The 60,624-nt window shown below is 34.9% G+C and overlaps 2 protein-coding genes across 2 annotated transcripts; one reads left to right on the forward strand and one right to left on the reverse strand.

Annotated features, from left to right (window-relative positions):
* Window positions 1–7,034: 7,034 nt before the first annotated feature.
* Window positions 7,035–23,737, reverse strand: LOC149078360 (testis-expressed protein 2-like). The gene is made up of 9 exons (XM_089242013.1): window positions 23,572–23,737; window positions 21,314–22,752; window positions 16,425–16,663; window positions 13,769–14,462; window positions 13,225–13,478; window positions 11,999–12,097; window positions 11,338–11,565; window positions 9,490–9,610; window positions 7,035–7,481 (listed from the first exon to the last, which is right to left on the reverse strand). The coding sequence occupies exons 2-9, from the start codon at window positions 22,697–22,699 to the stop codon at window positions 7,404–7,406; spliced, it is 3,099 nt and encodes a 1,032-aa protein (XP_089098139.1). The 5' UTR covers window positions 22,700–22,752; window positions 23,572–23,737; the 3' UTR covers window positions 7,035–7,403.
* Window positions 23,738–24,395: 658 nt separating this feature from the next.
* On the forward strand, window positions 24,396–50,599 carry LOC149078361 (serine/threonine-protein kinase/endoribonuclease IRE1-like). The gene is made up of 22 exons (XM_089242014.1): window positions 24,396–24,627; window positions 29,198–29,306; window positions 30,571–30,607; window positions 31,757–31,902; window positions 32,013–32,141; window positions 33,200–33,242; window positions 33,943–34,004; window positions 34,127–34,186; window positions 35,014–35,200; window positions 35,509–35,590; window positions 37,441–37,603; window positions 37,760–38,133; window positions 39,270–39,315; window positions 40,158–40,248; window positions 40,482–40,611; window positions 40,725–40,884; window positions 41,223–41,416; window positions 43,108–43,249; window positions 44,828–44,955; window positions 46,741–46,864; window positions 47,660–47,727; window positions 49,307–50,599. The coding sequence occupies exons 1-22, from the start codon at window positions 24,535–24,537 to the stop codon at window positions 49,949–49,951; spliced, it is 3,213 nt and encodes a 1,070-aa protein (XP_089098140.1). The 5' UTR covers window positions 24,396–24,534; the 3' UTR covers window positions 49,952–50,599.
* Window positions 50,600–60,624: the final 10,025 nt, after the last annotated feature.

Below are 60,624 nucleotides of genomic sequence, written 5' to 3' on the forward strand. Positions count from 1 at the left end.
GATTACCTCCGTCTAGAGATAGAGGGACTAGGTTAGTGAGTGATATGGAGTGTTTGCAAGCAGGTTAGTGACCAAAAAGTAAGAGACCAGGATAGCGAGCGACTGAAAGAGTGGCCTAGAGACTGGGGCTAAGCAGGCCCAGGGTGACAAATTTGAGTGGTCCAGAAAATTACACTATAATAAGAGAAGGGCGGCAAAACTATAAATCCACTACTGTGAATGGATGAAGGGGAAAAAGAATTTACCAAGTCCAAAACATGGGGAGGGGCTGTATCTTTTCCAAAAATATTTTGTCTACAATCTAATATGATCCGAATTCCCTCTATTGCACCTGAAGAAGTTTCACTTCAAGCTGGAAAAAGCATTTTGTACACATACACACATATACAATGCATATCGCACACTCAAAACCTTGTTCGGCCATATATTTTTACATAAATAATTATTACTAACAACGCTAATCATAACTATTGTATATATAATTTTCACTGGGATGAACTTATCACAGTATTTTCAATGACAGCTCTATAATATCAGCAGCAGGACGAATGACATTTCCACCTATTTTCTTTTTTTTGGCACTAAATATATTTTTTTCAGTGCTCTTAATTATATGTATATATTCGAAAAACAGGGGATTAATATAATATATGCGCATTGAGAGCAAAAATACTAATGGAATATTCATGAACAGAATCGTTCCCATATGCACTTGTAAATAGTACACGTTTTAGTTTCCCACAAATGCGATTTCCATAGAAAATTGCGATGGCCACTTTATATCCCAGCTAAAAAAAACCCAAAGCAATTTATATATTTGATCAGTCATAAAAATTTGACATTAATAAGTTTTCTGTCCAACAACTATTTTAGTTTGAAGGATAATGGTACAATCAAGCATAAAAATCATGAGATTTTGATCATTTAGTTATCACGTTTCTCTGATGGTTGAACTAAAAAAAAAGAGTTTTTTTGAGTTTAGAGAAATGAGAGAGTAAATTATTCTGCTGAAGATGCTCAGATACCTCCGCCATGAAGCTTGAACAGTTTGGTTACATGTCTGCAAAAACATTTTGCATTAGAATATGCATCAGAGCCGCCCTTATTAGATGCGGGGCCTGGTGTGAAAATAATTTCGAGACACTCCTTAGTTCCGATTTCATATATTTTGTGGGGGGGGGGGGGAGAAGAGAAATCTGCATCCATAGATTCATGTATTATTGCGGAATATTCATTAATGCGTAAAAATATCCACTCACCAACGAAAATTCACAATTAATGAAGTAATTCCAGAATTGGTTGGAATTCAGAATTAACGAGAGAAAATCCCAGAATCGATAAAAAATGCAATGTAATTTGTCATGTAAACGGGTCTTAAGCGCAAGAAAGAACTGATGGAGAAAAAAGACTGCGGGGGGAGTGAATTCTAGTTGGGGGCATAAAGGAAAATAAAAAGATACATAGGGGGTGCTTCTGGTGATGAGTGTCTGAGGGTTTTTATTATATAGAAAGGTGTGTATGTGCTCCGGTGAGAGAATGTCGTTGTTTTTGTACCCAGCCCTTTCAAATGAATGATTAAATATTGTTCGTGTTAAAAATTATGACTGGAGTTACGTTATTAGATCTGCGAGATGTTCATAATTCATCAAGAAAGGAGTTACTCCTGCCATTTAGTAGCCCTTGGATGAATTTCTTCACTTTGAAGGAGGAGTTCATATAATTAACGCAATGTAAAATAATGCAAACATCAAATGTAAATTAGCACAAAAATTAATTAAAATTTCTGAATCGATGAGAATTCAGAACTAAAAAAAAATTTAGATTGGTGAAAGAAATTACTTCCAAACTAATGAAAATTAAGACCGAATGATCTGCAATATAATAATTTGAAACTGATGAATTAAAAATAAGTAATTTTAGCAACAACGAAAATTCAAGATCAAGGAAAAATCCCAGAAATTATGAAAATTCAGAATTAATGAGAGAAATAATTCCAGAATGGATAGAAATTAAGAATTTACAAAAGAGATAATTCTAGAATTGATGAAAATTCCATAATGAAATCAGTCTAAGCTCAGACGCCTTATTTTCTATAAAAAAAATAATTTTTTTTATATATGCATATTTTCTCACTTCTACTACCGCGAAAAACGAAAACCCCAAAAACTGCTGTGGCCCGATGCGAACGCACCTGTCACATACCCCTAAGGGTGGCTCTGCATACAAACCACACTCTAGTGGCAAAAGTAGAAAATAGTTTACTTTTGATTTCTTTCCCATCCTTCTAGTGAAACATTTTTTAAAGTTCTTCAGCTTTCTGATAAATAATTAGGGCTATAAACAGCTCAGAACATGGGAACTCTAATAATTTATGCCCTGCATATTTGATCAATCGACCCCATTCACCGAGTACTCTTATCTCTGCTCATGACAGTATTTACCTGATAGTTATTTTTTAAGCAATTGACCGTTTTTAACCACTGAATAAATAGGTTATACCACCAAACTTATGTTTAAAGAAGAGTGCTCCTTGAAGTTACACCGAAAGACTTTTAAAGTGTCTTATAGCTTTGAGCAGGTTTATCACTTTTAAACATTCGGTTGAACAAAAATATTTTACCAATACAAAATCATTCTGTCACATGGATATTAAGACAGCAAAGGCATATATAATCAAAAACGCATGCAGGATGGACCTGGGGAAATTGTCAACACTATTACTAAACCACACATATACCTAGTAAACATTCCTCTTTGAAGAATTTCTAACAAATTGGTATATACCAGAATGAGCTGTGCACCTAACATTTTTTTTTCCAGAGAAATCCATGTTATGTGTTCAAGAAGTGCTGCCACCTTTCTCTCCTACCAAACACAACTCTGGTCAAATTGCCATACAGCAATTTACAATCGATTGAGTTGAGTCGGAAACCTTTCTCTGTAGTGAAAGTCTTGTCATACTTTCATTCTCGTCTTAAGCATAGAGGGAATTTAAGACTCCATCTATTCATTAGTGGTCATCTCAGGTTTAACGGGGAAAGAATTTACTTTTTCTAAACCTTGGAATCGAACCAGCAGACCTGACTATTAGTCCCCATGGTGGTAGACGAGCATCTTACCACTGTGTACCTCACAAGCTGCCATCCGTCTTTAGAATTTGAAAGAAAAAAACTCGGCAGGTTATTTTGTTTGTACGTATTATGAGAGAATCTTAAATGTTTTTGATCTGATTGGTCTTTGTAGAAAGACTGGTTTGAATTTGAATCTCTAATGTGTAAAACCCTGTTTCCCCCCTCCCCATCCTGCAGACACTTCTGGTCATGTTCTCAGGAGCGCATTTATGATTTTAGAAATTTTTTTAAATCAACACAAATGGAAACAAAACTAGTCAAAAACGTCGAACAACAAAACAAACATCTAAATATATTAATGGATTTACAGAAGAACAATTACCATAAAAATTTTATGATCATGGACATACCGAAAAAGATTTGAAAAAAAATCTCACTTGCAATTGATAGCACTTTGTGCATACACATATAATATATATATATATATATAGAATAAATAATTTTTAAAAAAGCAGTGATACATATTAAACAAAAGGCAAATGCAGAAGCTGTGAAATATGCATAACATTTGTGCTAAATAGCTACATGACACCCCCTTTTTTCATGTTTCACTTGGAGTCACATCATTCATAAAATATTATAAATCATGTGAACATTGGTTAATTTTTTCTTGACTGCTTGATACTGACATAAAGTAACTTATCAAAATTCCAAATAATTACTATCATAAAATATTGCACTTGTTTATTTGCATTTGTGTCTTATTGTAAGTACTTCTCAAGAAAAATAGTCCCGTGATCGATCAAAATGACTTGAAAACAATGGGCTGCTGCCCCTTAGATACAGATCGGGGTGGCCAATAGCAGGTTATTTTGCGACCGAGATGGACCCTGACTAGGCAATGGAGTCTGACAATTATTTGAACTATTGGTTTCAACCGCAGCATATTATTTCTAGGGATGAAAATGGTTTCATATGCTCTCACTATACTGCCTTTTAGAACGCACAAGTTGCTCTTAAAGTTTGGAATGGGAATTTTCTTCCCCATTTCTTTCCACCTAGCCGTCAAGACCAGTTCCCTGTTGTTGCTTCTGTTTGTATCTGAATGCACATTTGATGTTCTGCTCACTCAGACTAAACTTTTTCGAAGTGAATTCCAACTCACAATGGCACCTTGAAACTTCAATCGACTATATATATATATATAGGCTATGCAAATCCTAATAATTCCAAATAGCAAAAATGTGTTGTATTTGATGGTACTTTTTTTATGGGCACTGTATTATACAGTATGTGACATCATCGCAATCATGCAAATGAAACTGAACTCATGACGTCATGTTACCGGATCTACAAAAGCAGATGTGCCGATCCAGTTTTGCTCATGTTCTTTATTTCACTCACTATGTACTGAGTTGTTCCTATTAATCGTTAACTCTGTCCATGTTATCGGCCAATTAAAAAATGTTATAAAAAATATTTATTTTTTATAACATTTTTTAATTGGTCGACTTTAAACTACACAGTATTAATTATTAGTTTGTTTTCTTTTGTGATATATAATTTTATATTGGGTTGCTGTATACTTTGGTTATATTTCACATCGTATTTTTTCATGGGCATCTTTTTTGCACCACCTCGCTGGACAATTTGCCTGTTGTGGCCTTTGTGTTTGTATAGTTGGGTTCTTATTGTGCCGTTGACCAAGGGAGTTCCAACTCCCAAACATGATTATTTGTGTCGAAAACAGAGAAACATTCATTTCTGTAAATTCAGACATGGCAAGTTGGTGATATTCAACGATGCACCAGAATGGCACTTCTTCAACTGAACATCAACATTATGTTTAAAGAAAATAGCTCACGCGGAATTAGAACATGTTTTGCAAAAATGGTTCTGTGGAATCTTATGGACGTACAGGAGCTACAGGTAATTGCCCATTAATAGATAGTTTGCCTGATGCATTTTATCTTGGTACTATCACATGTTTACCCATTCTGATGGTTAACGCTATCCATGCGACTGGCTTTTGGCACTATTTTCAACTCGGTAATGAAATTCTTGTAACTAGAAGAGGTGCCAAATCAAAGGCAAGGGAAAAAATAATTGCAGTAAGATTTGGAAAAGTAATGTTTCATTTGTAAAAATCCAAACTTCAGATGCATTAGATGGAATAATTTACAGAAACGACCATAATTTATGATGCATTACATCTAACTGGAAACTCAACCAGATAAACAATGAATATGTATCACTTTATGAAGTACAGAATATAAAGCCTGGAGCAAACGTTTAATGACTATATTGTCAATGTTTCACCTCATTACTTATGGTGGAGACAAGTCTGCGAGTTTTCCAGGTCATTTTACTGGTGCAACTTGTAGCCAAAAAAGTGCGACCCACGACGCTGCAGTTGGTCATTATGTTGTCCTTCAAACAGAGAGAAGTTGGCCAGCCATTTAAATTGATGCATATACAATTCTCCAGAAATTTTTGATTTACAGACAAAGGATCGCATCAAATACAAGGATTGTTCAGAAAGTACCAATACTTAACCCTTTAAAAGGCCATTTCTGTTAGTGATGGTATATTAAAATATTTTTGGGATTGAGATTGATTTAAAGAAAAAAGCCATTTAGCTTGTTGGAAAAAATTAATTAAATAATTTTTAAATTATTAAGATGAATTAGTTTTTTGTTGTTTCTGAAGTTATAGATGATAGATGATTATGAGGTGGTAAAATAGCTTACCGTGGAAATTTAAAAATTGATGAATTTGGTGGGAAGTATGCTTCCAAGGCCTTAGAAAGGGTTAATGTATAGGCAAAAAATAATTGCTTTATTATGCAAGTTGATAATGCTAACTTTGACTATGATCCTTTAGTTTTTCCCTCGTGGTCTTGTCATTGCTACAAGAGTATGGTTCGAGTAGCAAGAGTTTACAAGGGCAGCAGTGACTTAGAATTGAATGGAGCAGTTGAGGACATTCGCACCCCCCATTCACTATGCATACTCTGTGATTCATACCATATGCTTCATATTTTAATGAATATATCCCTTTAAGGGTTATGTCTTAGTATCATAAACCTCAACTGGTACTAATGCAATATTTAAAAATGACTGAATTTACAATTGTGATTATCGTAATAGCAAGGGTTGACAAATCTAAAAAAAATTTAGGAGTCAAGCATTTTCCCTGACAAAAACTGTATAAAATAGTGAATTATTTGACTTGCCTGAGATTTGGGGACTCTCCTCCTATGCTAGCAGACATAAATTCCAATAATTTTACGCTGTTCTCAAACTTCAATTCAGTTATCATCCATATAAAAAAATTAAGAACACACCAATGCCATTTTTTTAATTACCATGGCGACCTGGTGTTTGGGATTTGTCAAGTCCTGGTAATAGGGATACATGTAAAAGTTAGTTGTTTTTTTTCTCATTCCTTTTGGTAATTCATGCATATTTGCTACAGTGAATTTCTTAGAAACTTCAATCAAAAAAAGAGGGTGTGTCTAATATTTGAAGTCATCTTATAGTCAGGTAAATTAGTATATTTCAATAAATAAATTCCATTTCTTTTTTTTCTTAAAGCTATTCAGAAATAAAAAAAATGGGTTCGATATAAACTTTGCACTTTTGTCATTCAAAAATTTCAAAACCAGACTATACGAGAAACATGGACTGATAAAAGAAAAAAGTTATTTATAAAATATCGAATTTTTATCAAATTCTAGTTATATATTACCTCCATTGGCAGGTCTCGTTTCTAAAAAAAAACAGGTTTTCTCAAATGGTTTTTTTTTCAAGCTCCTTACCTCTGTATGGTCTAGAATAGTAGAAATTACTTAAAATAACATTTTTTTAAGTTTGTCCAATCATAATTTTATATACATTTGTGTTTAAACTAGAACAATTACTAGTCTCATTTACACAAAAACTGCAAATTTTTTTTTTTTTTAATTTGTTAATGTCAATCTAACTGGAAAAAAAGAAGATAAATCCATTGCTTCAATATTTGAGGTTTCGTAAAGCGTGATATAACCAAAGAACCATAATAGTAAAGCATTGCACATAAATATTCTGTCTCACATACACACACACATATATTAAGATGAAGAGTACAACACAAATACCAAACATATAATTTGACTAAGCCGAAAACCTATATAGGAACATATATATATATACTTACATATAATAAAATTAAGCTCATTCAACTAAATAATACTCGAATTCAACAAAAGAAAAATTAAATTAAAAAAATAATAACAATAATTAACGTGTATCACAAATTTATGAAAACTTGTAAATTTAAACAAATTTTATGCTACGTCTTCCCAGTTTCAATGTCCGATTTCATGATGGGAATGATCAGGTCATCCATGTTTGGCATCACCAGCACTTTCTGAAATGTAAACATAACACCAGAGATGAGTCATTATTCAACATTGAGAGGACAAGTTATAAATGTTTGAAGTATCTTAATCAAAACATTAACACAGTAAAATCTCCCACACCTGAAACAATTTTTTTTTTACATGCGCATATTTGAAAGTATGCGTGGCAGAGGAGAGAGGTGTACCTGAAATCAGTGACAGAAGAAATAGTTCAAAGTTAGCTCTCTATTGTCTGAGAGAAACGATGTCTATCTCCAACTGTTCATATAAAGTACAAAAGGCTTTCTTTCAAACCGAGCATTGCCTGGGCTCTATCAGTTTTAGACAATTTTAGCCATTGCCCTTGTCAAGGGGCGGGATTGTAACTGAGAAAACTTTATTACACACAATTAAATGTACGTACATTAAATTTATATACAGTAAAACCTGTTTATAATGATACTGTAGGCATCTATAAAAAAAATCTTGTTATAGACAGGTTATCGTTTAGACAGTTTAAGCATTTGTGCATCCAATGTTATGTATGTATAATGTGCACATGTAAAATAAAGTATGTAGTACCAACTAATTTTACTGAGCTTATTGATTCATCTTACAAATACTCACTTAAATAAAACTATATTTTATACACTTTAAATTATTTAAACTTTTTTTAAGCCCTTTGAGTTGAAAAAATTTGTTACAATTTTTAAAACCATCGTAGAGTAGTTTTGTCAACATTGTAATTTATGGCACCTATAAATCATTTTCACATTTGCTGTCTACTTTACTTTTTTTCGCAACATCTTGAATATTCCCCCCCCCCCCAAAAAAGTAGCTATTGTCGACTGAGAAATCCCATACTTCTTAACAGCATCAACTTGCTTTAGCCCTTCCTCAATTTCTGAAATTATTTTTAGCTTTTCTTCCATCATAGATTCAAGGCTTTAACACATCAAAAACAAACTTAAAGGAACAAATGGTCGGTCCAAAGTACAAGTACTGACTGCGAATAAACAGGTTTGATAGTGTCCATCAAATCCCCCTGCTACAACCGGTTTGACAACAAACCAATGTGCATATTCCAATCGCTAGTCCCCCGCCCATTTTTCAGCAATGATTTCTCATCACTTACATGCTTTAATCTTTTGTTATCTCACATTCTGGACCACTGAGAGTTATACAAATACAAATACAAATACAGCGCCACAACAGGCAAATTGCCCAACAAGGTGGCTGACTAAAGAACATCATGGATCCCCGAGCCATTTTTTGGAGGCCCTACCTACTACTCTGCTACACCACACATGCACCCCCCCCCCCCCGCGGAACCCCCAACGAATCGGTACATGCGGCAATGTGTGTGTACGTGTAGTGCAACCTGACGTAAAGTTTGTTTCTGTGTAATGCTTGTTATGTGTAGTACTGTCATCTGCCCCCAGTTTTTCTAACTATGAGTGAAGTGTTATGGTTGAATGATTTACCGTTGTAGGAATGTTGCTCCCTGTGGCGAGACTTTTGAACGGGGAGATCGGCTCGCATTTGCGCCTTGAAGTTGGGAACCACAGAAAACCAACTTCAGCCGACCACCACTGTGGGGTTCGAACCCGGATCCTCGCATCACGAGTCCGGCACTATAACCACTCGACCACCACAGCGGAAACAACAAAGAGTTGTTTTATAAGATTTTAAAAAAAATGAGATATAATAAATCGAACCAGATTTTTAAAGAGTTAAAATTATTGTTATATACAGTTGCATCTAAGAAGTTATCATCGCTGTAGACAGGTTTGAGCCACTTCAATATTTCCCACCATCTCTAAAATGCCTACTGCAAATTTTAGGTCTGAGTCGTTTCCCCTCCCCCTAATATTTCCTACAACTGTATGCCTGTGGATTTTGCTGCAGTTCTATTAATTTTCATCTTAAATCCAATACATGAGACAATTCACAAACAAATTACAAAGCTGTACATTCTATGTCTCTCCACACTTGTTTTCTCACAATAACAGATGAAATAAAGTATCATTTACTTACTTGAAATTCGAGAACCAATTTTTTCTCTATCCACTCAGTCACATGGGTCAATCTCACAGCACGGCAACCCAGTTTTGGACGAGCAACAATGGATAACTGGGGATTTTTACGAAATCCATACCTTAGAAGGAAAATATAACTATGTACAAATGTCAGAAATAAATAAAAGATTTTTATGTACAGATCTAATCAATAAAATTTCATAGTGATTATAATAGTTTTATAACATTGTAAAATAAAATTTATGCCAAATATAGAGGTTCAATAAGTGTGGGGTGGAATCACGCTAGTAAAAGGGCTGGGTATTTGTTATTACATAGGAAACAACACACGTGATAACACACATTGTATCTATCACCCATAGATTAGTACATTCTTTTCAAGTAATCGCCACACATATTTATGACTGACTGAAGACTTTAGACATTGGTGGTAGCAATGTCCTTATTGATGTTTCTGAAGGTCACTTCAACCCTTTGGCTGTGAAAATAGTCAGAAAAATACTTCTTTTATAGTGGTAGGGAAAATAAACTTTTTTGCTACTTAAATTTTTTTTTTTTAATTCCGCTTTTTCTTTTGTGAAAGGCAATCAAATTGAAATCAAATCAATTTTGATGGCAATCAAATTCCAGCATTGCAAGTTTAATACAATTGAAAAAAAAAAGTATGATTAAAAACACAAAATCTGGGTTTGAACCCATGATTACTGACAAAATAGTGATTTGGGGGAGGGGAGCAAGAACTCTACCACTACTCAATAATGTACACCCATCCCATGCGTAAAAGCAAACCTGTCAGAAAATATATAAATAATTAATAATAATAAAAACTAGAATACATATGTGTATGTCATCTATACATCATTTAAAGAATTTTCATCTTAAAGAAAAAATTGAAATAATCACAGGATGATGAGAGCAGGCTACAATGCACATCATCTGTGGATGATGGGAATATTGAGGGTTAAAACTTCACGCGAAAGCCCTCTTCTCTCAATGATTCCTTGAACTTGTGAAAGAGGTCAAAGCCAATAAAGCTCATGAGCGACAATAGAATTGGTGTACAAGTAACCCTTCTCCCTGCCTCTAGCAAAGTTAGTTTTATACTAGAACAGAAGATATCATGCATTTAAAAATGCTGCTAAAGAAACATGCCACCATCATCTGCTACCGCTATAGCAGGGCTTTGATGTCCCATGTTGCTTTGAAGACCACTATGACATTCCTTCCCATTTTTGCGTGCATCACTTCAACTCTGATACAAGCAGTCCTTTCTATGTAAACACTGCTTAAAGCAGTCTAATTTCACACTAACAAATTACGGATTTTTATCCATCTGTTCGAATACACAATGCTATTGACAACAACGGTGTTAGACACCTACAACTTTCCTTTAGATATTACTGGAAACCACAAAATCCTCTCATGCTTCTATGTCTGTGGGGCACTGGGGAGGGGGGGGGGGGTTCCATGGCTACCTTACTGTCTAAGTAGCGTTGACTCATTTGCTCAGCTATTTGGAATCAAAAATGATTGACGGTGCAGTTTAATCTACCAATTACAAGGCATAAAATAATCGAATTAGCAGAATTAAAAAAAAATGTATAGGTATGCAGTTATAAGTTGAATTTGCTATAGTGGAGTTTGACAGTTTAGAAAATTCTCTCTTATTTCTGCATCAAATACATTTTTGAAACAAATAATCAAATAATAAACAAATTATAACTACAAATTTAAAGCTACTTGGTTAGAATGTTTCATTAAATCATACAAATAAGTAAACTCCAAAAACAAAACACAGACACACACCCCAAATACTGGAAAAAATGACCCAAACTCCACAACTCACCAAAGTCTGTCGGTTGGCATAGTAGGGATATTAATGGCTAAGGTCCCAATGAGCCAATGCACTTCAACAGTCAATACGAGCGGCATGTTGGACACTTCTTCCATTGCCCTCTTGATGTACTTATTCTTTGCTGCTGTCTGGAAATAGCTTGACTGAGCTATCTTGTCAACTAGTCTTATCAGCTTCTTGCCAGTACTGCCTCCACCTCCCACGCTATGAACTAGAGTACTGAAAAGTTCAAAGTCATTAAAATTTTTCAGGACAATAGGATGTTTCTTTAAAATATGAATGTCTGACAGCCTTAAATGAGACCAATAATAATTTTTAAAAATAAGTGGCACATGAAAAAATGTAAGTGTTGAAGAGTAACATGTGTAGGTTTTGATTTCGCAAGATTTTTGGTATTGATATTGGAATGGGTTAAGAAAGGGTTGACCACTATTGCTCCAGAGTACATATTATTTTTTTTAGATTGCACGAGAAACACTCATCCAAAGCTAACTGCCCAACTTGCAAGACAATACAAAAAAAACCCAATAAATTTTATTAAAAACTGACAATAACAATAAACACAAACTAGAAGTAAAATGGTCTAAACACCTTTCCAAAATGTTTAGCGACCCACATGAAATGTGTTACAAGAACAATATATGATATTTACCTATCTTCTGTAGTAGCATCAGGTATTTCAGGCAAAGGAACGTCATCATCACTTGAGGACTCAGCACTATCATCATCATCACTATCATATGTTCGAGATCTGTAACAAAAAGTAAATAAATTTCATACAAACACATTTTATATCCTGAAAATATATTGTATATCGAAGGCTTAGTTCAAAAATGCAACAACTCAAAAAATCAATGTTTTGAGAATTCTGAAGATTCACTTTGTAAGGAACTGAATGTGAATCAACTCAAGATTTAATTAGAGTAGGGAGCATATAAGAAGAGTTGGAAGTTGTTGCTGTTTTGCAACATGCAGAAACATTTTCCACTGTTCTTATGGCATGTATAACCCAAAAATACAATTGTATGAGTTGTTGACTTTTTGAACCGTCGATATGATCAATTAAAAAAAATTCAATTTTCAAGTCAAATCTTTCAGAAAATCTTTTTACATGCTCCTCATATTCATTTCCATGTAAATGAATCTTTCATTATCTCCCCCATAGAGAATGTTTTGTTAATTTTCAATATATTTACCGACTGGAAACTGGGAAAAGCATTCATCATTTACCAAGCATTCATGATAGTGAACGCTGTCTGGGACATGCTTTACACTCCCTGCCCATGTTAATCTAACCACAATATACAGGACATATACAAATGAAAAATAAAAATAACATCAAAATGATGGTGGGCCTGAAGTATCTGATTCTGCAATACGTAGAGGTTCTACCACATACCAAAATGTACTGGAACTGCATATAGATTCATTTCAATGTGCCAAGAATATGAATGGAATTTTCCCGATAAAAATTTACACAGTACTTGATATTTAGCTTGAACAACTTCTTCTCTCTCTCCCACACACACCTTAAGATGGATCTGCATTACTTATGCGTGTATGTTCGCGTGACTTGACGAGCTATCTAGTAATGTGGATAGGATGATAAATCATCCAAGGTGAGTAAAAATGTGCCTGGACTATGCAGAGCTTCAATAAATTCAATGCTCACATGCTTAAATTCAATAAATAAGAATCTGACTTCGAGGACCCTCTCCAATCAAGTTTACTTGTGGATGGGTGGAAAATCATAGAAAAATTTTAAGTGTAACAAGGTATATTTCAAAGTGCAATTTTCTCAAATTCAATGAAAATAATGACTTGAATTAACAGAATCGAAACTAAGTTAAAAAGAAAAATTTATAGGTATGGACAGACCCTATTGGCATCTCTTCCATCTCCTTCTCTTTGCTTTCAGAACTCAAGGTATAAGTAACGTCGCCACTTCTCTGCAACTTCAAAAGGTTCAACTTTGTTTCTAGCGTCATCTGGAAGGATCCATTGTATGAAATGTCAATATCAGTCCATAAGCCTCTGTCATCCATCACTGGATTTGAAGCCCGGTGTATCTTCGGCAAAGCAGAGCCAAGGTTGATATCAGTTATTTTAAGCTCTTCTATGAAATTCGGAAGCTATCGTAAATTTAAAAAAATCAAAAAATAATTCAGTATAGTATGTCAAAAATTAACAATTTCCATACAAAACAAGTTTATAATTTACTGAATTGAATTGGGATAGCAATATGGTTTGCAAGTATTTTTAACATTAAAATTTACAAATGAATTGGTTTTCAAGCTGTAACAGAAGCTCCATTTATAATGCAAGTATTTCCATTACTAATGTTCTTAATTAGTTATCTGTGTTTCACTAACTATACTTAATAATTTACATACTACTAAAGAAGTAGTCGAAAATCTCATACTTTCAATTTACTCAATTTCCTTTGTATCCTTTCAGCGACGAGAGCAGCCCATATATCTTCCGTAAGAAAGTCGAAGAAAAGCCTCCCAATAAGAGCATTCAACCATGCATGGCTCTGTGCATTCTGGCTCTGACTTGTTGCCTTCGATGGTTTAGAATCAATAGCATCGGCAGAATCCTTGGAAAAGGTACCGTGACGAGGGTGGATAGGGGATAAGAGTTGAGTCATGTAGTATTCAAATTTGAAGTGCTTATCGAACTTAATTTCCGAAAAAGCATCGTCTTCGCCAGGTTCTAGATCTTGATCATCTACTGCAAGCATGTTCCCCAAACTCGAAGACTGCTGAAGCAGCCCAAGATCCAAAGACACTGCTCGTTTGCTTTCAAAGAACTGGCCATCAAGACTAGATATATTTGGTGTGGAAGCAGGCGAGTATGATTTGAGCATTTTTGAACGAGATGATTTTAGGAACCTATAGTACCAATCATATTTTTCTCTGTCTGTGCGAGCAAACAGATAAATAACAACTTCACCATTTTCATTAATTTTTGGTTCAAATCTCTTTGCTGGAGATGATTCTTTTGATCCTGATGATGACCGGCGAGTAGAACATGGCGAGCCTTTTAAATTGCTATCAGAGGACTGTTTGGAATCAGGAATCACTATGCATACTGGGTATTTTTTGCTCCACAGCCTAAAAGAAAGACGTATGATTCAAAATCAACTTGTTATTAAATCATGAATGTAAAGATGCACTCATTTCATTTCCTTTAATAACCTTTACTTAAAAATTGTTTCAGTTACACGTTTTGATAATTGAATATGTAGAGAAAGATGCAACTGAATAATAATCAAAGAACCTTAATATCTTACTCTCGATTAATTATGTACACCCTGTATTTTATTAAGGGTTCTGAGCTGTGTACAGCTTCAACTATTTATCAGAAAACTATTAAATTTCAAGAACGTCCTAATGAAAAAATCGGGAGAGTTTTTGAAGCCCTTTAAAGACCGAGATTACCTGTACAGCTTCTGGTGCAGAATCACAGCATAGCTGCAACCAAGGGCGTACCAGGTGGAGGGGGGGGGGGCAACTCACCGATACTAAATTGATAATACTAGTACTAATTGAATTCTGTGCTGTGTGTCAATTACTACACTTTAATTTCTCTTCTGGGAGGGGGGGGGGGAACGGCTTCCCCCTCTGCCCCTCGCTGGGTATGCCCATAGCTGCAACATTAAAGAATGAGAATTGGGGAGCTTTTTTCACAAATCCCCAACCAAAGCCAAACACAGATAAATATAAAACAAATTTTTTTTTAAAAAGAAAGTTCAATTGTAAGGTCTTCCCCCTTTGCATAAATGAGGCATTGTGCTAGCCATCGCCAATCAGCGCAAAAGGTGCCAATTAACACCCAAAAGTAGGTTAAATCACTTGTGATTACCATGCTCTAATCAAAATCACCCAACAAAATGCAGTCATCTGACTCAAAACAAAGTCAGACTAAACAGGATGCATAGTCATTTAGGACACCCTTCATCTCGTCGATTGCCAGGGATGGGTTCGACTGTGGAAAGGCTGAAGTGGCTGTTTGGGAAATTCTATCTTTCCCTTGCCAAACTGAAATATTTCTTTATGATCTCGTGCAAGGTGAAAATTTGCTTTACACATTAACATGGACTTTTCAAAATAATAATAAGCTTGTGAATGATTTTCCCTTCAAATGTAGGGATTTTTTGCAATGACAATTAAAATTCTGGAGATATAAGAATTTTTCTCAAGTCTGGGTCGTGGAGTAGAAATTCTGAAGCCTCCCGAAAAATTCAGTAGACTTAGCAGCCTTGTCACAGTGTTCCTAGAAAAAAGTTTCAGCAGCAAAGAACGTTTCTTGTAAAGTCAACGCCATAATTTTTACAATAGAAATTAGACTGGAAATGGAGATGTCGTGAATTTTGTAAGAACCTATTTGTTTCACTAACCTCAGAACAAATTTCAACGAATAACAACTCTATTGAAATTGAAGATAGATGTCACTCACACCAACTCTTACATTGCAAAATACAGTGAAACCTACCTAAAATGGAAACCTGTCTTTTTCTTCGACAGAATAAAAAAAATAGTCCCTTCATTGATTAATCCTTTCATGTGCACCTTTATAAAACCGAAACCTGTCTAAAATGGAATATCATTTCAGTCTCTTGACGCTCTGTTTTGTATGGGTTTCACGATATAATACAATCAGGAAAAAAGTGTGATACAAACACAGAATCTGGGTTCGAACCCACAATCACAGAAAAAATAGTCATTGATGGCAGGCAAGCACTCTACCACTACTCAACAATGCACATCCATTCTACATAGTACAAGCAAAAATCTGTTGGAGAATAAGTAACTAGAAGCTGCGAACATGAGTGCACCATGTACATGTAAATTCGAGAACTTCATGTCAGAAAGGAAAAATTCAGATCATCATAGGATGATTGAGCAGACTACTATGCCGATCATATGTGGATGATGGGAGCATTCTTAGGGTTAAAAAATCCTTGTACACATATATCATAAATCTATACACAGAATACTCTTACAGCGAGGCAGGGCACCATTTGCAAATAAAACAAAGGTAGAATTAAAGTTATCATTTTTGCTTATCCATACCTTTTTCTGTTCAAACCTTCGGGTAACAGGTTGACAGATGCCCCAGTGATATCATAATGTCGTTGATATATGAATGCAAGCTCATGGCGGGCCTCGTTGAACATGGCTCGCTTCGGAATATTCGTTTTTGGGTGAGAGATGCGAAGGTGTGATCCATCGAGCCTGATATACACAGAGTTGGTGCAGTTCACATGATATGTGTCAGCATTGTACTCAGATGATAGCTCATTCATCCATCCCTAGAAGCACAGCAAAAGGGGAAAAAACTAGATTACAGTAAAAATACATAATAACGAGAACTCACTATCACACGAAAGGTTGCAACTAGATGCTTGGTCAACCAGGCAAGCATGCATTTTGGTGTCTTCATGTAATATTCAAGGGGAAGTTAAAGGGTGAAATTATTGCCCTCTATGACCTATTCCCCCTCTAGTTGCGGCCCTGATCACAGGAAAAATTTTCATTACACATAAGCAAATTTAGTTTTTGCTCTTTAAGGTAATAAATTGTAGAAAATTCCTACTGTATCTGTATTTTAATCATCTTTCAGATTGATTCGTTCTAATACTAGTGAATAAAAAAGATTCCGGTCATTGAATTGATTTTTAGGTAAACATCTGTTTATTCCAGTGGTTCTCAAATTCGGTCACCCTCAGCTCCATGACCCCAGTTAGCGGTTATTCGCAGCTCCCCAGAATAGTTCAACAAAGAACAGCTTCAATGATACAAATACAAATACAACACCACAACAGGCAAATTGCCCAACGAGGTGGCTGACTTAAGAACATCGTGGATCCCCGAGCCATTTTTTGGAGGCCCTACCTACTACTACTACAACACACATGCACCCCGCCCACTCCCCCCCCCCCCCGCGGAACCCCCCAATGAATCGGTACATGCGGGAATGTGCGTGTACGTGTAGTGAAACCTGACGTGAAGTTTTGTTGTTTCTCTGTAATGCTTGTTATGTGTAGTGCTGCCATCTGCCACAAGTTTTTTTTTCTAACTATGAGTGAAGTGTTATGATTGAATGATTTATCGTTGTAGGACTGTTGCTCTCTGTGGTGAGACTTTTTAACGGGGAGATCGGCTCGCATTTGCGCCTTGAAGTTGGGAACCACAGAAAACCAACTTCAGCCGACCACCACTGTGGGGTTCGAACCCGGATCCTCGCATCGCGAGTCCATCACTATAACCACTCGACCACCAAACAGATACATATGTTGACAGCTTGCAGCGATGCCCACTTTGAGAGCCACTGGTTTATTAAACGTGTTAGCACAGAATTTCATAACCACTTGGCAGACTGAGTGAACAATTTAAATTCCCACTGCTCAATTCTGTGGCACATTATCGTTCCACTAATTGGAAACGTTTTTTTATCGTGATTCGGAATAGTGTTTACAATGATCACATGAGTGGTAGTAATCCCCATCCTCAAGTTTAATTCTTGAAGTGACAGAAAAAGAAAAATGGGCGTTTGAGAATTTTTTTTACACTATAACAAATACTCCCTAATTTTCAACTCACTATAAAAGAATGTTTCTGTATGTTTTTCGAATATTTTTTGTGAACATTAGCTGCAAATCACTTGTTTTAATGAAATGGCTGCTGTAGACTTATACTGATATTTGACTTTTACTGTAATTCCCATCACTTTGAATTTTTCTGGATTTTTTCCCCCCCACAAAAATTTATTTATGAAGTTTCTATTGCTTCTCTTCATGGTCGCAACTATATGCTTGGTCACCCTGGGCAAGCATGCATTTTGACGCCCCCTTGTAATGTTGAAGGAGAAGTTTAAGAATGAAATTTGTGCCCCCTCAGGTCCAACACCCGAGGCACGAGACCCATCTGCCCCTCCCCCCAGTTGCGGCCTTACTTCTCTTATATGGGATGTAGCAAGGTGGATAATCAGAGGTGGATTTATGATTTTGCTAAATGTGGCTCTACAAATTTTGCTGCCCTTTTCTTATTCTAGTCTAATTTTCTTGACCACACACTCCTCAAATTCACTGCCCTGTGCTATAACCTGATTGGCCCCACTCCTGTAAATATGCCTTGTGTCTCTAAGTCCCTCTTTCTCAGAGTCATTCATATTATATTTTGATCACTCACATGTTCATACACTCTTTTTAACATTCACATGCTTATACATGCTGTAAATCTCACTGTTGGTCGGCCTCATGCTCACACTCTTTTGGACATTCATATGCTTATACATGCTCTAAATTCCATACTTGGTCGGCTCATGCTTATACATGCTCTAAATTCCATACTTGGTCGGCTCATGCTTATACATGCTCTAAATTCCATACTTGGTCGGTCCATGCTCACACATGGTCACTCTTTTGATTGCTTACTGACCTGGTTCCTCCATTTCTAGATCAACCTTTTAATTGTTAACCATTTGTGGTCTTATGGCGAGGTGGACTCAACATAGGTATGCATCACGAAACAATACTTCATTGCTATAATTGCCCCTTATGATAATAGGAAGGTCCTGTGAATTTGGCTTCTAAATAACTCATAAATTATACAAAAACTGCAAAGAGACAAACTTCCAGGGTGCCTTTCTCACTGTGGGAGGGGGGGCATTATAAAAAATAAAAAACAAACCAGGCCAAATAAATGCCGATAAACCTATGAACCGCAAAAGAGAACATACACTCTCTTTTGAACGCTCTTTTCGTCAATCCCAGACTCACATGCTCTCTAGGTCACTCTTTTGGACACTCACGTGCTCTCTAGGTCACTCTTTTGGACACTCATGTGCTCTCTAGGTCACTCTTTTGGACACTCATGTGCTCTCTAGGTCACTCTTTTGGACACTCACATGCTTTAAATAACTTTTTTGGTCAGTATCATGCTCACACAATTCTCTAGGTCATTCTCTTAACTGCTCATTGACCTGGCTCCTCAATTTCTAGGTCAATCTTTTGATCAAAATGATCAATCATTCATATGATAGCACACGTTGTACATCACTTTTAGGTAATTCACATGCTTACACATTCTCTAGGCCACTCTCCAGTCATTGACATGCTTGTGAACTCTCTCAGTCCCTTGCTCTCTGGCAGGCAGAGACTAATTTATGGTGGGCTTACACAAATTATACTGCCCCTCAACCCTACTAATTGTTTTGGTTACTCATTCCTCAAATCGGCTGTTCCTGTAAACTTGACTTCGACTATAGTCAAGGGCATACCCAGGATCTGAACTAGAGGGGGGGGGGGAGCAGCTGCCTCCTCTGCCCTTCGCTGGGTATACCCATGACTATAGCCCTCTATATATAAACCCACTCTGTAAATACGATACTGAGAAAAATTAACTCTCCCCCCCCCCCTCCACATTATTTCAAGATTCAAAGAGAACAGAGATCGTAGAAAATACTAATCTTACATAATTTCATGCGAGTTTGCAGAGGGGAATTGTTGAAATAGTGTTTTTTGCTGGCAATGCACTGCTAGAGGCTTGTTAGAAATTTTACCAACATTTCTGGAGCGAAGTGGAATAGCAGTTCAGAATAAAGGAGTAGGCCTACTTCCCTCTAGGCTGCGAGATTGAGTAACCGTGCACAAGTGAAAGTGATTCTGCATGCGCAAAATCCCAAAGTCATTTGTAAAGTCTTAACAAATGATTTTCATTGCAGGTCATAAAATTTGATACTTGGAAACACTATTTGAAATTCTGCACTTTTTGCCCAATAGGGAACTTGAACACTTTGTGATCATCACAATGTGCACATTTACTATGCATGCTACCCTTTTGCTTTTTTTTGGATAAAACCTAGTTTTGACGGATTAGTAACATGGTACTCTTTGTTTATTCCATAACAGTGCTGTTTTTACAGCATCATTGGGTGCCACCAGCAAAGGTGGAGCACCTAATTAGCTGAAAGCACCGGATTACAAATTTCTATGCTTTCGCTTGAATATCACAGCACCAAATCAAATTATCAAGAGGCCCTATGCACTTGAGACCCCAAAGCCCTGGTGAGCCGCATGCATTAAAACAGCACTGGCCTCAGAACTTTTCTGTAACTATCCACACATTTTCAACACCAAATTGGTGCATTTTGACTTGATGCCTTCGGTGCAATTCTAGGCTTCTTGCTACAATATTGAGTCTTCTTGGCTCAATATTTAGCAAAGAACATTAAGATATAAAAATATTTAACAGAATTTATCAAAATATCTCGGAATGTAAACCAGCACAGCTGAAATGAAAGCTATATCAGAGATTATACACCGTCGGCTGACACTTTATTTTCACGTCCTTAATAACAGAGCTCCGTTGAATCAAGCAGCACCTTCAATGCAGTAACAGATAAATTACGTCATCAGGGAAGAAACCTGTATGGTTTTGAACAAAAATGTGATTGCATGAGAGAGCCAAGCTTACTCAAAGAAACTCACCAGGTAAGTAAGAAGCAGAGCCAAACTTGCGGCTCAAATTCTCCAAAGACAAAAAAAAGGTGTCAATTAGTCTGAGGAGTGGTCACCAAGACAAAAAAAAAAGTGCTGAATGGATGATTATAATGGAAAAGTACCCTGGCCTCAAGTGCAGAAAGGGGGGGGGCCTTCAAGAAAATGAGATCTGATTCAAGAGTAAGCAGGCAAATTATAGGCAGGCATTTCTAGCCAGGTAAGGGGAGTCTCAGAAAAATCAAGTCGCCCGGGATAGAACCCCGTCATGCTCTTAAGACGACCCTGCTTTGAGACAAATAGCGTAACTCACTCATATATACTTAGATATTTAAAACACTATAGAGGAGATTAAAATTACTCAGAGATACCTAAAAATTTGCAACAAAAGTTACCGACTACATTGAAATTTCTCAATAAAATTACACGATACAGACCTTGAAGAATAAAATCTCCAATTACCTTGTATATGATATCTTTAGCTAAACTCGAATCATCAATAACCAAAGGATTCATGGCATCGTAATCTGGTAGTTTGAAAGGTTCTTTCGGTTGAAGCGGTTTCATCAAGACGTAAGTAATTGAGCCGGCGAGAAAGCAGCCTGTTAAGAATCCAGTCAACAGGGAGGGGAAAGGAAAAATCGTGAGTAAAAAAGCAATAAGAATGACAAGGGCAGCCATCTTATTCCACAGGGAATTCTGAAAATATTTCGTTGATGTCTTGTGCAAAAATTTGTGTGGGAAATAAAAACCCTCGTCATCAAGATGAGCAGAATTTGGACAGTCTAGTTCGATTTTTGAAGCGGAAATGCACGACTTCAACCTGTCCTCCAGCATCTTGCCTTTTGTTAGAACGTCTGCGACATCGCTGTCAGACTTTTGCGCGTCTCTCTCGAAACTGAAGCTTCTGGATGCCATGAGCGACGATAGAGTCATGTTGAACTCAGGACGATCAAATGCTTTTTTCCTGACTAGTGGAGTTTTCTGTTTTGTACTCGATGATGATGATGACGTCGAGGGCAATGACTGGGACAATGGTCTCTGCTCCAAACATGGCGACTTTTGTTCGGTGTTTGAGCGTTTGTTTTCGTTCGCAGCGAATTTCTCAAATATCTGTTGCACTTCTAAGTTCTCCGTTGCTTCTAATGATGGACTCAGATGATCATCTTCTTTAATCAAAGTCTCTGAATGTGATACCTTTGATGTTGGAGCACTGAATACTTTGACATCTTGACTAGGGTCTGAAATACTACTCTTCAGCTCTGGGAAAGAAAAGCTTTCCGGAAGCTCCCCTTCCCCTATCAACTCTTTACCAATTCTTTCTTCAAGATTTTTCGTTATTCTACCTTTGAGATCCTTCAGAAATGGCCAAACCTCAGTTTCAGAAGAGCTAGAGTCAGAATCCAGGCTGGCAGCTCGACGGCCAAACCTAGAGAAATAATCTTTAACAGACTCTTTTACTGCAGCCTCTTTGGCTCCTGTGTCGGAATATCCGAGAGAGGTAGAATCGTTAGATCTCTCAACATCGCCAATGATGTCGATACTTTCTGTCGATCCATTTGATTGTTTGTGTAACGATTCGTCATCTATCTTTGACCTGTTCATTTCATCTTTTTTCCTTTTCGACGGAGCCGTTGTTTTCCCTTCTAGAGAGTTTTCTGTTTTCAAACCAACGTTTTCCTTTGGTCCACCAAGCCTGTTCTTATTTTCAGATATTGGCTCGAGTTTATTGCCAGGAGAAACTTCTTCTAATTCTTCATCTACGCGACTGAATCTGAAAGATATAGTGCTACTTGGTGGAGGTGCGTTTCTGTTCCTCAGTTTCGGAAATGGATGTTTCCCGCTCATATTTTCAGCTCGTTCGCTTAATGTCCAGGTACAGAATAATTTAAGCACACCATCTGAAACACAAAAAGTTTTCAAAATACATCAGAATTAGATGTCACAATTGAGATAGTCAAAAAATTCAAATCACAATAATCTTTCAATATATTTACTCAAGTGTTTTTCCTCGGGTAATCAACTGGTTTTTTCTATATTTATCATTTGAACACAATACGTGTTGAAATCGAATATAATAAAAATATACTTTTGTTACATGCTTGGTATGTTGCTCACATGCTTTTATTCTCTCTAGATCACCTTTTTGTCACTCACATTGCTCTCGCCAACTCTTATGGTTGCTCACAAGCTTGCACACTCTCTCAACATCGCTCACATGCTCTCTCTAGGTCACTCTTAAGGTTGCCAATATGCTTGCACACTCTATAAATCACTCTTGTGGTTGCTCACAAGCTTGCACACTCTCCCAACATCACTCACATGCTCTCTCTAAGTCACTCTTAAGGTTGCCAATATGCTTGCATACTCTATAAATCACTCTTGTGGTTGCTCATACGCTTGAATATCCCTTAGGTCACTCTTTTGGTCGCTCACTAACCTGTCCATTGCTCTGTAGGCAGCGGTCGATTTATGGCTTTGCCTCCCTCTCCCATTCTAGTCTAATTTTCTTGACTACTCACTCATTTCTTAAATTTGCTACACACCCTGGGCTTTTGCCCCCATCGCCTCTTTTCCCTCGTAAATACGCCCCTGGTTAAATGTTCGATTTCTTGTTTATTGTGTTCAGTCATTTTTATTATAAACAATCAACTATATTTCTTGGTGTTTACACAAATCACGAATCAATAATAACTAAAGTGGATAAACAAATAATTTACTTTGTAAAGCGAGGTCGGATTTCGAGAGTAATTTCTATCACCATTGTGGGTATTTAAATAATTATCAGCACTGCTTTTCTTGCGTAATCAGTGGGCAAAACAGCTGACTGATGACACCGAAAAAAAACCATCTTGGCACCTGGAAATCTCAAATAGCCTTCATAAAGATGTTCGATACAAACAACCAATCAAAACACTCCTTTTAAACAGGGTATTCATGACTTTGACAAAATACACGAATCAAATTGGGTGTTTTATATTTTGATGATATTATACCATTCATGATTGATTTTTCACACGCCTTTATATATTCGAATTAAGAAAAAAATTAGACAATGATTTTTTACAGTATATGTTGGTTGAAAGCTATACATAAATAACTTTTTTGTCATTTTTATTCTTTTTTGAACCTATTAATTTCATAAAATATGAAGATATCATCATCATCACACTTTATGTGACCATATTGAAAAAAAAAGGGACGATCATTAACACAACCCGTAACGAATAACGAATACAGGATTAAAAAGTTTTAAGATTGAGCTTTCTTGGCATACTTGACAAAATGAGTATTTTCACTAGAATAATAAGTAAGCAGGATACTCTGTGTAAAAAAATAATTTTATTCCCCAAAAATACAGGTAGTATGGTCACATTATGAGAACATGGTAAAAATTAATATTTACATTAATTATAAAAGTTCTAATTATAACGTTTTGATTAAAATTAGTCATCATAGCAGTCTATAATATAGATTTTAATGTTTTACCTGTGATATTTTTCTTCTTTTCCACTCATGAAATATGAGACAAAAAGAAGGAATTAATACTACCTAGTAGCCAGCTCTAAGAAGGCAGAAACAGACTATAGTAAATAAACGATATTTTGTTATGTTATAATGTACAAGCTTGATTAGCACAAAATGATCTTAATTTGCACAATTTAAGTTCATTTTAACAAATTATGCGTGTTCTGTTCAGCTGCGTGCTCTTAATTTCGGCTCTCGTCTTTCTTCACAATGTTTTTTGTGAATCCAAAACTAATAAATATGCTGATGTAAGTTGATATCATATTTCTCTGGCATTTTTTTTATTTAACTTACATATAATTATAGATTTGTTTACATCAAAATAATCAAAACTTCCGCCTCTAATTCAAAAATTATTCAAGGTTCCAACACCTGCGTAAGCTTGTTTTTTTTTCTCTACCCTATGCTATAATGCAAATTTAGCATAGGTATATTTCGTTGTTTCCTGAACTGAGCGATATCGCCCCCTTTAGGAGGGTGAAGGGATCTATATATATAGCCATGGAGGAAAGAATAACAGGAGGTGACGCGACCAGTGCGTCCGTTGAGAAAGCAAGGGGAATCTAGGTTGCCAGATGAAGCCAGTGATCGCTCTATTAAAGGGACCAAGTAAGCCCAAACAAACCGTGGCTTCCCATGCTTTCCTATGAGAAAATCCCCGTTTTTAAAAATAATTTAAAAATTTACTATTCACTTTAGGAACTCAATTTTTTCCCCTCAAATTCTTTGGATATATTTATACAATTGAACGAGAGCTTTTACAATTTTAGTTGTTATTTGTTTTAGAATATTAAGTTTAACAACATGGAACCTTTTACAAAAATAACCAAAATTTACCCATATCTTGTGCTACAAAATTTCTTCTCGGCATTTTAATTTTAAAAAAATTATGCCAAAGCATGTAACACCTCAATGCTGAGAGAGACACAATGTTTAAAGACACTTGAACGAGTGGTGTTTGAAAAAAATCTGACTTTTTTTGCGAAAAACATTATATATGCAAAACAGTAGCATATATAATGTCTTTCAGCTGTATATATTAAAATATTGTAGAAATATTTCTCCATTCCAGGCAAAAACTAGAACACAGACACAATTTTAGATTTCAAATTCAATTCGAAACTTTTTTGTCAAATTTTTGTACACATACCACTTTAAAAGCAAAGTAATTGGTACAAAATGAAGAGAAAAAAAAAGCAGCCCAGATTATTTTTCTCAATACTATAGGCCAGAGAGATGACTTATCGCGGTTCGTAAAAAAAGTTTTTTATTTTTTAGTATTTTTTTCTCAATACATCTACATAGCGGAAAGTTCGGATGGGCGGCATATATTTCCAGTAATACGTATTCAAGAATATGAGAGTGGAACGGAAGAAAGGTGGCAAAATTTGTACAGCCTACAGGCAGCAAAATCATAAATACACAGTGGCAGACGACGTTCGAGCACTTCCAGTACTTTGAGGCACGGGGGCAACAAAATGCTGTTTGCCCCGGACGGCTGAATCATGTTTGCCCCGGGTGGCAAAAATCCTAGCTATGGCCCTGTCAGAAGGTGCTTGAGCACCTCATAACTGATTCAGAAATCAAAATTCCTCATGTAAAGCTTAAGACGAGCTCCCACGGGCCTGAAACATTTTCGAAATGTCCCGGATCTATCATAATGATGAACGAAACAAAAAGGCAAGATAAACAGTTAAAAGAAAAAAATTATGAAATTGCATTTTATTGCAGCTTCATATTATTTAAATTAATCATATTCCCATAGACACTAATGTGTTGCATCAAATTTTTAAAATAAATTGAAGCACTGAACTAAAAACTTATGACGAGTCGAGAGTGAAAAGTGATCTTCCCCTTTTTCAAAAATAAATTAAAAATATAACAACCCCTTACATAAGGATAAGATTTTTATTTTTCCCTTTATTGGATCATGTAGATTACCTGAAGACGCATTAAATGGTCATGGTGCTTAAATTTATTTAGTTATTAATATTTTAAAAGAATTCGATCCGGCAAAACACATGTTAAGTATAGGGAAAAGAGCGGTTTGTTTGGGCTTACTCATCAGCCCATAGGGTTGCCACAACGGCTTCAATTTTTGTTCCTGATGTCACCTCCTGTTATTCTTTCCTCCATGATATATAGCATGGGATCCTATGGGTTAGTTTAGTTTCAGCTCACTTTGAAAAGTTATGCGTGTTCTGTTCAGCTGTGTGCTCTTAATTTCGGCCCTCAGCTTCACAATATTGTTTTGAATTCAAAACTAATAAATATACTGATGTAAGTTGAGATCATATTTCTCGCATTTGTTTATTCAAGTAACAAATAAACATAAATTTGTTTATATCACAATAATCAAAACCTGTGTCTCTAATTTAAAAATTATTCAAGTTCATAACACAGCATAAGCTAGTTTCCCCCCCCCCCCCCCGTAATTCAAATATACCGTACTACAGTGTTTACCAAAGTGGGTGATATCACCCCTTTTTGAGAGAGTGATAGACTCTAGATAAAACATGGGATCCTATTGGCAGGGCCGTCTTAAGAGCATCATGGGCCCCCGGGCCAAGTAGTTTTTCTGAGGCCCTAACAGGTAAATTCTAGGAAATTTCAACCAGATCTCATTTTTGTGAGGCCCCTCTTCTCTTGAGGCCCCCGGGCCGTGCCCGGGTGGGCCCATGCGTTAAGACGGCACTGCCTATTGGTTCAGCAAAGAGAGTGATGGGTACAGTTTGTTTTTCTGGAGGGGAAGGAGTGATGGGACAAAAAGTTTGAAAGACTTGTACATCAGAGATAGCTCTGACACGCTATACCGCATCAAATACCCAGAAGTTTGGGAAATTACACTTGAAAACTTTGTTTAAAATTTTGTATTTTTTGAGTTTTGAGGGAAAAAAAAGTCCAGAGGGAAAAATCTCTCTCTCTCTCTGTACTAATTTTTTTTCCCCTCTTCCTCTCGTCTATCATGCTCGTGCCATATCGTGACCTTGAAAAATATTTCAGTACTTTTAACTACGAAGGAAGTACTATATACTGTATTGGTATAAAATATATATCCCTGCGGGCTGTCATGAATAGACTGACGAGATTTCAAGTTGCATTCCTGATGAACTACTATTATACCAAATTTTCAAATTTCTGGGAGTTTTACATCGGAAATTACTATGCTTTTTGGCTACCCACCTACATCAGAAACAGTGTATTTACCGTATAAATTTTTTCGACCTCTGAAATTTTTTCCGAGATCGTTGGAGGGAAATAAAACCAATCTGTAAAAACTCCATCATAAATGCCCACAGTTATGTTATCTAGCCTCTATATGTTTGTTAGTTCCATATTGCAAAAATCCGGCTTTGGGACCTGCTAGACCGTTAATACACATTGGTGTGTAAGTTTTCCCGAGTTTTTCAAATTTTGAGTTGGCTATCCTTTTAAAAAAAGCTCAGTTGCCTTGACCCAGTGGCTCGTGGGATATTCAGCTGCATAGGATTCCGCTGTAGGAGGGGGTCCCAAATCCAAGATGAAAGGGTGAGAAAAACTATAATTTTCTTTACGAATTGCTGTGATAGGAAAAATTGGGATGCGGGTGGGTAAGAGAGGTGCCAGAAACAGGTCCTGCCTGGGTAAAGATTTTGTCTTGAGCCATGATGGTCAGCACCCCTACAACGAGAACATACATTAAATTGCAAATCCATGCATCAGTGATTTGGAGGATGGGTAGCGCCACCACACCTACTGAACACAAGACACTCACAATGGTGGACACATAAGCACATTGTTAGGTTTCACCAACACAAATCTGACATAGCTCCCATATTCAGGTGGGAAATATGTGGCGGTCAAATGAGGTTAAGGACCATCGGGGAAGAAAATCCTTCCAGCTGGACACATTGCTTATATAAGATTCATATGAATTTTTTTAATATAGTATACATGTTAACTTCTCAGTGTTGATGGGTCTTTTTTGCAAATTTTCTCTACCAGTAGAATATACAGGGTGATTCACAAAACTTAACATGCAAACTTTTAGGTACAAAACCAAAACAGGATCACATAGGAATGTATGACCAGAAACCCCAACCTGATCAGCTGGAGGATAAACGAAGATGTAGAAATGACAAGCCAATAATGGGTGGAAAAACTCTTTATTTAGCAATACTTTACACAAGGACATGTATACGTTAAGTTTCACAAGTGCTCAAAGTTCTTACCATCCACAGTTATGCACGTTTCACAATGGCGACGTATTGATTGTCAAACCCTTTGAAAAATACCTGGCATTTTGCGGATGCTTGCAGCTGGGACAGAGATTCTTGCGACGTGGATAGTAAGAACTTTGAGCTCCCGGTAAATTAGAGTGGAGCAGCATCTCTTGTGCACATTGAATTGCATGTTCGTAATGCATATGGTTACAAATGGCAGCGACAGCATGTGCTGTTGTAGCCAGATGACTGGTTAAGAAGACAGCCCCGAGGGTTGATGAAAATTGATATTATTAATTAATTAATTATTAATTTATAACAATATTGTTATAAAAAAGCCTAGTAGGTCAAAGCTTTTCGTAAAAGCTTAGTTTCATTATGAATTACAACATTGCTTTTGATATTAAGAGGTTTGAAAAATATTTTTCAATATTTGAAGAAATATCTGATAATCCTTATCATTTTTAGTTATTCGGTTTTTTTAAACTTAAGAGCAAATTTCATAAAAGTGCCTAAACTTGTGTGGTGCACTGTAGGTACGTTGTAGTTTTTGATATATTTTGCTTTGGGGCTGGTGATCTTTGTTTAGTTTTTCTTTCTTTGTTTTTCTTTCCAGTCAAAAATTCTAGCTTTACCAGAGGCTCCGGTGCTGGTATCTATGCTGAATGGGTCTCTTCTCGCTTTGGATAGAAAAACTGGGGCTGTTCGTTGGTCTCTGGAAGATAGTGAGTACTTTTTTTTACTCACGTTTATAAGAGGGTCCACGATAAATAAAAATTATGTAATTTAGTTATTTTATAACTTATAACTCAAGGAAATATTTTTTGTGTTTGAGAATTCTTAATGTTATCATTAACCCTATAATAAAGATGTTTTCACGTTACTTTCAATGTGCTTAATTAGGACACTGTTTTGCAAAAACTATCATAAAAACTAGGCAAATACAATGTGTTTAATGAAGCATGATTAATGCAGATTAATTAGCAATGATTTGCAATATACAGGGTGATTAAAAAATATCTCTCTTTATAAATCTATCCCCTTGTACCAATAAGGACACGCGTAGCTCTTCTCTGTGCCCCTTCAACCAAGTCTATGTCCTTCCATAGGTATGGTTTCCCAAACTTTACAGCATACTAATGCCTCGGAAAAGCAGAAGAATTACTTTAAAAGAACGCGAAGAGACCTTTTTTGAAAATGAAACCGAACATTCTATTTGCTTTTTTGACCACCGCTGAACAATGTTCAGAAAACCTAAGCGGCTCGTTAATGAGAATTCCCAAATCGATGGCCCTAGTTGCATCCGGGGTAGTGACACCATTCAACTTGTAAGAGAACCGTGGGTTGTTCGAACCAAAATGAGCAACCATACACTTGTCAACGCTAAACATCATGGTCCATTCATTTGCCCATGCTCCAATCCTGTTTGAGTTGGTCTGGAGCAACTCCCTATCGCTTTGATTCCCGACTACCCCCATTAGCTTCACGTCATCTGCAAATTTGCTAGCAATCCCATCGATACCCAGATCAAGTTTATCGATAAAAAGTAAAACAAGTATGGGGCTAAGGACACTTCCTTGAGGAACTCCACTTGTGATGCCTGTCCAACCAGAGAATTCCCTGTTCACCATAACTTGTTGTGACCTATCTCTTAACCACAATTCTATCCAATTGAGCAAGTTGCCGCCAATCCCGTTCTTGTGTAAACGCTTCAAGAGTTTTCCCTGTTGGACCCGATCGAATGCCTTCTGGAAATCAAGATAAACAACATCTAGATTTTTTGCCCTTATACAAAGCCTTCATCACATGATCATAGAAGTAAAGGAGGTTAGTTACACATGACCCATGCTGATTATCTGACAATACATTATTCTCATCTATCCACTTCACCAACTACCTTTTGATAATAATTTCCCCTCATCACATAATTGTGATGCCCCTCCCCCACAAGTACTATATTTTACTTAGTCAACTTTTTTTCTCTTTCAGAACCTGTTGTGAAGTTGCCATTGGAACAAAACAAAAAGTGAGTTTTTGTTGGGAATTTTGCAGAAATGTTGTTTTAAAGCATGAACTACTCATCAATTAAATAACAAAATAACTAATTTATTCTAAAGAAAGATTAACATAATCACACGAAAAAACACAACACAGCCATTACGTCTAGCAACTAACAAGCCACACACTATATTGGTAGGAAAACATCATGACTCCCTTTCTCTCGCTGCTACAGCACCGCCACCTCAAATGAACTACACAGGAGGTAAGTGGTGAAGAAAACATTACAGTAAATATATCAACAGTTTTATTAACTGCGATGTATGGTAAAACCGCCTAGCGACAGCCACTAACAGGACCGTGAAAATGTGGCTTTTATTAGGAATGGTTGTTTTATTTCTGAAAAAGAAAACCAACTAAAATTTGCGATCTATATAAGAGGTGAAATGATAATCCATTCTGTAATTGATTATGGTAATTATATAACTTATATTGTAATATACAATGAAAATGATTATATTGTAATATTATAATGATTGATTAATTGATCTACAGTGCAACTTAGAACTCACAACAGGCACAACTTGGGGAGAAAAGCTGATATGAACCAAGATGGTGTACTAGCAACCTCAAATAGTTCTTTATGGTCCTACCCATGATCAATTCCTTTCTCCTTGGTCCCTCTCCACTGCCTCTAATATACCCACCTAGCATTTGTACCTAGGAAAAAAAGGCACACATAACCTCCCCCCCATAGAATCGGGGTGGGGAAACTCCCTTGAAAATCAGCTTGAAAATTATTTTTCCTCGTAGCAATATGTGTAATTCTTTTTTTTTTTCTGACTCCATGTCCAAAGTGGCTGTTTGGGAATAGTTGTTCAGCGATTACCTGTAATGTTGGGTCTATGTCGCACGTTCGGTTCCAACAAAATGTGGTCATTATTCGGAGATTACTGTTGTTCGGAGGTGGCCATTAGAAGAGGTTTTGCTGTTTATTTTTTAAAAATTTGATTAGACCAATAATAAATCAAATAAGAGTCTTAATTAGGGTTTTTTTTTTTATAAATATTTAAAGTGTACAGTAAAATCCAGGTTATTCATCACTTTTTAAACTGGAACTGATGTAGATTAATCATTGGTTTATTTTTTTTTTTTTCCTTCTTCTGTTCCATATAAGGACAACTTTTCTACCGGATCCAAGAGATGGAAGCCTGTATGTATTCGCTGCTGGGAATGGAAGGCAGTTCAAGAAGCTCCCTTTCACAATATCTGAGTTGGTGTCTCGATCTCCATTTCAAAGCAGCGATGGCATGCTGTATACTGGTGAAAAAATATTTCATTAATTTTAGCCGGTTTCACCATTTTTTTTTCTAATTTAACTCAGCAGAATGCGCTCGAACTATAATATTTTTTTCAATTAAAATTTTTTACAGGGAAGAAAATTGACACGTGGTTTGCATTGGACCCTCAGACCGGTTCTAAGATAGATATTTCTTCTGTCGTGGATTCTGGAAAAACATGTCCTGTTGTTGGAAAAAATTCCATTTTTATCGGAAGAACAGGTGAATTATCATCATCATTGAAATGTGGTTTTTTATTTATGTAGTTTATTTTATAAAAAACTGCTCTCATTCAGCTCTCATTTTATTGCTTTAGTTTTTGATATATAAGGAAATCTTGCTACACCAATACTCAATACGTAACAGTAAATCCCTTTTCAACAATATTTTTTCAAATCTTGTATGAAATTCCCCATGATCTAATGTAAACACCTCGCAATACAACAATATTCTTTACTACGATAAATCTCTCTAACAAATTTTTTTCAAATTTAAAACTACTACAACAATATTTTTTATATTTTGCTCAAAATCACCTTCAATATATTTTTAAATTCCTTCTAGTTTTTGTTCTTTCGAGGGTGTTTAATAGCATCAGTATTTTGAACTGTATGCCTTCTGAAAGTGTTAATGAAGTTACTTTCTGTGCAGTACACAAAAGTTTTTTGCGATAAAACACTTCACACACACAGTATGAAACAACTAACTAAATTTTGTTAATAAACCAATCAATTAGTTTCTTGTTGTGAATAAATACATATAAATGCATTTCATGGGTTAATTAACAAATGACAATCTAGAAGAGATACCAACAAAGTTAACTCAATATCCAACTGCTCTCCTCTTTTAGACTTATTTCCCATTTAACTTTTCTTTTCAAAATCCTCCAGGGTTTTTTTTAATATCGACATTTCCAACATTTTAATTGAACCCTCTCATTTCTCTGTTAGACTCAATCACTCCCAAAAATTACAGCCCATCTTTGCCTCTTCAGATTGTCACAAATTTAGCTCCTTCCCAAGAACTATTATAGACTGGAACAACTTACCATCAAATATTGTAGATTGTACTACAGGCCACATTTGGCATGAATCATGGTTTGAGCATGTATGTAGTATAGTGTTTGGTGATCAGATTATAATTAAATTAAGTTTGAAGTTTCTCTTCTACTTATTAATCATCTGAAAAATAGTGATTAAGTAAATAAATTTTTCAAAAAAAAATTAATATTTTATTTTATTATTAATAAGAACATTTCATTTCTTTTGTTTTTTTTGCAGAGTTTGAAGTTTCTATATATGATACAAAATGTGGCCACAAAAGGTAAGATTTATTTTTCATGATTCACATTTACTATAAACGGGGGTCTTCACACAACTTTTTAGTCATTGCAGGTCAAAGAAAAATATTTCTAAGAAGCCCCTGGGCCAACAAGTCACTTGTGGATTCACACAGTGACGTTTTTAATGGGTGAACTCAACAGGGGCTAGCACTGTGAGTCAAACAGAGGGACCCTATATTGCTGGAGAATTTTATTTAATGTTTGACTTTTTTGTTCCCAAACATGAATTTTCATCAATTCTAAAATTAATTTTCCTTGAATATGAATTTTCAATAATTCAGAAATTATTATTTCATTGATAATGAATTTCATTAATTTTTGAAATTATTTTTTCCTAAAAGTATTTTTGGAAATATTTTTCACTTAATTACGAATTTTCAAAGATTGCAAAATACTTTGTTCCGTCAATTCTAAAATTACTCCTTTCAATAATTAAAAAAATTATTTATTTCAATAATTAAAAAAATTATTTATTTCAATAATTAAAAAATTATTTATTTCAATAATTATGAAATAATTTCGTATTACTTCTCAAATTGTTTCTCTCATTAGTTCTGAAATGCCTTTTAAATGCTCTCGTTTAATTCTGAAATGCATTTTTCCATGGAGGTTTTTTTTCATTTCCCTAGTTTTCTCTTATTTATTAAAATTATTTGCATGATTTATTTTTCCACATTGCAGGTGGAATGTTACTTATTTTGATTACTCCTCCATTTTTGCGCCTGAAATTGATGAGCAGTATGGTAAGAATTATATGCCTAGAGAATGATTTTAATTTTTGTGTAACAGAAATACTTGTGCTTAAGCTGTGTCTATTGAAAAAAATTTTTTATGTTAATTATTGTTTTTTTCCTGCATTGTACAGGTGTCAGTCATTTCACTTCTAGTTCTGATGGTAGAATCATGTCTGTGGATAAACTGAATGGTAAGTATTTTATATGGTCATGATATATTTTTGTCAACCTATGATACATTTAAATACAGTCAAACTTGGATATTTCAAGGAGAGCTCCCTATGCTTTTTTTCTGATTCCTCTGTGAATATTAAATATGGCTGGATTTTCCAATTTACAATTTTCTACATTTTACTTTTTTCTACATTTCTACTGCAATTTCTACATTTTTCTACTTTTATACATTTCTACTTTTACGCATTTCTATATTTTTTATTAACATACAACCGCTTCAAATTATGTTGTACTTGTATGAAAGTCACTGCTTTATTAAAGATATAACCATTCAAATTATTTTGAGATTTCACTTTCCCTTTTATAACCATGCATGAACCGTTTGTGACCACAGTACAAATATCAGTTAACCGATAATTCTGGGGGAAAAAAACAGTGGATAATCCAGGGTAGTGTTTCCCAAAGTGGGTAGGGAAATGGCCCGTGGGGGGGGGGTGATAGGACCTACGTATTTAACACATAGGATCTTATGGATTCACTTGAGTTGAGTTCGGGGTGATGAGAGAAACAAAATTCTGAAGAAGGGGGTGATGGAACAAAAAGTTTGGGTCTAAAACTATGGTCTAAGATCTACTGTATCTATCATTAAAAAAAAGTTGTTAAATGTATAAAATTATTAGAAATAGTTATTGTGCATGTGTACAATTTTTATTAATATTCATTTGTTTCAAATTTTGTTTTACTTGTATGAAAGTCATTGCTCTGTTAAAAATATAAATATTCAAATAATTTTGAGATTTCGTCTTTTTTCCCTTCTTCATTCTAAAAAATACTTTTAATTCAGGGAACATATTATGGAATTTTGATCTTGGCTCTCCAGCAGTTGGAATGTATCTTCTCGAAAGTGATGGTTTGCATAGGTTGCCTTTCTCAAGTTTATCTTCACAAACTTTAGACCATATTACTAGCCAACTATCGTCATCAAATTGGAAGAACTTGTTTTCTAAGAGGACTGAAGAAACAAGACTGTTGTAAGTTCATGCAGAATAACTCACTTTCACTACATGAATTAGTATTTCAATTCCAAGCAAAGACAATGTTCTAATTTCTATTATTTCATTGTTTTTATTTTATTCATGACCTACTGCAATCACAAAGTACTATAGATCACTTTTGAACAGGATTGAAAAGTAAAATTGAGTGAAAAATTGCAATTATAGCACTGTAATTTAAATTTATGGTAATTTTTAAATTGATAGTTTGCTATAAAGTTTCTACCGTGTATAATGCTTGCAGTTGGTAAGTTTTTCTTCATTCTTTTTTTAATCTTTATTTATAGCCCAGTAATCTATGTTGGACAGCATAAGTATGGCCTGTATGCGCTTACATCGCTTGTCAATGATAAACAGCCTATAATAACTGTGAGTATCCTGTTATAATATCCATATTGCATTGTATATACAGCTGAACTAAATTAAAAAATAATTTTTAATTTATCTTGTTTTTAAGAGAATATTTCTGGAATCATCTTTGGTTTGCATCTTCTAAAAAACCCTCATTGGATTTTAAATTAAATGTTTTTTTACTGGTGCTGTTAGTGCAGGGATTCTTAATTGTTTGCGTTCCATAGACCCTATTTTGTAATAAGGTGAAGGCCACTGACCTCTTTACAGAGTAGTATTTGGTATATAATAAAGTAAAAAAGTGTGTGTGTGTTCACTTAATCTCACAGATGACCAGGTATCTCTCCAAGGACCCCTGTGTTACAGCCAGGCAATTTTTAGGACTTTATGAATGATCAATTCTTCATAACTTCATGTATATCAACTTCTTCACAGTAGTGTTATCGAAATGAATCCTTTGGATTAAAATAAACATAAAACACAAGCTATTTTAGCCCATTTAAAGAAAAAATTTAATTCACTTTCCAATAAATTCAATATTATTACTACTTTTAGAAGTTCTGGTGAAGTTTTTATAATGATAGGCTATCTTACATTATGCACGTGTAAATAAAAAACAATTTTTTTTTAACTTGAACTAATTAAAAAAATAAAAACATATATATTTTGTGCCAATTATTACCCTTGTGTATGTTGGTAACTTTGGCCCACTTCACTTTTTCCTATCTTAAAGCATTAAGTGAAAAGAAGCTAGGGTATTTTTTTAACCTAAGCTCATAATAAAACTTTCAACTTGATCATAAAAATAACAATGTTTACATATTTTTGAAATTTTTACTTAATCTTATGTCGTGCGAATTGACCAAAATAAGACCACTTGACAGGCTTTGGAGGCTTAATTATTAGGAACCCATAATCACGCATTTAGTCAATGTGATGACTAAATGCTAGTTCGGCAAATGATGGCAAATGCTAGTTCTTCTTCCTCACCAAAAACCTCAGGTTGACCTGATTTGCTATAGAAATGCGTTTTTAAGTTTGTTTTCAATGGTACTTTGAGGTGTTTCAAAGTTATCTGCAGCTTGCCTTTAGTTTATTTCAACAGATCTAATTGCATCTAAACAGTTTTGCAGGTGGTCATTACTGTAGTCTGCATAACTTCAAGAAGGGCATATTCAAGATAGATGGCGCCTTTTCATTTCCTACCCATCTCGTTGATGGCAGTAAATTGCAATATATCAATATGGCCGGAGTTGGTGTTCATTGAAGCAGTCTGAAAACAATAATTTGAAATAGGGTAGACATTTAAAAAATAAACATAATTGTTCAATGCATAATTATGTTTTTAAGTGTACTCACAAAAAATTACCAAGAGTTGCAAAAATATGACCTTTGACCCATCAAAATGTTGGGCCAAAGTATATGGCATATTTTTGAAGTTATCAGAGCTTAAATTTTCAATTAATGTTTCTGAAAAAAAATTAAAGATTAAACGAAATGTTAATCATACTATAGTTAAAAGCATTAGATTGTGTTTTTAATTAAGCACCTACCAAGAGATGAAAAAACTATGTGCAATCACAGCATATCAAACCACCGTTGCCACCATTCCTAGCCAGCCTCCGATACACTCAGTTGCCTTGTTTAGCACCTCTACCTAGCAAAAATGACAAAAACTAGTTCCGATTTTTTTTTCCCATGGTAATTATGCTATGCCTTATTACTTAGAGCATCGTTTTATTTTACCCATTATCGTTTTCGAGTAAAAAAGGATCTCAGGGCTAGAGTAGCCTGCATTCATGGTATGCAAAAAAAACTGTATTCTTTATGCATTACTATGCCTATTTTAATCATTTTGTTGATGTTAGGTGCAAGAAAGAAAACCACTTTTACTGGAAGGCCCAAATATAACAGCCAAAGACCCAAACGTAACTATTATCGATGAACACAAAGATGACAATGAAACCAATGAATATACTAAGAGTGACTCTTTCTGTTCTTCTAGTGATAAAATTTCATCAATCATGTTGGGTAAGCATACATTTTCATGTCATACAGCTGTTTGATCTCATTAATGCACAATTGGTTAATGTTCAATTTATGACTAGATGTTATTTCTTTTGCGTGTGTAGTAGTTGTATATAAATATGATCACATTGTTAATTACCATTCCATTAATTTCAACAGGGTTTTATGAGATTCCCGAATATGCACATTCTTCATATGCACCTTTACTACAAATCGCGGGCAGTCCGCAAGTGGCACTTGGCTCAAATAATGCGAACAATAAATTTGAGGACAGATTGAAGAAATCGGCACACTGTTTCAATGAAAATTCCACTGAAGACATTGCTCATGATTCAAAGAAGAGTTTACATATTTCGTTTGTTTTTGGAAATGGTCAAAATCAGCATAGTGGGCTGAATGTGCGTGAAAGTATTGGAACTCAGACATTAACATTTGATGACGATAGCAATCCATTGTCACAATTCGCTGTCCAAGCTCTGCTCATCCTAATATTACTCTTCTGTGTACTTATTGGAATTTTTATCTATCGGCAGGTATGCATTATTATTATTATTGATGAATATTATACATAGTGGCTCTCGATTTTTTTGTGTATTTCGAAATATAATCATACAATTAATGAAACAATGTCTACACACTTTGTGAAGTGATTGGCCATTTCATAAAGTGCCCTGATTTCAGACACTGATCATGGCAATGTGTATATTATACATAGGAAATTTAACCTTTTTATTGTTTTGAGGTTAAATTTTACTTGATATATTTCTTAGATTTAAAATGTCACTACATGCCACGTTCAATTCTGTTTCTTGTCATAATATAGTGTTATAAATTTGATTGCAAAATAAATTACATGCTAATTATTTATGATTAGAGACTGGAAGTTTAGTTGCTAAAAACTGTAAAATAGGTAGGCAAAACGGCACTAAAAAAAGAAATTTATAATTAATGGGAAAAAAGAAAAATAAGAACTAAGATATTAAGGGTCCAAAAATTGACTAAAAAACTGGCTGCTGTTACACCATCTGTTGCTCTTTATTAGTTTATAATAATACATTATTAATGTTAAGCCAAGTTGATACTATCATATCAAAAAAAATAGTGCTTGTGATTCCTTCAATCTTAAGTTGGAAGTGATTTGATCGAGTACTAAATGTGTAATTGATGCACAATAAATAATGCTAGCAAGAAATTAAAGAACAATAACTAGTGAATAACTGTAATTATGTTTTAACTAGAACTCACAATATTGATGTGAGTTTGATGATATGTTTATTGCTGTCTGAATAGTATAATATACTATGTATAATAGAGATCAAAATCTTTATTGCTCCTATGCCTGATAACGCTGTTTTGTCAGATGTCTATCTCTCAGGCACTTACGCCTATTTGCATTCATATTTTAATATTTCTAATAAGAACTTGAAAATGTTAAAATGAGCAATTGTTTTTACGTTTTTAACGCCTAAAATATCCAAGTAGAATATGACCTCTAAAATTCATGGGCAAACAACATAAAACAATGTTGAAATAGGCATTTACGGCAGAAAAAATTCAAAAAAGGCATTTTTATATTAAAGTTTAAAATAGTAAAAAAAACAACATTTATTGCATTTTGCCTGAACCTCTGGGCTCTATTTATGATAGTTGATTTTATTTTATTTTGCAGTCAAGAAACTCTCAGTATACATCCAACATTATATCTCAACCTACTGGTAAGTAATATTTCGTATTACAGGCAAACGTAGTAGCATATATATGAAATATTATGGTAATACAGGGAAGTTTGAGGCTGGAATCCAGTCCCCAATTTTGAGAATGAAACGTTTCTCTGCAGAAAGCAGGTAGACTTTCAACACTATAATTACGTGACATGGAAATTTATGCATTTGCCATTTCCACCACGGCAGCACCAGTTTAGCTTGGAACCTTGAGGACCATAAACTACATTTTAAAATCCACTAATGTTGCGAATAACCTACACTTGATTTTATGTTTGCAGGGCTCAAGGAAGAAAAAATCCTTCAGAGCAAACCTTAAAGGCAATTTTTTTATATATCATTTTCTTTCATTTTCATGTCCAGAAGTGGTCATTATTCTGAAGTCCTTGTTCGGAGGTTCACCTTAATGTTAGTCCAATGTTATGCGTTCTATTCTTGAAAAAAGTGTCTGTTGTTCAGAGGTGTCTGTTATGAAAGGTTTCACTGTATTTACTGTAACTAACATAAAAACCGAAATTTTTTGCTTTTTGTTTCATTATGAAGGAACTTTCTCAACAAGAAACAAACTCATTAGTCATGGATTGCTATGGTTATGCAGGGTACAAAAAAAATCAAAATATGTAGTATAATTTTAAAAATTATATAAATATGCCTAAAGGAAAAAAATGAGTGAAATGCATATATTTTACCCTTGTAATTTCTTGTAATACTTTCTAATTTGTTTAGCATTATTTTTTTCTCTAGAAATTTGTTATTTGTAATAAAAATTTTTTCAGGATAAGGTTAATCCAAAATGATTAACTAATTGGAAACATTTATTCTAATCAATATTTCAGAATCACCAGAAGGGCATATTCAAGTGGGAAAAATTTGTTTTGATCCTTCCAATGTTCTAGGTCATGGGTGCGATGGAACATTTGTCTATAGGTTTGTTAAGTAGAGCTTTATTGAAATTCTACAGCACATTAATTACTTTTTCATAGTTATTCCATTTGAATTTATTATCAATGGGTTTCGAGATTTATTTTCCCAGTTGCAATCCTTTGTTGCAATTCTATATATAATCATTACTTCCATATAAATATACCATGAAAATTTGTCAAGCTCTGTCAAATCACCTGCTCATCATTTGTTATAATTATTTAAATTTCTGTTTTTAGAGGTACATTCGAGAATCGAAAAGTTGCTGTTAAAAGAATATTGCCTGAATGTGTGAGTTTTGCAAATCGGGAAGCTGATATCTTAAGAGAATCTGATGAGCATCCAAATGTTATACGATACTTTTGCATGGTAAGATCGCAAAATTAAAAATAAGAGTATTCTTGGAATTCTAAAATATTTCAAATTAATATTGATTCTTGACACGTTTTGTTTATTTTAAATTTTGCAAATTTTCCGTGAAGGAACAAGATAAACAGTTCTGCTATATAGCATTGGAGCTGTGTGCCGCCACACTTGTCGACTATGTTGAGAATGACTTGTTCAATCACCAAAATTTAGATCCTGTTTGTCTGCTGCAACAAGCAGCTTCTGGGTTGCTGCATCTCCATTCTCTGGATATTGGTGAGCTATCGTTTTTTTATTTGTGTTTGAGGATATATTGTGCACATTATAGTGATAATGTGTAATAAATAATAAATGTGTAATAAATAATAAATATGTAATAAATAATAAATGTGTAAATAAATAATAAATGTGTAATAAGTAATAAATGTGTAAATAAATAATAAATATCATTAAAATAATTGTGAATAGGATAAATGAGTTGATGGGCAAATATGTCTAATGAAAATGATAATTTATTTGTTGGTTCCACTGTTGATCAAATTTTTTTGTTTCCTCTTTATGCAGTTTTTAGTTGCTTTTGTGTTTTTTAAATTTTAATGTTTTGTTCATTACAGTTCACAGGGATATAAAACCACACAATGTGCTTATATCCATGCACAGCTCATCTGGAGAAGTAAAAGCACTCATTTCAGATTTTGGCATGTGCAAAAAGCTAGCAAAAGGCAGAGTTTCTTTCTCGAAACGTTCTGGGGCTGCTGGTACAGAAGGTTGGATTGCCCCTGAGATGCTCATGGGGGAAACAAGAGCTGTAAGCCACTTTGATGTATTAGCTTACAACAGCTTTGATGATTAGCATATAACAAATTATGAATGTGATGTGAGCCAGGTCTCATTTAAAAGTCTCCACAGAGACAGGACCGCAACACGATACTTACAAAGCACAAAAAAATTAGGCATCTGATTTGGAAGGGAAATAATAGCACTTTAAACACAAAACATTCTTACCTCAGGTGCTCATAAATATGTTATAGACACACAATATATGCATGTGTCACTTTCTTCGGCATGCACTTAAAATTCCTCAGAGGAATGTTTACAAAGTGTGTATAGGGTCTAGTTGCAACAGATTATGAATAATAGTACATATTCACAGTAGTAAAAAATGTAACACTGCAAGTAGTCTAATCCTCAGCATTATAACCAACGAGAGGGTTGTGATCATCGCAACTTAGAAGTATAATAATTAACTTACATGTTATGTACATTCTTTATACATACAGAGTATACAGTCAGATAAGTTTTGTAATAAATACCCTGAATATTAAGCAGTTTTATTTTTTACTAGCTATAATACCCGGCGCTGCCTGGGTTTTCTTCTATGAGGCTTTTTGGATCACGTGATATCTCCCTCTTTCTTTGAGGGACAGACAAACCGTGTCTAAGTTAACCAATATGGCAACTTACAGCGGGACTCATGAAAGAAACAAATCTACATTTAAAGAAGCGTAGAAAGGAATATATATTTTCTCTTTTTTAAGGGGCGCTAGGTATTTAGATTTCCCCTTGCCCTTGAACTTCAACTTATCTATCTGCCTGTTTCTGTTTCAAAAAATGCTTAGTTAAAGCTGTGAAATTTCTTTGATGTACTTTATGGGCCCATAATTAATTTGAAAACATCCTAAACTATATGAATTTATGCAGTTGAATATTAAAAGACAATAAGGAGACATTAATTTTCTTGCTTGAGAGGATATAAATAAAAAGTTGAAATCAATGTTATTGCTTGGATATCCAACTCAAAAGTAGGTCTGGCTAATTACTTCATATTTAATTTTCTGGGCTTCGTATTTCTAAGCGAACTCAATATTTCAAAAATCGAGAATTCAATACAATTTTTAAACTTATTGATGTAGCAGGAAACCCCCACTAAGTTTCTGCATTTATACAGTAAAATTGGCAATTTTAACACTGATTTCTAAGGGGATCATCCTTTGCCTGACCCTCAAAGTGATGCTGATGATGATTCTGACATCTATTCAAAAAGCCTCATTACTGGAAGGATTGAAAAAGTGGCAAACCATTATAAAGGCGTAAACTATTGTAAATATACTGGCAGCATTAAAGAAGTGACAAACCATTGTAAAGGCATGTACACATCTGAAACGCATTGCCATGGAACCAAGGTAACCAAAGTAAATGTTCTGAAAGTGATTGTTGAGACCCAGAAACCATTGTTGCCCAACAGTTTTTCGCCAATTTCAATCTATATTGTATATTTGTATAGAGAACATACACACACACAGAAAATCAATTTTATATACATAAATTTATCCACAAATACATTTTTGCAATGTAAATTCAATGTTATTTTTTACTAGTTAGCAGTTGATTAATGCTTATGTTGATGTGTTTAACTTTTCTATTTTTTAATGAACTTGCTGTGAAATTTGTTATCACTGTACAGATTGGAAAGATTAAGATTTTTTTTTTTTGACTTAGACATTTGCAGTTGATATCTTCTCTCTTGGATGCGTTTTCTTCTATGTCCTTTCTAAAGGAAAACATCCTTTTGGGGATGCCGTTAGAAGACAGGGAAATATTTTAAATGAGGATTACAGCTTGAAGGAGCTTTCTGGTGATGGTAAGGAGGAAATCAAATATCTCATTTTATTTTATTTTCATGTTTCACTCGCGCGTGTGTGTATTTGTTTTTGTTTGAGAATGACATCTAAAAAGAACTTTGAAAATCTGTGGAGCTTTAGTTTTAAAAATGATTGCTTCACACATCATTGTACCAGCATATGAAATTTTTTTCTGCAACACATCAGAAGAATAGAATATTGCTATATTTTCTTACTTTTAATTTATAGATTATAGGTAAAAAAAAATTGCAGAATTTCTTAACCTTTGGTCAAGCACAATAAAAATCCTAACATGCTGAGACGTAACTCGTTTTTGATATTAAAACTTCCATTTTTGCTTAGGTTTAATGGAAATCTTGTAAAACTAAACTCTTTGCTAAAACAAGGTTATATTTGCATTTTTAGGTAAAATTTTTTATTTTTCCTTTTTCTCTTGGTAAGTTCTCTGGGGTAAAGCCAGTCTCAGGGTTCACCAAGTTCTCATGGTAAACCCTGCCCTTTGACACAGTTTGTACTTATCAATAACAAAAAATGGGTACTTCATCTTACAGACTAGATGTGCCCGATTGAAGGTTAATATAGCTTATATACTTTATATCGCTGCATAGTATCTGTAGTTTTTTTTCCCAAGTAGTTGGAATAGAAATAAATATTTTAAAAATTTAAAGTTTTAAACAAATATATTTTTTTGAAGATTTCCTATTAGTAAAACTATAACAGGCAATCCCTTCAATTCCTCAATCTTTCATTATTGATGAATGGAATTTGCATACATGTGTTATGCGCTGCTGCAAACCATATGATGACATTTTTTTCCTAAGTAGTGAAATTCACAAAAAATAAAAAAAATTAAGATTTAATTGATTATATACATTAAAATATTAAATATCTGTATTGTGCATCCAACTAACACATAGATGATTCTGCGATCCTTCTCTTTTCAGATGCACAACAAAGTTGTTGTAATAATACAATTTTTTGATGTGCATCACAATTTTTTTTTTTGCTACTCATACCAAATAGTGTCTTACACTTAAAAGCAAGGGTGCACAACCTCTAATCATACATCCTGTGAAAGTTATATTCCTCTGAGAAATGTGTAAGAGGTTAAAGTAGTAGCCTTCAGAAGTTAAAATAAAAAGGGGTCAGATTAGAGGGTAAATATTCCTCTAATCTGGCCCGTGGTGTAAAAAGGTTGTTCACCCCTGCTCAAAAGCTCTGGCATTGCTTATTTGCAATGTTCCGATGTTGCAAATTTTTATTAAATTATTATTTCCTTTTTGCAAGGTTGATTATGGCTCATTGAGCTAAATCAATAAAATTTGAAATTATTAAATTATTTCATCATTTAACATTATTAAACAAAATAAAGTCACAATTTTTTCAGAATTATTTGCTGAAAAAAAGAGAGAAAATTTGGTGAGCTTTTCTATGTAACCGTATAATTTTAAAAGCATACGTAAAATCATATGACTATAATGCAATCTTTGATCCTTATCTTTACTTGTATATGCACATTTTGGCATGTTTCTTATCATGTTTACATGCTAAACTAAAAACTTTGAATTTGATTTTAGGTCATATTGAGGGAAAGATGTTAATCGAGCAGATGATAAAGCATGATCCCAGTGAGAGGCCTTCAATCAATGCTGTAGTCAAACATCCATTGTTCTGGTCCGAAGAGAAGAAGCTTGCCTTTTTTCAGGTATACTTTTGAACACACATTATTTTAATTCTTTGTCTTATCCAATTGACCTTTTGACTTTGAATGAAAATATTTTATGCTGCAGTTCAATTAACTGTTCCAGACCCTGCCAGCTGGGCTGGAAGAGATCTTGGCAACGGGATAAGTCCAGTGACAAAGTTCTGGTGTTCATTCATTCAGTTCAATGAAATTAAAAAACATTATTACAGCTGTGATGATTAGAGGAAGATGCAGTCACTATATGAATGTATTTCATAATCATTTTACTGTAATCTTGTGGGGATCCAGTGTAATGAAACTGTCTGGCTCAATTATACAAGTCATTCGGCTCTCTGGGCCGAAACATGCTCTTTAGTAATAATACACTGGATCCCCACAATCTAACTTGAGATTATCGTGTATAAATATTGTTAGTCATGCTCTGATGAATGAGCCTCGTATCACTTCAGTAGTCTTTGATGATAAATAATTATCATACCTTGACTGGCCTGGCTTTAAAAAATACAGCAGAAATGGTTTATATAAATATATACATTGAGTTCTTTGCCCCCCCCCCCCGTTGAAATGACAGGCCTGTATTTCGTCACTGGAATTATTGAAGTTCATATTAATAATGCAAGAATGTTCGCAGGATGTTGCATAAGAATTAGATTGCTAATCTTGAAATCTATGTTGAAGATTTGGAGGTATTGATATATTAAGGTTGTTCCTTCTGAAATTGCAGCACATGTTGGATAAGAAAATGACTGGTATATGTATGTAGAAATGATTAGAATTTCTTAAGGCAATCTTTTCTGGTTGAAATTACATTATTCTTTACATGAGACAAATGTTGTATTCTGTTGAAGAGATAATTTTGTGACAGTTTTCGAAAAGGGCTCCTTATTGTAGAAATGATGATGGGAATGTTCACTGCAAAGTTTACATCTTAGTGGTTTTAAATTTTTTTGGAAACAAATCGTAGTCTAATGAATTTGTGGGTGGGGAGGAATAAGGGGGATTGCTGAGATACTTCTAGGCCTTTTTCCTTTCAACAAAAAGGGGGTTTTAGCCATTGCCTCCATTAAGTTGTGAGGCATTGATTCTATCTCTCTCTCTCTTCTTGACCTTGTGTCTTTCATATGCAATTATTTTCCAGTGGCATGAAAAGTGCCCACAGGTAATTTACGATCAACTTGAAATGCCCTTGACCATCTAGCAATAGCATGATACAGTAAGAGTTGACTCACCACTATCTTCCTGTAATCCTTTTGAATTTTCAATATGCTTTTTATTCCAGTTTATAACTCGATGGATACAGTTGAACCTCCCATAACTGACGCCCTTTTAACTGACCTTTTTGAAGAGGGATTCAATGTATTTTGAGATATATTAACAGACACTCCCTGTTAGTGGGCAAACATTTTAGTCCTATGGATGTTCATTATCGAGAGGTTTCTCTGTATAAACTGTTCTGCACGTAAAATTTTTTAAGGCCAATCAGAAACATGCACTTCATTTTCACACCATCTAAGTCGCAAACACTAAGTACTAATCTGATACTAAAATCTAAAATATAAACATATTGTCAGAGCAAGACTTGCTTGTAATCTGTCACAGAAACGATTGGCAAGGGAATTCGAGTGTGCTGCCACACACAGTTAAAAAAGAACAACATTCATATATGTATAAGTATCGAGGCACTGTATCATTCAAAGATACCACTTTTTTGCAGATTTCAGTAACTCAAAAGCAAACATATACTGATAAATTTATCGGATGCTGATGGTAATCATTGATTCTTAGGATATAAGTGATCGCATCGAAAAAGAGTCTGTTGATAGTGACATCGTGAAAATTATCGAACGAGGTTCTTATGAAGTGGTTAGAGAAGATTGGCGGAACCATATAACAGTTGAGCTTCAGACTGGTAATTTTTTTTTATATTGCCTGAGAATTTCTTTATTTCCCATGTATATACAATACATATTTAAGTCTATTTATAACTAGAGTTAGAAAAATTACTATTTGCTTTTCATGTTATATATATATATAATGCATAAGAAATCCCTTCCGACCTGAAATAACTTATAAATAACTATGCAGATTCTTAAATAATGGCATTAAAGTGAGATAGACCATGGCAAATCACATATAATGATATTAAAAAAACAATTTAAGTGTAAAAATTTCCATTTCTATGTAGCAACCAATCAAAAAAAATGACTGTTAGTATGACAATATGGCTTGTGCTTCTCTCTATTATAATTAAGAAATTTACCTTGTAACATTTGGATAAACATGCAGAGAGAGAAAATGATTGCGATCAAATGTTGCGGCTGTGGCATAAATTCCTTTTGCTGCAATAGAAAAAGGTGCAAATTTTACTAATTAAATTTTTTTTGTATTGATGGCTGAATAAAAATTTCAATTTTCACTCCTAATCATTATTTCAAATGTTTTATTTTTATTGCAATAAATTAGACGCAGTCCTTTAACTGAACACTATCAATCTGACCGTCTTCATTTGCAAGTTATTTTGAGTCAAGTTTTAATATTATCTTATTGACAAAGCAATGTAAATTACTCGTAATAGCAAGATTTTTGTTCTAAGTCTCATACTTGTTATTTCAGAATTTTACTGTAGCATGATTTTTACCCAACGAAATTAAATCCAGGAACTTCAGTTCCCGTTATATAGTGTTTCTGTTTCCTCTCTCCCCAGATCTCAGAAAATTCAGAGCTTATAGGGGACATTCTGTGCGAGATCTTCTAAGAGCTTTGAGAAATAAAGTAAACTTTATTTTATTATTGAATTAGTAGTGTTAATTTATTTTTCATTATTAAATGTTGTATATTTCACTAGAATAATTTTCTGTGAATAATCTGCCAGTTATCCAAGAAAGAAGTTATGTTTTTCATGCTCATTCATCATTATAGCAATTTTTTTTTCTCATGCTTAAACAGCAGGAAAAATTTCAACCAAACAAACCAGAGAAGGCTCTGTCGAGACACTGCCACAAATTTTTAACACGAATACTTTTTATTAGTAAAGCAATAGCAACTCTGCATTTTTGTGAAATCCCCACACAAGTTGCTCTATTCTCTCAAATTGTTTCCTATCTTTCAGAAGCAGTTTATTAGTCATATCTTACGTTATTTTGAGAAAAATAAAAAATTTTGCAACTTTGGACCAATTTTTGAATGCTCCTTACCGGTTTTTATTTTATTATCTTGTTGTAGAACTTTCTAAGACTAAATCTAACGGCACCTCACATATGGTAATAGCAAGCTAGAGCCCCCATGCTATACCAATTTGTGACTCAGCAATTTTTAATACTTCATGTTTGTGACGCTGTTCTGTTGTGTATTTTGTTGTCTGATAATTGAGATTGAGCACTTATCATTAAAAACTTTGAATCTTTATCTTTCCAAAGATATATTAAAAATTGACTTTGCATGTGTTGTGTAAAAGTTATTTGGATTTAAGGTCTGGCTTATTTTTGTGATGCTCAAAAATCAAAGCCGATTTATAAAATACAAATGTAGTGTACTAATCTGTATGTATATCTATACCTATAGATTTGTATATTTTAAAATATAAAAATCTGTAAATGCGGGTGGGCACTTTCGTTTATTACAGCTCCACAGACATCTTCAGTGTTCATTGACACTTTCCGAAAGCACATGGTGCAAAATCCTGTTGTTAGTAGGTGCCTTGAAAAAATTTCCCACTTTGGAAAATCCTAGATTAAAATGACAGATATGCATTGTGACGGGAATTTCTAAACATGTTCTGCCCAAAAAATAAATCTCAAATATCCGGATGTATAGTGCAGTGAAATCTCAATATAAAACTATTGTTGTAGATAGAGTTTTTGTTAGAACGAAAAGCAGCATCATTATTATGAAATTTATGCTTTTGTTGAAATTGCAGTTGTTGGTACCACCAAAAAATGCATGTATAAACATTTATAGGTCACAAAAATTAATTTCTTTATTTTAATAGAGAAATAAAATAATTAAAAAAAATGAAAACTTATAGGTGCATACGCCATCTATATGTCATTGTAAAAATTTCATGTTAAAAAAAAAAAGTTTCAAATCGTCATAGGAGGCTACTATGCTCATAATCTATGAATGGCAGGAGCCCTTTAAGGGTTAAAAAGTATTGTTATGGAAGAGAAATTTACCTCAGTGAAGGATATCATTGTCAAGAGGAGTTTAACAATTAGCTTAAAGACGACTCGAAATAAGATTTCAGAAAAATATATTGTAGAGAGATTTATCGTTATACAAGTATCATTGTAGCAAGATTTTGTTATATTTATTCTACATGTTTTACTAATTTTAGGTTTAATAAACTTTTCAGAAACATCACTACAGGGAGCTTCCAGAGGAGTTGCAGAAATCTTTGGGAGAGATTCCAAAAGACTTTGTAACTTACTTCACTTCTCGTTTCCCCAAGCTTCTTATACATACATACATTGCCTTGCAATGTTGCAAAGATGAGCCTATCTTTGTGAAATACTACGACAAAAACTCATCGTTTCCATATCTGGATTATACATTTCTTGCTGCTTCATATTGGAAGCAGAAAAGACTCGAGAGCAAAAAACTCTATCATGGAGTTGAGAATGCAGACAAAAACTCTGCAGACATCAGAGGTTTGAATTACTGCAGTGAGCAGGAGAAAAATTTCTCCGATTGTCAATGCATCCAACCAACTCTTGAACGGAATACTTTAGCCACTGATGATAGTTTTGTGCAGAGTGAAAATTCCACAGAAATCCACAGTACAGCAATGGACTGTAGTAATGATCAAGAAAGTGAAGAATTCTTTGATCTTGGAGGTGAAATTGGCTTGAGAGAGGAATCCATTGCATCGGATATTGTTCAGGAAGAATGCGAGTTGTTAAATTTACCTGAAAGATTTGATAAACGGCCAAAGAAACACAAAAAGAAGAAACCTAAAAAGATATCCATTGAAAAATCGGGTGAAGCAGACACATTTTGAGTGTTTTAATGATTGTTCTTTCTACATGTGTTTATTTGTTTTTATGCGCAAGAGCTGGGGACTGGACCATATATGTATTCATGCACACAGGGTTCTTTCTGGTTTTCAACGTCCACTGTCAGACACCATACATTTTATATTATTGATTGTTATATTCATTATCATTAGACACTCATTTTCATCATGAAGTTATTTGTTAGTTTTCTCTTCTTAAAATCAGCACATCACGATTTTTTTTAGAATTTATGTGTTTCACACCAACATTCATGTGCATGTCTTTTTTTTTGTTTTTTTTTCGTATCCTTGTATTTAATATTGCAAAATGAAATTTTTATAGTATATCATTTGAGAGAAAAATACCAGAACATCTCCAACATTCATAATCAAGAATGAATAATCAACAAATGGGATAAATTCCTGTATATTATATGTGTGTGTATACATAAAGTGTGTATAGCTAATTCCCCTTGCCACAAATTACTTGCAAACTATTGATCCTAGAGGCATACTTCTAATTAGAAAAATGTCCAAATAACGTGGAGACCTCAGTTATGCCATTCACATTACAAGGGGATGTATAGTTATTGAAATACAAAAATTAACTCCTCATACGGACACCCTGGGAAAAATTAAACATTTAAAATGGCAATGGGCTGGACATGTTGCAAGAAGACAGGACAATAGATGGACCACAAGTATTCTGGATTGGTACCCTGCGGTGTTAGACGTCCAAGAGGTCATCCCTACGCAAGATAGATAGACAAGATCAGAAAAGTGGCTGGAGTCAACTGGATGACTGAAGCATCAGACAGAGTAAAATGGAAAAATGTATAGGAAACTTTCATCCAGCAATGGATTGAAATGGTTGACAATGATGACCCTGTCCTAAAAATTCAATTAGAAAGTTTTTACTCTGCCTCTCCTAAGGCCCACCCCCCCCCCCCAAAAAAAAAACTCCATGTTTCCAAGTGTATATTCTCAGAAATATTTAAATTCAGAATCAGAGTAAATGTGGGGGGGGGGGAACTGCATAAACTATAAAAATAACAGTATTTCTTCACATTTTCTCTGATTTTGAAATCATATATCTCAGCAAATATTGCACTTGGAAACCTCAAATTTGTTGTTGTTTTTGTTGTTGTTGGGCACAGAAGAGACATGGCAACAACTTTCTAATTGGGTTTTTCAAGACAGGTTGTCTGTCTGTATGAAAAGTTAATTTTTGTATTTCAATAACGATACAACCCCTTTCAATATGAATGATGTAACTGAGGTCTACACGTTGTTTGGACATTTTTTCTAATTGAAAGTAAGTCTCTAGGAGCAACGGTTTGCTATAGTTCGTTTCAGGTTAACTTTGCAGTGAAAGGGAAGCTACGAGGGAACCGCATCACACGTTGCTATGACAACGAAAGCCTTTCAACCAATGTATCGATGCGCAGTCGCGGTAAGGTATAGCTGATTCTCGCCAATCTCACTGAGAAAAATCTTTTTTTTTACGCATAATGGTGATAATTTTTTTTTCTATTTTAAAATTCTTAAACGAACAAAGATCGATTCAGAACACTATTTTTTCAGTATTCATTTTCAATCATTCAAAAAATTTAAATATTCTGCATAAGTGATCATCGTAAGCCTCCGATATATGGGAACTATATTTTGCGGCGAAGGAATACACTCTCTACCTTTCTCTGCACTGCAAAGTTAACCTGAAACGGACTATAGTAATTTGCAGCAAGGGGACTTAGCTATGCATCCTGTATATAAAATGTTTTATATTACAATCCATGAAAATGTTTGAGTTTTGAAGTGAAACTTCTTGAGATATTTTTTATGCAGAGCTATTTCGCTTTGTTAAAATGGAAGTCATAAAATGCAAAATTAGTATATCATAATCAGAGAAAGGGTAAGAAAATAGCTAGTAATATGTCCTGTCCCCTTATAGCATCAGTCTTAGCCAATTGTGGGGAAAGAAAGACATGTCAAACTTTCCTCAGACTTGAGGGGACTCCGCATGTTGCTATAAGTCTTGCTGTGTCTATATTGTTACAGGTAGTATGATGTGATGTCCACATTCAAAGCTCTTCCATTTTGAAGGAGCAAATGTTAATTTGCAATAAATTTTACATACCAGATTTATGTATGTATGAGTGTATGGTGATAATCATATACTTGCTAAACTAGTCATTCTCAAAGGGTGTGCTAGACAGAGGTTTATCTAAAAAGGGGCCAAATGGACTATGGTTGAGGGCAGTAGGTTTGTATGGGTGGCAAATTTGGGGAATGATTGAATTAAAAAAATTGGACTAGAATGGGAGGCAGGTATTGAAATTTGTTATAGCCCACTGGTGGAAAAACCAACCTGGCACCTATCCACTGTTAGGTGCCAGGTGCTGTGAGATGGGTCAGGAGGTGCCGTAATATATTTCAAATAAAATCATATTGAATGCATACTAATAGGGCTCCAGATCAGGCAGAAGTGCCGAGAAATATTCACAATTCCAATGGAGCCACAAACATAAAAAAATTCAAGAATTCCTGATCTTAACAAATTTTAATTTTTTTTAAAATTGACAACCATTTGCTTAAAATCAAATATGATATCAAATGTTCCTTTGATACAAGAATCATCAAAATTCAGTGTGTTATTTATTCTAAAAATGAACCTATCAATGATTTAAACAAATGGGATATTGTTTCTGAAACTTGGCTCTCTTCAGACACTAGGATACTTACCATAAGACTCTGCATTTAGGCAATCTAACACATGTATTTCTATGGTGCTCCTCAGATGAAAATAATGGCGATACATTTATCAGTAGGTATCGCTCATTCAGTGGTATTCTGAAATATTTCTTAACATTTTCATTGGTTGAGGTTGAATGGCCATGTGTTAAATTTAACATATATTCTATAGAAATTTTTCCCAATGTGACCCCCATATTATTCTCTTTACTGGAATGTGGTGTAAAAGTAAATATAGGTTGCGCACATACTTGTGTGTGTTTGGGAGCATATGTGAGGAACCCATATGCCCTCCAAGTTAAACACAATTTACTTTTGTGGCTCGAAAGATGACAGCATAATCTGCTTCTTCATCTTGTGGAACTGCCACTTTCTCTAAATAACTGGTGTTTAGTACACCAGTTTTTTTGAATTTTTGACTTATCTCAAATTTATTAGGTGCCTCTATAATGTATGGCAGGAGTAACCAACCTTGCTAATTTCAGGTATAAGTCTGTTTTCTTGTTCCGTAGAATGCTATGAATTCAGAATGTGATTCCTATAATTCTTTAGCCGTAACGAATAGTCTACAATGAATGTTCTTCCAATGTATGCATCATACCCCCATAATTTTCTTATATTTCTCCTTTTATAGCGGAGATAATAGTGTAGGATAATATAGTAAAACCTCTCTTTTACGAATACTGATGGGACTAAAAAAAAATTTCCTCACAGATAGGTGACTGTTAATCAGGGGTTTAAATGTATACTTTTATTATACAAAGAGAACTAATTATTTAGCCATAAAAGAGGGGGTGACCGTTGAGAGGAGCTTTACTGTAACATCATATTCATTGCTGCTAGAATCACTGAAAATTGGATTTTTCCCCATCCCAGTTCATAAAGTACAGAAAGATAAGGAGGTGAATTAAACCCTGTGTCTTTTGTACTTAGTTTACCAGGTTTCGAGATTTTTTTCGAGTAGTGTCATGGGGGGGGGGGGAGCGAGCAAGTTGTTATTTAATCTCCCTGTGTGATGAACTCCAGACTACTTGAGACTGATTTGAGTGTCCCTGAATGAGGAGGGAAATAATGATGCATCCCTTGGTGACCGTACTCTGAATATCTTGTTTTATCAAAGAAAAAAATACTGATGGCACTTCCTGGAAGTTTCACTTCTATCGTACAGTTATGACCACATTTTTTTTTTTTGTATTATATAAAAAGAATAACATATTTTTGGTAAGGGAAAAATTTTTTGTGCAATCATTGGTAAAATTACCGACATGCGATATTTTTGTACTCGCCATTATTTGTATATACTGTCATATTATATGTGTATATAAAGTAATTGCCATTTTTGTATGAAACTAATATCGAGATGAATTATGTAAATTTTTTTGTGAATTTATTTAAGTTAAATTTTTTGTAGTGAATGTTCATCGTTTGTTCCTGAGGTAAATTTAATTTGCCTATAAATTTTTGAATGGAATAGATTTTTATTAAATTTATTGAGCTCAGTGCACAAATATTATCGTTTGTGTACTTGATAAGGTGATTAGAAGAGAAGTTCTCTCAGGCTGAAAGAGAGAGAGAGAGACTGTCCTCACAGTATGAGTTAATTTTATTCTCAACGTTCTTACACAAGCAGTTGGCATCATCAGAAAGGGTCATAACTTGATACGAGTAATTCAATTAGTTGTTTCACTGATTTCATTGATAGCTTTGGAATAGAGAGGGTCTGATATACTCCAGAGCAGGATCCATATCCTGCTAAGTTTCATTGCTTCCTCTCTCTGATTGTAGGAATTTCTCTGTTTAAATATTTCAGTAAACTTTCTGTACATCCAAGGAAAGAAGCTTTTTCATTTGCTACTCTTGGGTCCAGAGCTGGTTTCTTACATTGGCAAATGGTGCACCAAATTTTTGAGGCCAATTTGGAAAGCATATTCTTTCGATATTTAAATTTTTACAAAAATATTAACAAATATTTTAAATTATTTGATCTTCCCTGGGATCCCCCCCCCCCTTTCTAACCCTTGAGTCGTGTTTGCCAGGTCTGGATTTATGACGAACAAGACCCTGCCTAGGTCTCAGAAAATTTACCAGTGTTGTATCAAGAGCATGTTCGCTGACTTCTTAGTTTGACTTAATCTACAAATTCTGTGTTCCTCGATTCAGGTTGCTTCGGATTTCTTTGCTGTGTCAATGTACTCCTGTCAACATTTTTTTTTTGTAGACCCCTGGCTGTTGGCAACAGATCACACTGGGTTTTTGCCAATCAAAGGCTTCTCTGGATATTTTTGGAGAGGCCATTAACGAAGTTAAAGAGACAAACAATCAGATTTCTCACCACTTCATGTCCAAGAACGTAAAGATGCCACTTATGGAACATCAATAATTTTACATTCAATACGAAAAATCAGAAAAAGCAGTGCCTCACAGGCTGGCTGGAAAAGCATAAGCACATGCTGCCAGAGGCGCAGACATGTAGAAAACATTGAGGGGGCTGAAAGGTGTCAGTCGTCCTGTATATACAGGACTCCAGCCCATATGTGGGAGAGAAGGGGTATGTTGCATTGTTCATCCATTAATTATTGGGGGTGGGGCCCAGCCCCCTCCCAAAAATTAATGGGGATATATCAATACCCTGATACACTATTATGTGGCTCCTCATAAAATTTATTGAGGGGGCTCAAATAACTTCAGTCCCCAGGTTATAGCGCCTATTCATGCTGCGATCATTAATCAGCTGTTAAAAATTCATGGAGATTTCCAGCTTAAAAAAATCTAATTTAGTATCAAGTTGTGACACCTTCTGATTATGCCAATTGCTACTTTACAGCACCCCCAACTCCGGTCAGATATTGCCATGGCGATATATATCCAACCATGGAAGTTGGGTGGGAAATGAAGATGCCATCTATCTGTGGTCGCTCCAGGTTTGGTGGGTAATGAACATGTTTCTGACGTTCTTTGCCCAGATTCAAACCCATGGACCTTAATGGGTAACCTTCATAGAGTGGAAGACGAGAATCTTACCACTGCGCCACTCTGGCTGATCCAACTGCTGGTATTCAGAAAATGTGGAGTAAAGTGAACTCATATCAATGATGGCCTTTTGCCCAAGAACTTCTCTACTACTTTTTACTTGAAACTAACTTTCATACTTTTATTATGAAGAGTGCACATTTTTTTTACAACCAGTTGATATTTGATCATCATTGTATCGAATAGACCTGTTCACGTTGAAGCACAGTAAGCGTCAAGTTCAATTATATGCTTTTGTGTTATCTTTTACATTGTTATAGAACATTTATGGATATTAATAAAGGTGGATCAAATGAGAACAGAACAGTGGTTATAATTTGGTTTATTTTTATATGAATGAGTGACATTTATGTGTAGAGGTAGAGTGAAGGTAACAAAGGCAACTGAGGAATGGACTTGCCCCTAATAGTTGCTCTGAAGCACATGTGTTCTGGCTGTCAGTCAACAGTATCGTCGGGAAGGAAATCTGTTTTTCATTTATGTCTGCAGAATGTTTACGAGTAAAGAGAAGCAACATGGCATTCTTTTTTTAGTGGCAAAAGGAGTTGGAGTTTGTGAAATGCATCATGAACAAAGGCAGTGTACGGCGAACATACATGGTCATTGACTCATGTGCAGGACTGGCACAAGCGTTTCCACTGAGCACTCACTTTCATGTAGTGGAATTTCTCTGGAATGATGACACGAACGGAACCGAAACTTTCTCCAGCTTTCTTGCCGATGTTTCTTACAGTCCATCATCTGTTTGGGTTGATTATCTGGTGTATTTCTTTCACTAAAGCAACCGTGATGACAAGGTGACTTCGAGCAGGTCGCATATCATCATTGATAGATTCCCATCCCTTGCATAAAGGCTGGTGCCAGTCCTGCACACGAGCTGATGATAGTGCCCTGCGTTTGTTCGTTGATGTATTTCACGAACTCAAATCTGCCATTAAAAACTTCCTTCTGCCATTAAAAACTTCCTTCTGCCATTAAAAACATTAATAACAGCACTTTGCTCTTCTTTACTTGCAAACATTACACAGACGCAGACGAAAAAACAACCGATTGCCTGCCAGTATATTGCTTAAGTCTCTTTTTTGAGACAGAGTGGCGGGCCATGTTCTGGTTAGGAGGCCTTTCTTTCAAACTGAGCACAACTCAGATCTATGGCCACAGGCAATTTACTACATAATGAGTTGTGCGGGAAGTGTAAGTAAGTGTGTGTACCTAACAGTCTGAGTGTGTATCTAGTGTTGTGATTGAATCAAACAATAGGGCTGTTCGATTTTTCAAAAATGAAGTGTAATGATTGAATATTTGTACTGCTTATGGGGCTGTTGCTCTCTGTGGCGAGACTTTTTAATGGGGAGATCGGCTCGCATTTGCTCCTCAAAGTTGGGAACCACAGAAAACCAACTTCATCTGACCACCACTGTTGCAAGGATGGGACTTGAATCTGGGTCCCTGTGACACGAGTCCGTCACTATGGAGGAGGAGGCTGGACAATACTGTTGACCGACTGCCAGCACACATCACATGATTCTGAGTGATTACCTAGGGCAAGTCCATTCCCCAGTAGGGTGTGGCCTTCATTACTTTTGCTCTACCTCTACACATAAATGTTGCCTCACTCATATAAAAATAAACCAAATTATAACCACTGTTCTGTTTTCATTTGATCCGCCCTTATATTACATGAGTTAATGTGCGTTAATTACATGAAAGTAATTATGAGTGGTTTTACTGATCAAAGAAATAGGATAAAAACCATTTGATCAAAAGTTTTACCGTAGTTAAATATTGAATTTAGATGATTTTTACGATATAATGAGCGTTGTGTTTTGATATGACGTGGCACAACGTAGTTCAAAATATTTTTTTGTCATATGAGCTACAATGTTGATCATCACACACAAACACATAACGTTTACCTTGCATTTCAATCGTTACAATATAAATTTATGACAAATAATTGGGTTATAAATATGGTTTTGTTTTGAGTTTTCATTGTTAAATTAATGAAATATCGGATGATGTTAAAGATCACAATTATATGTTATCCTGAAGCGAGAGAAAAACTGTATTTATTGTGATTGTATCAATGATTTTTTTGCATTTTTCCTCTGCATTTTCCTACTTTGGTTTTCGACTGTGTTATCGTCTCCCTCCCCCCCCCCCTTTTTTTTTTATTGTGATATGGGTATATATGGGGTTGTTTGATTGAAACCTAGACTTAACTACAAACATTACATTTTATAGAGAAAGCATGTGCTGTATCATATTGACAACATTCTGATGATAATTTGTGATAGTCTATAGCAGTGGTGGCCAACCTGCAGGTCTAATGCGGCCCAACAAGCACTTTCAAATGATATTTGCCTAATATATTGATACAGTGGATCGCTCCTATAACGTTTCTTTAAAAAATCATTATGAAAAAATGTAAGCAGGAAGTTTTTTCCATGGCTATATTAGTAAAAGTAGGAACTGTCATACTAAATGGGAACTTTACAAGTAGGACACACTGTACTGTTTCAGGTATGCTTTGAGTACATTTTGCCAAAGAAAAATGGAAAAGTCTGCTTTTTTTTCCTCATTGCCCCTTCCCCAACTCAAGCCAACCCATACGATCTTATACTGAACCTGTATCTTTTACTGACCTCTACAGGAACATTCCATTGCTCCCTGGGGAAAACACTAGTATAGCACATCATCTGTAGCTTTCTGTCATCACATTCGCCCAAATCCTTGCTATAGCTCGATTGTGACAGTGACCAGAATCAACTCCAACAGCAGATGTCCGTTGACATATTCCGGTAACATGTCTTAGTTCCTATTTGTTATCCTCCACTATTGCTTAAATATTTTCCTAAGACTAAGCGGACAGATCCTTAAGAGTGGTTGTATTCTGGGCTGTTACCAAAAGCATAAATCACATGGTGCTGGCCACTTCTTGCCGCTACTCACATTGTCGCCAGCTATGTTTCAATCAAACAGTCCATATACGTACTTGAATAATGTGCCTTGCCTTGACTAGTGAATCCTTCTAATTTGCTAGTTATCGAATAAAGAAAAATGATTGTTGATCGACAGATGATTGATTCATTATATTCAAGATGCTGGATGTAGACGCTTACCAATTTTATCAGACCAAGACTTAAGGCGTGAATCCTATCACTGTTGTTACTGCGCATACTTACATGAATTGCATTTTATATTTATTTGCAAAATTTTACATCTTGTTTCATAAGTAGAAATAAAGTGTATATGCGATGCATTGGTTGATATTAGGATTCGAGAAAATTATTATAAATCATATAATCGATATTGTTCCATTACATAATCCAGACTATGGATCCCTACTTAAGATGATTCCCACAGCATAAATATGGGTAAAACACGTTTTACCCCCATATATATCCTGTTTTTTCCCAACTTTTCTCCATTTTGCGCTTTCAAATATCTCAGGGAATATTGCTCCTAGAAACGTGGACTTTTTTTTGAAGGCCTCAGGCGAAACAATGCAGCAACTTTCCAATTGGGTTTTTGAGCACAGGGTGTCCGTATAAAAAGTCACTTTTTTTTATTTCGATAGTTAGAGCCTTGAAGTTCAGGCAAAATGCCATAAAGGCCTATTTTCAAACTTTTTCCGCATAAACACCTTGTTTGAATTTTCCTGCTGTAAATGCTTATTTTAAGTTTGTTCGTGAATTGCAGAGGCTATATTCTGTAGAGCTTGGATATTTTGAGTATGTAGAACTTCAAAAGACTTGATCTTTTTAAAATTTCTAATTCTTAGTGTTAATTAATATCGGAACCCCCCCCCCCAACCGTTTCAGACCCATTTAAATGTGAAAAGGTGCAAGTGACTGAGAGATAGAAAACTTGGCATTGCCCTGCATTAACTTTACTTTGACCGGATAGTGTTAGACATGAATGCTTTTGTTTCAGTCGAACACAGCTATGTATGAGAGAAATAGAAAATTAGAAGTGTCTTCTTATAACATATTTTGCATTAGGCAGCATTGTATAAAAATAGCTGACCGATCACTGTCCCACGTGGTCATCAGTTGACATCTTGACTCACCCGGGCCGTGCAGGAGTTGAGAGATCTCTGGCTGTGGGGGCCCATGTCGTATTTCGGAGCCTGTTTTATTTTTTATTACACCACAAATGCACTGCAAACAACCATAGCAAGTTATTTTAATGCATTTAGTAATCGATTGAATTGACCAGAGACACTCTCTTGGTCGTTTGACAGATGCGGTCACACCGGGACATGCTCTTGATATATATGTCTGCATATGTGGTAATGTCAATGAAAGAAAATTTTTTTTACAACAATAAAACATGGTAGCTCTTGTGTTTCAAGCATAAAAAATTTATCAGCATCCCGTCTGATAATGCTGGCCCTGGAATCGTCATCTCATATAATATCGATTTAATTTTGAAAATAATGCAGTTATTATACGCTATAATTGGAACAGTAGACGGAGTAAGTGCAACCAATTTTTAGCCAGTTTTCGGACACTTAAATCTAGGTTTTTAGTCTTTTTTTTTCTTTCTTCCACTAATTATAAATGCATTTTTAGTGCCTTTTTGAATGTCTGTTTTGACTGTTTTTAGTGCCTAAACTTCCGGGCACTATATTGATAACTATACAACCCCCTCGCAATATGAATGACATATCTGAAGTCCGCGTTATTTGCATACGTTTTCTAATTCGCTAATATGCCTCTGGGATCAACGATTCGCCAGTAATTTGTGGTGCGTGCTGTTAGGCATGCACCACATAAAAATTATTCATGTCACATATTTGTGTGTGTGTGTATATATATATATAAACTGAAGAGCCAAAAAAACTGGTACAGGCATGCGTATGCAAATAAAGAGATATGGAACCAATCCGTGTA

The sequence above is a fragment of the Pholcus phalangioides genome, unplaced genomic scaffold (genome assembly GCF_987345545.1).
Source record: "Pholcus phalangioides strain wild (caught in Gottingen) unplaced genomic scaffold, Ppha-v1.0 ptg000014l_1, whole genome shotgun sequence".
NCBI lineage: Eukaryota > Metazoa > Arthropoda > Arachnida > Araneae > Pholcidae > Pholcus > Pholcus phalangioides.

Coding starts and splice junctions, on each gene's coding strand:
- LOC149078360 (XM_089242013.1), bottom strand. CDS start 22,699: ATGAGCGGGAAACATCCATTTCCGAAACTGAGGAACAGAAACGCACCT. Junction 13,479..13,768: donor GGAAATTGAGTAAATTGAAA/GTATGAGATTTT, acceptor AATTTACGATAG/CTTCCGAATTTCATAGAAGA. Junction 12,098..13,224: donor ATGGAAGAGATGCCAATAGG/GTCTGTCCATAC, acceptor TTTTTGTTACAG/ATCTCGAACATATGATAGTG.
- LOC149078361 (XM_089242014.1), top strand. CDS start 24,535: ATGCGTGTTCTGTTCAGCTGCGTGCTCTTAATTTCGGCTCTCGTCTTT. Junction 29,307..30,570: donor TCGTTGGTCTCTGGAAGATA/GTGAGTACTTTT, acceptor TTTCTCTTTCAG/AACCTGTTGTGAAGTTGCCA. Junction 34,187..35,013: donor GTCTGTGGATAAACTGAATG/GTAAGTATTTTA, acceptor CTTTTAATTCAG/GGAACATATTATGGAATTTT.